We start from the raw sequence: 54,078 nt of genomic DNA on the forward strand, positions 1-54,078 counted from the left end.
AGTCTCTAAACCGCGTCTTCCGCTGCAGCTCACAATTACCCTCTCTCTAGGCTTCTAAGAGAGTTAACCATATAGAATGTAAGTAGGACCCACATTACACTCCGATGGACGGTCCGATTTGAAATGGATAGTGGCCGAGACACAGTTAGTAGGGAACCCTCCAAATCTGATCTGACGTAGTTTCTTCTGAAATTTAAATTTCGACCGTAATCCAGTTCGTAATTTCGGATTTTGGTCAATCCAGAAACCGAAATCGCAAATACCCAAAACATTCCACGATTTCGATTGGGATTTCGGTCGAAATTCGGTGAGGACCTAAACGCATTCCGAAACCCAAATTTGAAACCATGGACAGCCCTACTGAAGTTTTTTTTTTTTGTTTTTTTTATTTTTATTTTTATTTTTATGGGTTGAAGTAACAAATTTGGGGTCAATTCAAGAATTTCAAAGAGTAGTTGCAAGAAAAAAAGAAAAGAAAAAAGGATGCTACGGTGACTCTCTTATAATTTAAAAACACCCCGATTCCTACTCTCCAAAATGCTTCCGTGGCCCTTTCCTTTTCATTACCAAACCTCACCCACTCGCTTCCAAGTCAAGGGAGAGAGATATATACGTTACCGCGTTGGAAACCGCACGGTACTCTTCCTTTCTTAAAACTCATATTTCTTTTCCAACGGCAACCTTCTTTCCACAGTTACAGACTTTTTTTATAGAGGTACATAGATTACACCCAGAACAGAACAGAACAGAACAGAGCAGATCAGAGAGAGAGAGAGAGAGAGATGGCTAACCAAGATGTGGAGAGCAGGGCCGGAGTAGGGAAAAACAGGGGGACTAATTCTCCTTCATATTATTATGAGACAAAGGAGAGGCAATGGATTTCTTGGTTAATTCCCACCATCGTAATAGCCAACATCGCTGTATTTCTTGTTGCAATGTTTATCAACAACTGCCCAAATCAAGACACCCGTGATGGAAAATGCGTGGCAAGATTTCTTGGCAGATTCTCTTTTCAGCCCCTCCATGAAAATCCTCTCTTCGGCCCCTCTGCTTCTACGTAAGTTTTTCTTTTTCTTTTGTTTAATTCATCTTATTAATCTTATTGGATTTGGGTTCTTTTTCTTTTTATATTTTCTTTTATGACATTTGGGCTTCTTATGATCTTGGTTAGGATGAGTGTGGTTTGTTTTGTTTTAGTAGACTTTGAGTTTTTTTTTTTTTTTTTTTTTTTTGGGGGATTTTTTTTGTGATTTCAGATGCTCTTCTTTATTTGCTTAGATTTTCTTTCTTGATTTCACTTTTTCTGATACGTACTTGTTATGGTGTATGTGATTTAGTTACAAAGTATTTTTATTTTAGATTTGTGGGTGTTAGTTACTTGTTATGTGTCATGAATTTTCTTTGCGAAATATTGGGGTTTTGTAAATCTTGAATTGCAGGGTTTGTTCACTATAGATGTAAAATTGAAGCACACAAGTTTATCCTTATAGAGATGCTATTACGCTATTACTATTAGTAATTAAATTGTTTGGAACATAATTCCATTGATTTTAATTTTATGGGTTGATTGGATCATTTACGTTTTCTCTTAAATCAGTTCTCTTGCTTATCTCTATTGCTCCTCTTAAGTGCAAAAGAGTAGAACTATGGCTAATGTATTGAGAACATAATTCCATTGATTTTAATTTTACTAGTATCCCGGTTATGGTCAAATATGTATTTTGGTGCAACCGATTTGACCCATTAGGCTTGGATTTGCTCCTGCAAATCCACTCCACTTGGAGCATTTATAACACCCAAATATCGTCCCTATGGGAAGTCATGGAATTTATCAGAAGCCATCAGACTAAAGTCGGCATGGCTTCTGTCCATTTACAAGTAGAATTTGTTCTGATACATGTGTTAAATTCAGACTTCAGAATATGGTTAGATTTAGCAAAGAATATAATGAAACAATTATTAAATGTTACATATTAGATGATTATGGGGCATAGGATGGAAAGATAATCAGCGCTTCATAGGAGGCGCGACCACAATACCATGACTGGATTAGTTAACAAAAGACACGAGTTAGATGATTGAGCTTTCCGCCTATGATAAGAGGGTCTTTGCTAATTGTCATCAAATTTAATAGTCTGGTTCTCCTTCGAAATAGATGGATGCACTGGGATCTGGTGTATCCATTCTATGGCGTATCTCACCACTGTAATATGGATATTTCCCCATCAACAAAGTGATAACATGGTGCGTTCAAGATTTAAATTGAATTGGCTTCATAACTTGTGCAGAGTCGCATTTGAGTACATCTCTATGAAAATTAGCAATAGCGTACTCTGTAGCTCAAAGTGGGAATACAATCACAGCCTTTCATACACAACAACAACACTGTACACTTTCATAAATCATTAGGCAACAGCCATTACAATATCGAATTCTTTATATTCTGAAAAGGTTTATCCTTCAGTGATCTCTGAAACATCTAAATTCTCAACACCTATCACATGTTAGAAGCCAGTCAGTTGCTACACCCCAAGTCTTCAAGGTCTCCTTCATGAAAATAGAGTTAAGACAGTATGGAGGCTACCAAAAAGTCATGGAATAGGCTGCTATTCAGTTAAGGTTGTCCATGCTTTCAATTTGTTGTTATTGAATAAATATTTTTCTCTTTTGAGTTGGTTGTAACTGAATACTACCGTAACATCAAGAGAGCCATGGAGGTTCTGGATTGGGAGGGCAAAATTTTCTTCTTCACGGTTGGTAAGCTGGCTGAATCCACATCTCCGTGGTTGCAATTTTGCAACACAAAGCACCTTCCAACTGAGATATGGGCTCATGCTGAGGAGGTTGACAAATTAGGTTGCTTTTGTTGTTTGATTCTGGGACTTTGATTCCTAAGCACTTGAATGACTATACTTTTGGCCGCTGCTTCTGTTCTTGCCCCCACATTTGGTTACTCTGTGGGATGTGTCTCTGTACCGTGGTGGATGTGGGTGTGAAGAAGATTTATGTTTTTGTAAGAAAATTTTGTATTTCAGAAATTTCACTGATACATAGTTGGCAGACTTAATTTTTCGTTTCATCTAACTCTGATTTAGTGATATGTCATGTGAAAATGGTAGCTCCAAGCAGTTGTTTATTCAAAAATGAAAAGGGGTCCTATAATTAATTCATTAGTTGTTTTTTATTTCACTATTATTCGAAAACAAAAGATGGGCTCAGTATTTTTTTTATCTATGAGGAGGCATGGAACTTGGCAGAAAACGTTTTTGGGTGTGGTGTTGTGAATAGTCTGGAATAGCATCTGTATATGTATATGTGCACACAATATGGCCATATCTGGGGTCAGTTTGTTTTTGTTTCATGGTTTCTCAAATTGAAAATCCATTTCGGACATGGAAAATTATTGTGACTCCAGTGGCTTATAAAAGAAAAAAAAATCCATACATAAATCATTGCTACCTTTCTGTTTTTTTATAATACTGGGAGCTATTGTTTTACACTCATTAGTTTTGATATGAAAATCTTGGCTTTGATAGAAATTAATCTAATAATCTTGCAGAAGCAAAACTAATAAACAAACTGGATAATAACATTGACAATTGCAAGTTAGATGACTCTCTGAAGTCTGGGGCACTCTTGGTGTTAGAGATGCCAAATACCAAAGATTGCTGGTCTCGGTATCATGACTCAATGTCTTAAGAAACAAAAGACTCCTCCATATAGAAAGCTGCTCATATTCAGAAAATTTGTCTTAACCGATTGGTAATTACTTATGTTAGTAATAAGTTATTTGTGAGACCATTTTGTTCTGCTTATTATGCTATGACATTTGAGCAACTTTTTAGGATGGGATCAGCCTCAATGACTTTATATATCGAGATGCATTGAGTGATTGCAAAAAGAAAAAACTTCGCAACTTTAGATGCTTTGTAATTGAAATTGATGTTTTTCTATTGCAGACTGGAGAAGTTAGGTGGTCTCGAATGGACCAAAGTGGTCCATGGACATCAAGGATGGAGGCTTGTCACTTGTATCTGGTTGCATGCTGGTGTCGTTCATCTGCTTGTGAATATGTTGAGCCTGATTTTGATTGGAATTCGCCTCGAACAACAATTTGGGTTTGGTAAGCTCTCTCCTTAATGATTGGGTTTCGTAGAATCCTATATTCCTATTGGTCCCTCTATCATGTGGGGTCACCGATGAATTAAGGAATGGCATATATGTTTAAGATATATGAATAAAAAGTGGGAAATCTGTCCCTCTTTCATGTGGGGTCATAATAATATTTGACACTTTCTTACATGATCTTACAGTGCGGATCGGGTTAATCTACCTTATATCTGGATTTGGTGCCAGTGTCCTTTCTGCCCTTTTTCTGAGGAACAATATTTCTGTTGGAGCATCTGGTGCTCTATTTGGACTTCTAGGAGCGATGCTATCGGAGCTAATCACAAACTGGACTATCTATTCTAACAAGGTGAGCACCATCTAATAATATTGTGTTTTTCATTTTTTACTTCCTCGACTTGGCTCAACCATCCTACGATTGACATTGCTTTATTTTTTGTAGGCTGCGGCACTAATAACACTTGTGATTATCATTGTCATCAACTTGGCTGTTGGAATACTGCCTCATGTTGATAACTTTGCTCATATTGGAGGGTTCTTAACGGGTTTTCTTCTAGGCTTTATTTTGTTGGTTCGGCCCCAGTTTGGTTGGATGGAGCGCCACCTTCTTCCACCTGCAAGTCGGATCAAATCCAAACACAAGGCATACCAGTACACATGCGGGTTGATTGCGCTGGTTTTGCTTGTGGCTGGGTAAGCACTACCGGAGGCAAATCTTCGATATTAAATTTTCACTTCCAGACTTTCTTTCACAGCGTGGCGAAGTCACTTTCTCGAACATGCCAGACATTCCAATAGCCATAGCAACACTTCTAGTTTAAATTAATGGCTAGTGCCTTACATGTGCATGAGGAATGGCATGCATGGTTCTAGGGACCTTTGAGTTTTAAAGTAGGCGAGATGTCCTTGGTTCTAACCATCCTTCAGATCCAAAGTGCTGGATCTATGGGTCATTAGGATTTAGAGCCTCTTTGGCTATCTCTAAATGTTATTTGCCTATAATCTTATATTCAAAAGGTTTCGAAGTTGAATATGATTATTTGCAAATAATGAGTATAATGGTTTTGGTAATGGTTAAGGGCATCTCTGTGTAGTTGTTTTTTCTCTTTTGCTTGGCTTTTTTTCATTGATGGCTTCGAAAGAAGCCTTAATACCCCATTTGAAAATAAACTAAAATTAAAGCAATTGTCTTTGCAAATCAGGGCATATTTTGGTGGCATCCAAAGAGACCTTTTTAAGTCTAGTTTCACCATACTGATTTTGAGTCATTTTCTTCCTCAAAGCAGAGGCAAATGTCTTCAGAGTTTCCTCCTAATAAAGCTTCCATTATATGAAAGGGTCTATTTTGGATCTATGTTGCATCAATATCATTGTTGGTGGGTAATTTGGGTGTGAACCCATGATCCCAATAATTGCTGAACTTGGGTATGTTGGATACCAACCGCCTGGACTTCTACCCTGTTTGTTTTGGATTATGAGTCCAAAACTGTTTATTGGCCCCAAAATTGCCTTCCTATAATTTTAAGCTGTGTTTGACTGAGTTCTATACAAGTAGTAGCTATGTTCGTTTGACAAAACAAATTAGTAGTTAACCTCTGTGTTGTTTCTTGTTTTGCAGATTTGTAGGAGGCCTAGTGTTGCTGTTTCGTGGAGAGAATGGGAACGATAAATGCCACTGGTGTCACTATCTGAGCTGTGTTCCGACATCAAGATGGAAATGTGGGAATTGAATAGAAAAGGCGACGTTCTTGTTCTATTCAAGGAATAAAATAGATCGACCATGTCTGATTTTCTTCCAGCCTTCGCTGCACATTGTTAGAGTTCTCATGGGTTGTTTCTATTTTCGGGATTCAGAGGATTTTAGAGTGATGTATTTATCTTACCTCCCTTCCCGTGCTACAGTTATAAAGATTTGTATTTTATTTTAATGGCCATTCTTTATTTTTTTTTGTGTGTTCTTCCGTTACAAATGTGGTGTTTCTATTTTCGGGTTTCAGCTGATTTCAGAGTAATGTATTGATATTACCTCCCTTCCCTTGATACAGTTATAAAGATTAGTATTTTATTTTAATGGCCATTCTTTTGTGTGTGTGTTCTTTCATTACAAAGGTGTAAGATTGAACTTATAGTCATGGTTGCAATATTGTTAGAAGGGATTTGCTAGGATCCAACGCAAAAGGCATTTCGCAGCTGGTCCGTCGCACGTCAGACCAGTCACCTCATGAATAGAGACAACAGCTGGTCCATTGTCAGACCAGCCACTTCGTGAATGGAGACAAAAGACAGCCACCTCGTGAATGGAGACAACAGCTGGTCCATTGTCAGACCAGCCACTTCGTGAATGGGGACAAAAGACATCGCAAAAGGCATGGTTGCAATATTGTTAGAAGGGAATTGCTAGCGTCCATAGCAAAAGGCATTCCGTCCATAGAAAAAGGCATTCCGCGGCGGCTAGTCTGTCGCACGTCAGACCAGCCACCTCGTGAATGAAGACAAAATGGCAATTCCCTTGTTAGAATTATGATACAGTGTTTAGCATATGAAAAATGCTCAAAAGACTGACTGTTTGGCTCTTTCCTAAGGCCCCACAACGCCGATGTGGGCGGAATTGTGTCTGTTGATCCGACTGGCGAACTCAAGTGAAGCTGTTGATGTTGGTCTCAACTTGATCTGATGATCTTAGCCCTTGATATAACATGCCTCTCTTTTTGTGGTCCACCCGAGAGAACTAAATCATCGATTGTTGCAGGCCTTGATCTGACGGTTAGGATATCAATCTTGGCATGGGACCCAAACAATGTACAGTTCAATTTTCTGCAAGAGGGTTAACAAAACCAGACCACAAATTGAACGCATATATCATATATTAAAAAAAAGGGGAAAATTTAAAGGATTTGGCTTCGCCCGGGCTCGAACCGGAGACCTTCAGTGTGTTAGACTGACGTGATAACCAACTACACCACGAAACCTTTTGTGAAACAGATGGAAGTATAATATATTTATTAAAAACCCAATACTGCAATTTAATTTTTTTTGATAGTGACTATTTCACCTCTATTGTTAAGGGCACTGCAAAATCGTTTTTTAATCTCAACCACAGGGAAAAGTGATTGGGCTGATTTTGGGTGACACAGTTACTGCTATGGTATAATCGACTCTATTTAGGCCATGTTTTGTTTTAGATTTTGACAACCAATTGTGAATCCAAAACCGATTATTAGACTAAAAATTAAGACCCTTTTTGTTTTAGATTTTGAAAAAAAAAAAAAAACAGATTATTACTCCCAAACCATCTAAAACAAACATGCCTTAACTGTGATTTTAACTCCAATAATCAGTTTTGGACTAACAATCGGCTGTCAAAATCGCCCTAAAAATATAAGATTATTAGATGACTTTATCCAAATTAATCAATATCATGCTCATCTTATTAAAAATTTCAGATTTTGGACTAACTATCTCTATCCTGCTATTTCAAAACGTAGACTACCATAATATATAAAAATTATTAAATAACAGGGATAAGAGAATAATACTTCCCTTCTCTCTCTCTTTCTTCTATTAGGAGATTTTAATAAGAGGAACCCTAATTGTGTAGAAATCCTAACTTCCATCATGCAGAATAGAAAAGGAAAACATTGTAAAACAGATCTAAAGTGGGTCAAATGGATTAGACAAACAGTAAATAACGTTAGAATGGTAATTTTATATTGAAACAGATTGGTAAATAAATAAAGAAAAAGAAAAGAAGAATGAACCTTTTTTTATGTGTTGGAGGAAGGAGAAATGTGTTTTGAAGGGCAGATTTTAATAAAGTTTTCTATGGGGAAAAAAATCCAGGGTCCGGCAGGATTGAAGATTTCTTAAAAAAAAATAAAAAAAATCCATGGAAAATGAGTTATCCAAATGCTGGAAAAAATTTGCTTGATAATCCTCTGCAAGGAGATTCAGCTACAACCAATGGAAAAGATTTGAGTAGAGCTAAGAGCAGGAAGAGCTGTGACCTTTTGAGTTTCTTTTCTAATATCCTTACCCTGTTTTTTTTTGCCCTTTTGAATGATAATATATCCTTACCCTGTTGGACAAAGGCTTTCTTTGCAAAATTAGGTGAAAGGAGGGAGTAGAGAAGGTTTGTACACAACACCCATTTTATAAACAATTTCAGAAACCTATTGAATAGCATTCAATGATTTATATGACATCTAAAGACAAAATGAATAATATTCAATAATTTATATGACATTTAAGACAAAATTTCAAGATTTTTCTCTACTTACATAAGAAAAAAGGGGGAAAATGCATATCTTGATGCGTGACTTCTTGGCTTCAGGCTCAGAAAAGAAAAAAAAAAAAAACTGAGCATAAATAACTACAGAGGAGTGTCAATGAGAGGCAGAAGGTAACTTTCAAAGTTTCTTGGTAGCCACAAGAATCTTCTCCCTTCCATTTGATTCCGGCTCAGGCGAATGCATTCTCACCGTCCACCGTACGCTGCGTGCAACTTGGCCGACCTTGTCGATGACTTCCGGCAGATCCCGAATGATAACTGTTCCTTCTGGACGCAATATCCGATCAATCTCCACCATCAAATCGACAAGATGACATCTGCAAATCAGATAGAAGATGATATCTAAGTTACAAGTTCCCAAAGTCCAAACAGCATAGAAAGAAAAAGGTAAAGAGAAAAGCACAGACCCAATGTACGTACTAGAAACTGATCTATGATTTGAAAACTGAACCTTAAGGAGCGGTTTGGATCTAGAGGAAGAAGCCATATTGAATTTTTTTTCATTGAAAAAAGTATTCAATGTAAAAGATATTCTAGGCTCTACTAGGGTTGAAATTTTCCTAAAATACAGGGAAATTTTTTTATTTTGGAAAACATTTAAGCACTTAATAATGGGAGAGGAGTGCTGTTATAAAAAAATGATTGCGGATATCATTTATCATTTCCTGTAAGAGAAAAAAATTGAAAGAAATATTTACAATTCCTTGCCAAGGAATTTATCCTCATTTCCTGAATGCTCATCATCTTTCCCCTATTTGCCAAACGCCAACTAGTTTGGGACAAAGGCTTAGTTGAGTTGAGTTGAGTTATCTTTCCCCTATTCAAAGAAGCTCTATAAAAGGAGTATTCTCATCATTTTACACCATTTCATCCATATATTTATATAAATTGATCTAAAGGATTCATTTAGCCGACCCCAACTAGTTTGGGACAAAGGCTTTGTTGAGTTGAGTTGAGTTGAGTCATTTTGCTTACTAACAAGGAGATACGCATGCTAAAAATAAATTGTTTCCTTTAGGGTTGGAAGGCTAAACTAATTAAATAGTGCTGAAATGAAAAGATATACCTATACTCTATAGATACTTGGCAAAGACAAAAATAAAATAACAGACCCTTTGTGCTGAAGAAATAAAAGTTTCTACCTAGAGAGGTTTTTCAATATCTTACAGCAGAGCTATGGATCTCACCCCTCTCACAAATTGAGAAAAACTATCCTATAATAAAATATCTCTAATTACATCGTGCAACTATCATAAGGATATATCAATAATTAAAACACCATAAAGACTAAACTTTGATCTGAGCAATTAATAAACCAAGTAACTGAAATTCATAAATTAGAATACCTGCTCTCTCCCTTACTAGAACCTCTTATCAATGATTCAATGCTGGCTACATGGATAAGATCATAAGTTCGAGGATATGTTGAAAATGGTTCACACCTGTCAGAAGCAATTAACCCATCAGCAATGCAATTAAGCATCAATTCCCAATTGGCTCCAGGATTCCATATAAAACAGGCAATATTATTTTATTCTTTGCTGAAAATATAAGAATGGAAACTCAGATCAAGAATAACAGTGGTAATAAGGGAGGAGGCCTTCAGCACATCAACTATTCATGAACTAAAATTTTGTGGTGAACAATTCCATCCAGTTTCTCTGGCCTCTAGAAGGAACATTGGTACAGAAGATCTTGATCAAAGTTCAGACATTAGAGGCAAGAGCACGCTTGGAGAAAAGAGATCATATAAATCTGGTTATAACAGTTCTCGAGGTTGAAGATCAGAGTCTTAACCAATTGAGCTAGAGGCTCAACCCCGGGTAAGTACAGTTAGCAAGTAGAGTTTACAAAAAAGCAGAGAAAAGAAAGGCATGCCCGTAATGATTTGCAGGCAAAGCCAGGTAATCTGCTTATAGGCAGCATTTGCACTATACATTTTTATTTTATTTTATTTTTTGAACGATAGAAGATAACGGTTTACTAATATTGATGATCTTTTATAGCATTCAGTGAACTGGGTGAAATTTCCCCCCTTTATTTCCCAAGTGTTTCTCTATATGCTCACTATAAATTCAAGGCTACTGATGTTGGTGCTCCCACGTTTTGATAATTGCACTAACTCATCTTGTCTTTTATTATTTAAACAGCTGTCGAAGGTTATTACAGTTCCCAAATAGATCTTGGAAGCCTTTTTTTTTTTTTAGTGTTTTCAATTTTGTAAGAAATATCACTACTTCAAATCACTTATTTTATAAATCATATATGTGGCAGGAAGAGGCAGCAGAATATCACCCCGGGTTCCTAGAGAAATTCTGTTTTTTTTTTTAAAAAAAAGAAGAGGCAGTAGAATATATGGTATAAAACTTACCAATCATGATAGACTCCAATGAGACCTCTATCATAAATAACGCCAAGTGTTGAAGGCTTGCGAGCTGGAACAACATTCATGACCCAGACAGGATAAGACAATAGAGATGCCGCAAAGCCGCCAAAAAATGCATTCATGTCCATAACATTGCGTATGGCTGAAGTCCCCAACTTTATGCCAAGGGATTTCTTGTAATAAGCAACCCGTCTGGCCCAGCGCCGTGTATCAGCTTCAAACACATCAATCCCATTTTTCAAGAGTGTGACCCTGATAGGGGGTTTGGTTAGCCTCTCTGGCCAATTTGGATTGGACTCAACAGCATTTCCTCCCTTGACAGACAACTTACTGACACAATTCTTCAATTTGTAGTACCTACAAATGATCAAGAAAATGCATGCATTTTTCAATATGAGAAAAAAAAAATCTCAATTCTATTAGTTGAATTTAAAAAGGTTGAGAATTATACAGTTCTATAAAGACAAAAAGGATTACAAGAAGCTCACCATCCATCACTTGGGTCCTCAGATTCACTGCAGAGATCAAGCCCAAATTCATTTTGATTAGGGAGACATGAATCCGTTGGGGGCTTTTTCCAGATGGCAGTGTTTCCTTCCATCGCAATCAGCTCATAACATAACGCTCGTGCCACAGCCTGAAGGTCAGCCCATTCTTTATCTTGTTTGGGCCACTGTACAGGTGGGCCAGAGATAACTAGGTATCCTCCTGGTCGAAGTAACCTATCCACTTCAACAAAATATGTTCCATCTGCAACGCCGAGTATCACTCTTGATCAGAAAAAATAAAAAATAACTGAAACGGAAAAGGAAATAATAGGGTATACATAGTTGTCAACCAGTGACTCGACTCGTGACTCGATTTCTTAATTTTATGACTTGTGACTCGTCTCGACTTGTGACCATGGTTTTAAATTTCGACCCAAATCCGAAATTTCGGATTTCGGTGTGGACCGAAATGAAATGGCACCGAAACCGAAATTCCCAAAATTTACCAAAATTCGTTCAAAATTTCAGAAATTTCGTCGAAATCTATAATAAAATAATAATTTTAAATTCCGTTAAAGAATTTCGATAGAAATTTCGTCCTAAAAATCCGGCTTTTCATTAGCGAATACTAAATTTCGCCAAAAATTTCGGGATTTCGGCTAAAATTTTGGTTTCGGATAAGTCCGAAATTTTAGCTAAAACCGAAATTTAAAACCATGCTTGTGACTTGTAAAAGTTGACAAGAACATAAATTTAGTTGAAAAAAAATATAATCATATATCAAAAGATGAAGCATGTAAAAAATATAACCAATAGCACGTAGACAGAGCACTAAGCCAAAAAGATAAATAACTATATGCTTGTAACATGCATGCAGAAAAATAATTACGTTCTAAGTTCCAACTTCCAAGTTTTCAACCATCAAAACAAGAAAGCCCAAGCCCAGGGACTCGACTCGTAAGAGTTATTTTCTCGAGTTGACTCTAAGCGACTCGTAAGAGTCTTCAACAGAGACGAGTCACCAGCCCCAGCGACTCGACTCGACTCGGGAGTTGACTCGTACGACCTGTAAGAGTTTGATAACTATGAGGTTGTGTGTGTGTGTGTGTGTGTGTGTGTGTGTGTGTATATATATATATATATATATATATATATATATATAGAGAGAGAGAGAGAGAGAGAGAGAGAGAGAGCTCACTGTAGGCAGTAAATGGGATCAAACATCGAGAGCAGTGTACCAGGTCGAATGAGAATGCTGGAAATGGAAGCCGGCGGGTGCCAAGCATGGCAACAAATGCCGGAATTCCCCTTTCCAATGCAAATTGTATCTGTGCCTTGTGCGAATCTCTCGGAGCAAAAGACAGGGTTAAAATGTCTTCCTTAAGCATGTATCCCCCGAAGCTAGCAACCTGCATGAGGATGAGCAATGCCATCTTTAAAACTTTATCCTATACAGAAAAAAAGATTAGCATGCGCCAACATGAGCTGAAAGTGACAATGGTATATATCCTACCCCACATCCCATATCCAGAGCTGTCCTCAAACTGCCTCCACTAATAGGAATATACTGTTTGAGTTTCTCGATATATTGTACAGCTCCATCAGGGAACATAGTGCCTCCACCTGGGAAAATAAAGTATGGCCCTTCTTCTTTCATCCAACCTTGATGACCTTTCCTCTCTGCAATTTTATTATGTGGCATGTTGCTGTGCCATATCTGTAAAAGGACAACATTTAAGTACATACGGATTCTTGTAAGGGTGGAAAGATCTAACATGCATGACTACTGAATATTTGATCCGGGGTTTCACATTATGGGGCATCAAATCTTTCCATTCATTGATTAGCAACTAGAATATAATGTGGAGATGGTGACGTGAAATGCAGACGGGCAGTATGTTAAGCATCAGAAAGTCACAACCAACATGGAAATTTTCGTCTAAATCGTATGCACTAAGGATCTGTACGCACTTAATACCCATATTACCTGATTTTGCCTTTGCAAGGTCTCAATGCAGTATAACTCAACAAATAAACAATTCAAAGCCAGATGTCCACTTCAAGGAGCATTATAGTACAAAAAGTTTAAGTCTGAAAACTTTCTGTCTGGCAGAGGAGGGAGAAAATAAGTTCGTACAAATCCTAGAGCACTGGGCATAAGACATATATGTATGTTGATCTGTACACTACTACTTACGTGAAGTAGGACTGAAGAAATCAGGCAAAATCCGATTGGGGATAAGAATTAAGTCAACATTCTGAGGAGAAGACAGCACTCACTGTGGAAAGAACCAGTAACCATGGACAAAACTCAAGAGTAGGAAGCTGCGGAGAATGTCACTGACAAAAACTCAAATATATTAATGGTGGCAACTTGTTTTCTTTTCTGCTATTAAAAAAAAGTGATGAATGAGAGCAGATAATTATCCATGAAGCAGCCTGTGTGAGACTTAAGAACAGTCGCCGAGATATAAAGCATAGAATAAAGTTCTATCAGTACGTGCCAATGGTATTACAAGTGGAGCACACTCTTAGGAGCACAATTTTCCTGAATAGTGGCATAGATAGTGGATTTGACTCCCCAATCATATTAGAAGAAAGAACAGTCCAGGTTTAGAGCGCAAAGAATACCGACTTGAGGCCCTGGTTTTGAAGCATAAAATCTGAGAAGTTTTTTGAGGATAAGAACACTGCGGATATTGGCATGAGATTCAAAAATAGATTCTCAGGTTTTGTTAAAGCATAGCAAGAGCATTCCGAAGGCTTTTATATGGAGTTTGTCGACTGCTATTGGAACTACACTTCACTGGTTTTGGCTTAAAAAACTCCAAAGAGGACTGATGGCTGGTTAATTGATCGAGAATCACATGCAGGCACATGGTTGCACGTCTGCAAAAAGAAGTCCTCTTGATTTTATTTTTTTTGATATCAGAGTTCTACAGGTATTACTGGGAGAAGGAAAATCCTACAATTATGAAAGAGGACTTACTTCTATTAAACATTCAATTAGATCATGTAGTGGATACAAAAATGACAAAGATATTTCATTCTTGATTAAAACAAGCATTACAAATTAGGTAGTGAATACAGGTTCTCAACTATGTAGCAGAGATGGAATATTCACAATCCTCTAGGGACAATTGAACATGACTTTCATCAAACCAACAAGCTCAACAGACATTTAGATTTGATCAATATCAGTTGTCTGAGCAGGCCTTATATGGTATATGGTTAAAAGGCTCTTGAATTCTAGGTGGGTTTCTTGAATTCTTGATGGATTCTAGGATTCCTGATGGGTTTCTTGAAAATGTTTAAAGAAAGGTTCTAAAAGGATATAGATTTGGTAAAGAAAAGGTAAAGATCGATATTTTGGGGGGAAAGATTGATAAAGACTGATTCTTGAGCATAAAAGGTGGGAAATAGATAAATTTGGTGCACGACGGCCACAGTTACTTGGAAAGAACCAGAAACTTCTTATAATGCAAGCCATAGAGATCATTTCAAGAACTTCACCTACATAGAATACCCCTCGGTTCAATTTACATAGTTAAGTTCAGAGGTTGATGTTTATAACTCTTCTGTTCTATAGACAAAGTCTTAACCACCACTTTCCCATTAATATTAAGATAAGCCCTCTAAGAAATAAATGCATGGTCTTTTCCTATTTAGCTTTGCAAAGCACTGTCCAAGAAGGAGACCAAAACCATAGTTATAATATTCGTTCTTTTCTGGGAAGAATTTTCGGAGAATTCTGTTTTGGTAAGGAAACTGGAATAGAAAATATACTGGAGTGTATTGACCTGCGCCCTTATCAATTTCAGATATTCCGGACTTCTCTAGTTTGTCTTGCTCAATTATGCTTCATAAATCTTTTTCAAATTTGTTTACCACTTCCTAGAAAAGTTAAATGTGCTTAAATGCGTATTTGGTTGAAAACAATTGTCTCGCTCAATCCTGTTTTTATAAATCTTTTCATATATGTTTACTGTCTTTCCTAGAAAAGTTAAATGTGCTTAAAGCTTAAACATGTATTTGACTGAAAAAAAATCCGCAGCCAAGAGGAGGGGATTAACAACAACAAAACCCTCTGTTTATGTGGATTGCATAGGCCAACTGAGTACTCGCCAGCATCGTGCTGAGTTGACTAGGATTTTCTTCTGCCGCAAACCAAATAACTGACAGTACTCAAACAAGTGAAAATGACAAAGATCAGATACAACCACCCATTTGAACTGATGAGGACAGTGACACTGACTCTGACCTTAAGAGACAATGAACTAACTTTAATCTTATGCCAAGATTCCTTCTCCTCCAAGGAGTCCATTCCAAATTATAATCTTATAAATGCCTGTAATCCGTCATGGAGTGCAAAATCGGAAACTCATCTGAGGATCTCACACTATCTATCATAAACACCAATTAAACAAATGCAACGGAACTTACACCAACTAGTTTGGGACAAAGGCTTTGTTGAGTTGAGTTGAGTAGAACGGAACTTACACCAAGCTTCCTAATTAGGGTGCAACTCAGGTCAATTCTCGGGAATTCCGGTTTGAGCTGTTTCCAAAAAATCGGGCTGGGCTTGGGTTGATTCCAATTCATTTTTTAGCAAAAGCTCAACACAACCTGACCCAAATTGCACCGTTATTCCTAATTGTAACAGGTGAGGCTAGACCTGCTCCAAGAAATCATAATGGAAATAATGTACAGCTGGATACTTAGAGCATTGCACACTCTAGTTTGTTAGGTTTATTCAGCATCTGAATGGTTAAGATTTAGACTTTCCACATTTCTCCCCCCAACCCTAACAATATTCTTTACCAGACCATTTACCAAAGAACAACAAGATCCCTTTTCCCAGCCCTAATTTCAAATCTCTAGGAAAAAAAAAAACCGAAACCCCACAATTCTGTTAACACAAAAGCAATAAAAGACCCTAATAGGTACATGTTATGGTGTACATGATGTAGTTACAAGGAGTTATTGTAGGATCATGCATTTTAAATTTGTGGGTGTTAGTTACTTATTACCTGGCACACCTTTGCGTTTATATTTTAAGTGGTTTATCTTAATGAAAACGTCGAGAATTTGCAACCAAAACAGAAACTTATGATGGTTCCTCTCGAATTGAACCGTTGGGAGATCAGGCTGCACTTTTTTCCATCTTTTTTTCTTTGTTTACCTGTACTGCAACCAATTAGGCATGCAATGAAACCCTAACCCTAACCCTAGAATGTAACAAATGCAGAACCACCAAAATCTGATAAAAACCAAAAACTCAGAAAGAATCAGATCCTTAACCAAACACACCTTATGCAAGCTCTCCGGCCACGGAACAGAGATCCGATATCCATCCGGGGGAGGGATCAAACAAAGAGGAGTCACTTCCAGCACCGGACAGTGACGCTCCCGGTAAAAATTCATGTCCCTGCTGAGCTGGCTGTTCCGCCTGGGATCCTCACAGGGCATATGATCAACGGCATCCGACGGACAGGATTCAATCGTGGGATGCTTTCCCGAGTCGATGAGGGAGAGGAGACGCTGACGCTGACGTGGATCGCCGGAGGAGAGGACGAGCGTTTGTCTGCCGGAGGCGGCGAGAGAGTCGCCGAGAGGCGTGAAGAGGAGGACGAAGAAGAAAAGGACGGCGATAAATAAGGCGGCTATTACTAGATCTAGAAGCTTCCATTGGCGGGAACGGAGCTTTGAGGAAGGGAGATTTAGGTGTCCCATGTTTGGATCCGAATCAGATCCGCATTGAAGCAAAATAAGAATTCTAGGGTTTCAGATTCAAAATCCTCTGTTTTTTTTTTTTTTTTCCTTCCCTTTTTTCTAATCTTTCTCTTGTAGGAGGAGGAGGTGGAGATTGGAGGAAGTAAAGAATCAGAGTTCAATGACGGATGGAGCGTGGTTTTTGAACAGTTTGAGTTTTCTTTCTATGGGGATTTTGCAAAAGAACTCCTTTACTTTGGCCCTATTTGCAAAAAACAGTTTTTTAGTTTGACAATGCGCGATAATATTTTCACCCCTCCTATTTGACGTCAAATCATGTTATAAATGGGGCGCATGCGTATTGCAGGGGGTAAAAATATCATCTCCCTTTGCAAAAGACGATGATAATTCGCACCCTCTATCGGATAATTGGCACCCCTGACGTGAATTATCCGGGAGGCTCTTACGTTTTTCAAAAGGGACGGATATATCCTTTCGAGAAAAAAAAGGAGTTTTGCAAAATACGTCTTCTACTTTGCTTTATTTGCAAAAAGATTTGTCTAGTTTGACAATTTGCAAATAGAGCCTATCAGAGCAAATTTTGCATATAAGATCATGCCATCAGTTTGTGACCAAAATAACCCTGGTTAATTTTTTTACTTATAAAAAGACAAAAATGTCCTTATATGTAAAAAGACAAAAAAATTACCTTCTAAAAAGACCAAAATACCCATGACAGTCAATGATAAGCTTTGAATAAGGGTGTGGGAATATCATTTCCATATATATATATATATACTATCTTACTTACGCATGGGTGTAAAAAAGTGGGCCCACGCCATCAAACACATGACGTGTAAAATTATGGGCCCCACCATACACATGGACTCAGTGGAGATTGTGGGATGTACCCCATCAAAACATGAGGCAATATTATGGGCCCCACCCAATGCATGTGTTTGAATTAAGGGTGTCAATTTTGGCTCGGGCTCGGAAGCTCGCTCGAGCTCGGCTCGAAAAAAGCTTGGCTCAAGCTCGGCTCGAATCCTTAACGAGCCGAGCCCGAGTTAGGCCAGGCTCGGCTCGTTAAGGCTCGTTAAGAATTTAATATATTTAAATATATATATATATATATATATATTATATATTAATATATATATTAAAAGGGTTGTCCATGGAGTGAAAACGGGGGGCAAAATATGTCACTTCATTTTTGGAACCCCATTTGTTACTAGGACCACCCCCCATAGTGTAAAAAAAGTAGTCAAATTACACTAGTAGGGCTGTCCAGGGAAGATGAGGAGTGTGAACATAATATAACCCGAGCTCGGTAAGGCTCGCGAGCCTGACCGAACCGAGCCCGAGCCGAGCCTCACTTGTGAGCTTAACGAGCCGAGCCGAGCCTGGCCAAGCTCGGCTCGGCTCGGCTCGTTTACACCCCTAGTTTGAATTGAGTTGGTTGACCCAACCCACGCTATCAAAACATGTCGCTGAGCATATGGATATTTTGGTCTTTTACAAGGTAATTTTCATCTTTTCACTTAAAAGGGCATTTTGGTCTTTTAAGGCTCCGTTCACTTCTTTTCCCTAGTGCTGTTTTCCTTGGAAAATAATCCTTTTTTTTCCTGACAAGACAGAATTTCTGTGTTCACTTCTTTTCCAGGGAAAAATATTATCAGATGTGGAATTTCTTATTTAAAAGATGAAAATGACGTGGAAATTGACTTTTTCCCTGTTACTCGATATTTGGTTTCCGATTAAATATATCGGAAAGAGGCTTTGCAAGGAAAACGAAACTTTTTCCTTGACAGTTTTCCTGGATTCCTTTTCCTTCTGCCATGTCACTTGGAAAGGAAAGGAAAATGAAATCCCTTCGGCTCTGTTCACTTCTTTTCCCTGGAAAACAGCCTTTTTTTTTCCTGACAAGACAGAATTTCTGTGTTCACTTCTTTTCCTGGGAAAACTATTATCAGATGTGGAATTTCTTATTTAAAGGCTAAAAATGACATGGAAATTGACTTTTTCCCTGATACTTGAGATTTGCTTTCCGATTAAATATATCGGAAAGAGGCTTTCCAGGGAAAACAAAGCCTTTTCCTCTTCATTCCTTTCCCTTCTGCCATGTCACCTGGAAAGGAAAGGAAAATGAAATCCTTTCCTTTCCTTTTCGGGGAAAAGAAGTGAACAGAGCCTTCCTTTTCTTTCTGGGTAAAAGAAGTGAATAGAGCCTTAGGAGTCAAAAAAAACTACCATGGTTATTTACTTATTTTGGTCACAAAATGATGGCACGGTGTGACTTGTAAATTTCTTTCAAACCTAAAGACTCTATTTGCAAATTGACAAACTACAGGACTGTTTTGCAAATAGGGCAAAGTAGGACCTGTTTTGCAAAACAAAAAAGCGTTCCTGCGTTGTAGGGCACGGAGCTTAACTGCGCTTTAGTGGGTTATAAAGCCTCCCATTGGTTCGGTTCGTACAGCGAGTCCCCCTTTGAAACTATAGCAGGTCCACAAGAAAAGAACCAATGGGAGGCTTTATAAACCACTTAAGCGCAGATAAGCTCCCTGCGCTGCAGCGCATGAACGCTTTTCTCTTTGCAAAAAACCCATAGAAAATCAAAGACATCGCTCCTCCTCAAACTGTTCAAAAGCATGACCCGGCATCTGCCACTGCACTAATAGGGGTGCAACTCGGGTCGGGTCGAGGCCAACTGTGACCCAGCCCAGGAGCATTCCCTCAACCCTCCTCTAAATTTCTCAACCCTAAGTCCCTAACCCAACCCATTTAATGTAGGAATGTTGTAGACTGCCAAGATATGCTTGTCTAGCAACTTGATTGTGAAGACCTAGGAGATGCATCTTTGCTCTTGATCTTAGGCTACATAGACCGGAAGAAATAAGATGTTAGGACTCTCAGGCGTGAATTATGTGAATAAGACATTGGCTATTGAAAACAATAATAAAGTAAAGAATGTGTTTTCTAGGTATAGGTGTGAATGCGATGATAAAATGATATTTTGTACAGGGTTTGTTTAGCTTTAATCTTCCTAGCTGGCATTAACTACTATTAATTAGGGTATTCAATCTTTATCAATCTTTACACCCTTGCAAATAGGCACCCAATTTATTACGGTGGTGGAAAATAAAGGGGTTTGGTGGTGCTAGTTTATTATAAAAAGACAAAAATACCCTTTATTTTATTAATAGACAAGAATACCTTATGGTGTAAAATTGTGGGCATGTAAAGGGGTGTGCCCATAGTAAAATGTAGTTTAATGCTAAACATTATAAAAATGGACATGAGTGTTTAATATGGAAGGTTGATCTAGTGGCCCATTACAAATCGCCTCACATGGTCGTGTTCACATGCCAATTAGACAAAGCATCACGCTCTACTAAACCCAATAGTATAAGATCGTCCAATCAACCTTGGATGATTTTAAATTTCGACCGAAATCCGAAATTAATTCCTGACAAGACCGAAATCGAAATGGCCTAAATGTACCAAATTTGGCTGAAATTTATGAAATTTTTGGCAATTTCGGGCAAAATTTTAGAAACTTCGGACAAAACTTTGATAATTTCGGCCAAAACTTTTTCCCTGTTATTTAGAATCAAGGAGTACAATTAATTAATAAAAAATGATATAAGGTAGTGATCCAAGAAGAAATAGATAGTTAAATGAATGGGTTAATAAATGACTGATTTAATTATATGCTCAAGATTAAACTCTATGGCTGTTTTAAATGAAGGATGAAAGAACAGGTATAATTAAATAATAAAAAATAGTATAAAGCAGTGATCCAGGAAACATAGATATTTAAATGAATGAGTTTAATAAATGATTGATGTAATTATCTACTCAAGATTAAACTATTGATGTTACAAATGAAGGGTGAACGGAAAATAAATGTTAGATCTTCCCTGGACTGGACTATTGTTGTTTCGATCGATCGCAAAATCGTCGTGGAAGATGGAGAAGAGATGAGGGTGGGCCACATAGGCCCTGTGTGACGATCGTACGGATGCCGGCGTTCCGATGCGTGTGTTGCCTTGTGGGATTGTAAAAAATGATTAAAATAGAGAATTTTAGCTCCTTTTTCTGTCCTTTTAGGCATGGAATCACCTTCTCAAAGATGATGTGTCCATGACACTGGATGAAAAAGAAGCAGCATTCCCCTATGCTTTGATTGAGGGGTGTTTGATGTATAACATGTCGTGCATTGTACATGATATTAGTTATGTTGTGAGCATAGTGGGTGGACATCAAACTAATCATAATCCTAATTATAATCATTGGACTACCATCAAACATATATTCAAATATTTGATGAAGACTAGGTATTGCTCTCTTATACATGGAGATGATGATTTCACTGTGTATGGTTATACTGACTCAAGACCTTCAGTCGAATATTAGGGCACGTTTGGCTACCATGTTTTTTTTTTCATGATCAGTCGGGGTCGCCAAGTGGAGATGAGGGTGAAGTGGCTAAAAATCAGGGAAAAAAAACACAGGAAACGACTCAACGAGCCTCTCCAAGTGATGAGAAGGGGCAAAAAATCGGCAAACAGTCATTAAATTGAGTATAGTTTTTTGTTTCCTGATTTTTAGCTCCTTCTCACCACTTCAAAACGCTAGTTTCCTGTATTTTTTTTTCCTGATTTTTAGCACCCGACCAACCCCTTTCTCACCACATGTAGGTGCTATTATTTATCAGGAAAAAAAAAATTCATTGTAGTCAAACGTCCCCTAAAAGAGATTTATGTTTCCTAATTTTTAGCCACTTCTCACTTGGAGACACTAATTTCCTACTTTTAGCAACTTCACGCACACACGCCTCTCTCACCTGCTCTAGTTTATCATGAAAAAAAGAATTCATGGTAGCCAAACGTGCCCTTAATGATAGGTTAGTTCTTTACCTTTGGAAAATGAGTGATGCTAAAGAAGCAAAATAAAATATACATTCCACCACTAAAGGAAGAACATATTGTCAAGCTACCAAGAGGCAATGTGAAACTTTGTTCAACGCTTTAACTTTTCTTGGTGTAACCCTAAAGGCTTAATAGAGATCATACAATCAACTCATCGGCCAAATGCCATTGGTTCTTGAAGTAAGGTATTAACCTAAGCTTCCTTACATTTAACAAAAACAAGAAAACCTTTTCTTTCCAAGATAGATAAAATGTTAGTCTTGCAAAACAGAGAAAAGAAACAGAAAATATACCACAGGACCCATGAATGTAGTTCTAGTATCTGGTGCTGGTTCGGCTTATACCATTATACCCAATCGGCATTCCTAGTCTATCCAACCGGCCAGAGCCAGGATAAGCCTTGTTCGTGAACTTCACATCCAAAGATGAAGATTTCTGTGACAGCTGTCCACTGCGAGCACTTGCCATTGTATCACCAAACCCATGAACTGAAAGCCTTTTCAAGGAACTGGATTTGTCGAACTCATGCCTCTGCTTGGGTGCGCTCTGAGACCGGACCTTAGCCCTCGAAGATTCGGTATTCGCCATGTACTTTGGATAATCTGAATACCCACTAAAGATGCTTCGCGAGCAATCACTCTTTGAAGGTGTAAAGAGACTTTTCTTTGCACTCCCGGGCCTCGAAGAAGCAGAGAAGAATTGAGGACTGTTGTCTACCGTGCAGAAGGATGAGTCTTCCACCCCGAAGGGGGATTTTAAATTACTGAGAGACTCTATTGTGGAATCTTTTGAAGGAGTGTAAGGTAATGTTGTGAAGGTGTGACTATTCAAGGTGGAGTGTGAGTGAGAGGACTGAAGGCTATTGTTCCTCCATTTGGAATTGAAGTGTGGTCTCCCTGGGTCTATTTCAAGGATCTTTGCATTTTCTTCATCTATGGATTTAGGTTTTGTAGGGGTTTCATGAGAATCCCAGGATCGTTCGTCGATCCAACGATCTAACCAGTTCAAACCGAAATGCATTTTATCGAGGTTGACAACATTCCTAGTATATGATTTGGAGGCATTCCTCTGCATGTACAAAATCCAATGTAAATCTTGTTAATTCTAATCTGTAAGTTCACAATACAAAAATGGCTTTAGTTACACCACAAAACTGAAAATGTACCTTGAGCAGTGCAGAATTATCGTGTTTGGTACTGGTCGCACGAATTGCAGGTTCATATTTCTCTGGAGTTGCAGGGCCCTGCAAGAAATAAAACAAGAAAACTCATCTTTAACTACACAAATTTGTGAAACAATACAAGAAATACCCATGTATTATAAAACTGAACAGGATCTATTAACAATTCATAATAGTATAAACAATAAAGTGTCAATCCATTTTTAGAAGAGGGATGATTGACCAAAAATTGCAACAATTGGACAATTCTCAAGCATTTTCTATGCTTGTAAATGGATGTTGAAATTAAAAAAAAATGGCAATTGTCCACATTCAACAGGTTGAAATCCATTCATGGAGTTTAATTTCAGGGCTAGAACTGAATTGCCTGTATTCCCACACATTCAAATAAACGTTACTCTGTTTAGATCAAATAAAATCTTGTAATGAAACCAAGCTTGTAGATCATGTCTACCATCCAATTGATGGCCGAATTTCTGGATTGACAATCTCTACTAAGCTGCGTAAATCAATTGTTTTTTTAATAATAAAAGTTGCGTAAAATCAATTGTGAAATGCTTATGTATGCTGAGTTCAGAAAGGATGAATCTTTCATGAGAAAATATTTATTGATTCTGTTCGGTAGCACAGCAGAGATTGTGTGTATAAACCACGGAATAAGTAGGCTAGTTTTGTGGATCACTGCCATGACTTTTTTAAAAACCAGACTATTGCAAGTAACAACAAGCAGAGCGGCTTTTAGGCTAAAGCAAATACAGACTGTTGGTATGGGGTGTGAAATTTTGAAAATAGCCAAAATGTTCAAACTTTTGAAAAATATTTCCTAGTCCCTAAATGCTACACCAAACACTTTATGACTAAGAACACATTTTGAACAGGGTGGTTTTTAGGCTAAAGCCAATAGAGATTGTTGGTAATTAATTAAAGGGATTAGAAAACTATGAACTAGACATAATGTTTAAATTTCTGGAAAAAAGAAAGAATTCTAAGAAGTCCCTAACTACTACACCAGACACTTTTTGACCAAAAATACTTTGAAATCACTTCTAAAATCATGTTTTTTTTTTTGTTTAAAAAATAGGCCCAGCGTCTCACTTCTGATATTAACAGTAATTGCAATTTCACAGACATAGAGAAAAAGGGTAAAATAATTATGCTTTAAAATTACTCGAAAGGGTATTTCAGTAAAAAAAAAGAAGGTTTAGCATCTAATGTATGTTAGGATGAATAGCATTTAGAGACATGTTGGAAATAATTTATAAGGGTAAAGATCCCTTAACTAAATGATACAGATCAATAGGGTGATAGAAACAAACTTCAACAGCAACTTTCAGACATTGTTGGATCATTGCAATTTCATCAAACATCACATGCACACAACTGAAAATTCCAACCAAAGTACATTGCAAAAAATAGGTGGATATGAATTGAACTTACAGGATGAGCTTGGAAGCCTTTGGCAAAGGACTGTTTCGTAGAAACTGGCGAGCAACCCGCTCGGGTGTGGGCCTGAACTCTCACCAATGCCTGCATACATCGCAACTTTTCCGCCGCTTGCTTTCTTACAATGTTGCCTCTCACCAGAGCTTGAAGCTTAACAAGCCCTTTCAGAGCCCGCAAAGCCCTCCTCGCCTTCAAAGAAACAACAGCACATCATTAACTCATGCTGTAGCAGGATTTTATGTATCAGTCTCGTCCAAATCGGATCAAAAGCCGCCATGGAAATGGATAATAACACAACCCAGAAAGCAGGACATGTTGCAGGGTAGATCTTTATGGATAAGAGTCTATGACCATATCTTGGGTTGCCATGTATGCCAGGATAGGAGGCTGTTTTGGATAGGTTTTATCCATATAATTCTTTAATCTGAAGAACACTTTGGTTGCACAAAAGCTCAGCAACCGTCGGAAATTGGCTTGGATGCACACAATCCGTTCCACGTTTGGTTGCCAAAATACCATCGGGCTCCCCTTTCACTCCCTTGGATGTCTCCCATGCAATAATTGCATGTCTGCTGGGTGGATTCCTTATCCCCTCCTTATGACTTTTAAACCAAATTCTTTAGAAAACAAGGAATTTTGCTTGAATTTTCTAAGGTCTCTCTCTCTCTCTCTCTCTCTCTCTCTCTCTCTTTTGGTAATGACACTTCTTACTTATTCTCCTACTCTCCGAGTATATGCCGCGCAACCAAACATTACTTACATTATTCTCCGAGGTAATTCCAGACAAATCAAATGCTTGTCTCCTCCCTTTTGACTTCTTATTCCACTACTCTCCAAGCCACCCTCGAGCAACCAAACATAGACGAATCTGTTTGGTTGGGCGCCATAGACTCATAGAGTAGTGGAATAAGTAGCTGTAAGCATGGTTTTAAATTTCGACCGAAATCCGAAATTTCGGAATTCGGTGGGAACCGAAACCGAAATTTACTGAAATTTGGCGAAATTTCGAATTTCGGCCAATGCAATTTAAAAAAAAAAAAAAAAGAAGGACCGAAACCGGTACCGAAACCGAAATTTTAAACCATGGTTGCAAGCATGTTTTTTTATTTATTATAGTTTTGTCTTCTTTTCACTCCTTTGAAAAGTCAAACAAGAAAACCCTTGTTTTCCTTCGTTTTTACTATTCTTGCCACTCTCTTTTAAGTAATGAAATAACTAAGAAACCATTTGAATTTACAAAATTTGCCATTCAACCCTAAAAAAGGGATTTTTCCCTTTTCAAACGCATTTACATCACCCAAAAGAAATTTTCCAAAACCCCCTTTGATCTCGCCCAAAATCCGTTCAAGCTTGCCTAAAATATATTCCTTCCTTGCCCATGATTGCCTCTCTCAACGGTCATTTTTGAGCTCGATTTCTTCCCCAAAAAAATCCCTAATCTTCACCCATGGCAATACGCACGGCTAAGGAAGGGAACAACGGTCATTTTCGCCCATTTTTTCTCTTTAAAAACCCTTCAAGGATCCTCTCTAAAGAACAACAATATTCTCACAAGAAAACACACAAGCGACAAGTTTTCTTCTATCTTCAAGCAACTTCTTCACTTTTTCTTCATTTTTTCTACTATTTTAACCCCGGGGCAGCAGCCGGACACCATCTCGAAGGTCATCAAACAGGGTCACACGACTCACCCCAATCTCCTCTCTTACTCGCCTCCACGACGCGCATGGTTCAGCTATCGTCTCTAAACAGGGAAGGCCTGAACCCTCTGATTTTATTTAGAGATTTGCTTATGCTAATTTTTTTTTATCCTCTCATCTATGGTTTGTGTGCACTGATTTGCTATCTTATTCATGATTTACTTGTCCTGATTTTATTCACTATTGCTGTCGTGATCACATCCTATCTCGTGGATCTGCTTGCACTAATCCATCACTTTACACAGGATTTATTCGTGCTGATTTTATCATATTATTCATAGCTACCTGTATTGATTCTCACCTTATTTATAACATATATGTGCTGATTTGCTGATTTTAACATCTCATTCAAGGTCTGTCACCACTAATTTATTATCAGAATTAATCAGTGCTTAGTCTGTCTCCTCATTCATCTCTGCAGATTTTTCATTCATATCAGCTTCATTCAAATTAAATCATGTTGATATTATAATCTTGTTTACAATTTGTCTGTGCTTACATTCCATGCTTTAGTGCTATCATCACAATGGTCAGACAATTTTCCTGAAAGAAAATTACTTGATTCATTTTCCAATATATCTACACTCTTGAAATTTGAATTTCATATCAAATTCTCCATTCATACTGTTGTACCGGTTTGATCTTAAGAGTCTAAGCTTCGGCTTCTTACAATATCAGCCCTATACTATTACTTTCAAACTAAAAATTTTAAACTCTTAAACTCTCACTCACCCGTCACTAAGTTTAAATTCAAAATTACATTTCAAAATTTGTGGTTTTCAGTAGTCAACAGGTAGGAGACAACTATAGGAGATAAGTATTGGATTTGCCTGGAACTTATGTCGGATAATAGTGGTAAGTAGTGTTTAGTTGTCAACCTCATAGAGTAGTAGGGGTGTCATTACTGAGAGTGTGAGAGAGAGAGAGAGAGAGAGAGAGAGAGAGAGAGAGAGAGAGAGAGAGAGAGAATCATTCCCAAGAAATTCAAGCAATTTTTTTTTTTTTTTTTTTTTTATGAATTTTGGCTTGGTCAAGCAAAATTTCTTTTTTTTTAATGAATTTTGGCTTGGATATCACAGGGAGGGGCCGAGGGTGACTTATCACCCAGACATGTCATTATTAAGCTAGGAGACATGGGAGTCTTTGGGATGTCAATGCTATATTTGCAACCAAACAAAGTGAAACTTTACTGATGTGGCACCCAAATGCCAAACAATGGATAGCAATTATCCTGGAATATATCTAATCCAGAACAACCTATATTAAGATTAAACATCGCCATTTAAAGATGACAGGCACGTTACTGAATCATTCGCGCAAGCTGGTTTAAAACATTCAGGGAAAGTCTGACATTAAGGAAGACAACGACAACCCACCATTTTTGTACAGAAAAGTAACGCACCAACCTTCTGCTTCTGAGTCCTACCTATTAAAATTTATTTATTCTAAAATCCCCACCCCAATCTCTCCAAAATTTACAGATATGTCCCTCAAAAGACAACTATTCCGACACCGTTGAAAAACATGTAGATATTAACATCATTTTTTCAGAAAAAGTGAGCGAAAAGATGGTCTTAGAAAAAGACGAAGATAACACTAAAAGTCCCCACAGGCATACTTTTGTCATTTTGTGAGAAGCCAAGAAGAAAATTCAAAGAAGCTACGGACTTTATGAGAACATTAAATCCACTTGAGTACTTATTAAGTACTATCAGGTCAGTGAATTTTCTTACTGGTGAAGGAGAAGGGTAGAACTGTCATTTTAGGACTGGTGGAGACGCATTTTGAGGGATTAACGCTTGGATTTAATGAGGACAAAGGGATAGAATTACCCAAATGCCCCTTGTGACTAAAAGTACTTACATGGCTTCTTCTAAAGGAAGGCTACTGATCTTTGCACTGAAGGGTCTCAATTTGACAATGAAAAAGACAAGACAAGCTGAGTTTGTGCACTTATCGAAATATGGTAGTGTCAATATCAGTAGCCTTTCAGGAATGGCGAATCAAAACCCCATCTGATAAAGAGCATTTCCTCGGACCCAAAAAGAGCCCGTTTGGATACAAGGATTTATAATCTCAGCTTGTAAAATCTTAGGTTTTTTTTTTGAATGGTAAAAAATCTTGGATTTTACAAGCTAAAACCTGGATTTTATATGCCAAAACTTGGATGTTATTGCCCGATTAAACAAAAACCCAACCTCCTAGTGTTTAAATAAACAAAAAATAGCCATCAAAAGAAAGAAAAAAAGAAAAAAAAAGGAAAAGAGGAGATAAAAGAAGCTCACCAGATAACCACGAAATGCGGCCTGTATCTTAACAGCGGCGCACGCTTCCCTCTTCCCGCTAAAGTACGCCCCTGTAGCACAACGCCCGCTGATCGTCAGCCTCACCACGGCGGCGGCTGCTTGAGCTGCCGCCACCGCGGCTTCAGCCGCAGCCGCGGTGGCTGCGGCTACGGCTATCGCGTGTTTGTTGGGGTCCACTCCGTAAGATGAAGAGCTTGATCCCTCTCTGTAAGACCCTCTTCTCTCATCTGCTCTAATAGCCGTTGGATTAGCCGGCTCGGATGTACGGTCCCTGAAAGATCTAACAAAACACCACTTCTTGAACTTGGATGGCTTAACATCTGACGCGACGGACGTTGCCCTGTCCTTCTTCCCACCTAACAAGCTCCGAAACCACTTCGCGGTTTTCCCCATCCTGTTACCGGGAAACCGCTAGCGGTTTTGGAAACAGAATGCACATTGACTAAGGAACACCATTTGGTCAGAGAGAGAGGAAGAGACTGTACTTGATCTGCTTGTGGGGGATTCGCGTAGCCCAAATGTATGTATATATAATAGTTAGTTGGGATTTGATAGGGACCATCGCGGATGGAATTTCGCGCTTGGGCTATTGCAAGTGGCTCGGATTTTGTCTTATTTATTTAATTCATCTGGGTGGCTGGTCTCACATGCAACAGCCCAGGCGTGAAATGGCTTTCTGGATGGTAACTAGCAAGTTAATTACTGAGAAATTGGTATGTTTAATCCTTTTAGGCTGCCATGTATTGATAATTGCACTAATGCATCTTGTCTTTTCTTTTTTTAATTAGTATGTAAGAGCTTTTTGGGAACTGGAATAATACTTGACAGCTGTTTAAAAAAGAAAAGACAAGATGCGTTAGTACAATTATCAAAACATGGCAGTGCCAATATCAGTAGCCTCATATTAATATATTTTAGTAGGAATGATAAATCGACCCCATGTGTCTTGAAATAATAAGGGAAATGATAAATGCACCAGCCACCACCACAAATGAATTAAATGAATAAGACAAAATCTGCTGAAAAATGGAGCTAGGGCTGTTCTCTCGTGCAAAAGTCAGCCACGAAATGCCTTTGGGCCGAATGCCTTACCAAATCTCTTAAAATAATGATATTTAAGTGAAAGCTTATTTGCATTTGTGTCACCAGGTGGAATGAAGCCAAGCTTAAGCTCTTTATTACTCTTTGAGGAGGAAACTCGTGAAGTTGACCATGTCACCTTTTTTCCATAAACAAATTTTAATTTTATTAGGCTTCTTAATTTTACTAAATAGGACCCACTAATTGCATCAAATTTCTGAAAATTTTTCCCAGATGGTGGTTGAATTTCTATTCCCAAGATATTTTTGCCATTCAAAAAATAAAATAATACAGTCTAAAAGTCACTTTTGTCATTCAAAAAAATAATAGCCCAAAACATATTTTTGCCCTCAAGTGCAGATAAAGAACAGAAAAAAGTCATCTTCTATTTTTTTTTTTTTTTTTTACTTTTTCCAATTTTTTCATCTCAGCTAAAAGAGGAAGAATAAGAAAAACGAAGAGGAGAAAGAAGACGAATAACAAGGCGAAGAAGATGATGAAAAAGAAGAATCACAGTCGGAAACAATGGAAGGCGTCGGAAACAATGGAAATTATAAGAAGAGGAAGGATCCAGAAAAAATGAAATAGAAGAGAAAGAAGGAAAAAAAAAAAGGGAAAAAAAAACTCTTAGACCCCTGTGGTTTCTGCCACATTCAACTTAACCCCTAATGTTTAAAAAGTTACAAGTAGACCCTTGTGGTTTCAATTTGTATAAGGTAGGTCCCCTCTTTTGAAACATTATCAATGCTAATGAAGACCCTAGGCACCCCTCGAAACCCCATACCCAAATCCAAACACTACCAAAAACACAGTGGGCCCACATTGTTTGGATGATCCAAAGCGTTCATTTGATGGGCCCTGACATAGATGGGGTGTGCCCAAAAAATTAGCTCCATAGGATCATCCTAACCCTTCAATCTGTGGATGAACCGTCAACTGAGGGGGTCTACCTTACACAAATTGAAACCACAGGGGGTCTACTTGTAACTTTTTAAACATTAGGGGTTAAGTTGAATGTGTCAGAAACCACAGGGGGTCTAAGTGTATTTTTCCCAAAAGAGAAAAATCAACTCAGGATCTCTCAGTTTGACTCGGGAACATCTCAATCTGACTCGAGGTCACCACAGTTTGAATCAAGGTCATCGCTCATCTCGGTCTAATTCGTAGTCATCTCGGTTCAGAGTCGTCTTGATCTGGCTCAAGATCACCTTGGTGTTGACTCGGGATCATCTCAATTTAACTTGAGGTCATTGCTCCTCTCGGTCGAACATGTGGCCATTCCCAGAACGACCCCAAGTCAGACCGAGAAGGCCTTGAGTCAGATTGAGATGACCTTAGTTCAAACCGAGATGATCCCAAGCTCAACCAATTCTAGGCGTCTTCCATTTTTTCCAGCGTCGATTCTGTGCCTATTGTTTCTTCCACTTTGCTTATAATATGTGAGCTATTGTATTTATGGGTTTCTCCATTTTCTTGTTTCTATTAAATTATGTACCTTGGAAAAACATGAAACAAATGGTACCACCTTTTCTAGCAGACTGTTTCACTTGTTGCAAAAAATGTGCCTTTATGTGTAGGTTTCTTAGAGAGCGAGGTGTCAAAACTTGCCAATGCGTTGGGTTATCAAAAGAATAGAGAAACGGTAAAGAGATGATTATCTATGAGGAAAAAAAAACAAACATTTACGCCATGTTTGGCCAAGTTTTTTCCATGGAATATTGGTTTATTTTTGTTTTTCGGGAAAAAGTAGTCATTAAAAAAAAAAGGACAAACAAAATGAGCTGAAAACTCTAGAAAAATCTGGTGGAAATATCATTGCCTCTTTGAGATACTGTAGATATCTTCAAGAGACATCATTAGCTTAAAAGCTCCCAAACCTTGACAGGCTGTTTGGATACAAGGATTTTATGATCCAGGATTGTAGAATCCTAGATTTTACAAGCTAAAACCTGGAATTAATAAACTAAAACCTGGCTTTTAATCTTTACATTCCAGGTTTAGCTTATAAAATCCAGGTTTTAGCTTGTAAGATCTAGGACTTTACAATCCATGAATTCAAACAGCCTGTTAGAATGAAGGAAACATGGACTTTAGAGACATCCCATTGAAATATTTCTCATATTAAAGCTTAGCCTCATACACATGCCCACATCAATAATGAGTTCTATATAGGCTGAAAGTGATTAGCCCATTCTAAAGATGACTTAATGGGCTTGCTGCCTAAGGTCCACAATGTATCTCTGTCTACTTTTCAAAGAGCTGAATGTGAAACCCATTTGGAAATCCTAATCCAGGACGCCGAAGTATCTCTCCTCCTTTGATTGCTGTCCACCTGAAAAACCCATCACTAAAAATGTCAGTTCAAATCTCTCTCTCTCTCTCTCTCTCTCTCTCTCTCACACACACACACACACACGCACACACCTGTATTTGGTGACTAAGTGATGAACAAAAACAGTCATCTGTAGCTTGCTGAAATCTGCTCCAACACAGTATCTCATACCCCCACCAAAAGCAAGGAAATCGTTAGACCCACCTCGTGTATCAGTGCCCTGTTAAGTATTTGTTCATGTTTGTCAATTTTTTTTGTTTTTTTGTTTTTCATTTTTGAACAGCAAGAAAGAACATGAAAGAAAATCCAAGACCCATTTTTAAAACACTACATTCTGTTAGCAAGAAAGCAAGTTTGGCATTTTTGTTGCCATGATTGATAGAAAACTGATAATGGCACACCTCCCATCTCCATGGATTAAAGGCAAGTGGATCTTCATAAGTTGCAGGATTCAAGTGGACGGCTGGAGGACACACCATAATCGCCCATCCTGCTGGAATTGTATATCCATCTGCAAGCATTACTCACGTAGGTAAAACAGTTCATTATAGTTACAAAAATATTCATGTGTTGTGCATGATTTAGACTTTTGAGAATCTAGATTATAGTTACAAACATAGTCATAACGGATTTGTTAGGCGATTTCACAAAAAGCCATTTTCGTTTCTCACTTTTTCGGGAGAGAACTTTTTGGGGGTTCCATACAAAAGAAAAGATCCCACATCGGAAAAGTGAAATGGATGTGGATGGGTTATAAGAGAATGGGCACGCTCCCCTTAACACGCTCCCCTTAACGACTAGCTTTTGAGGGTAAGTTCTACCCGGATCCCAAGAGAACTGTTGACCCATATTGAATGGATCAATTATGTAATGCTGTAATGCATAAGAGAAGATAAGGGGAGCTAAGAAGATACGCAACCAAAGGACCTGTGTAGAGCTCCACTAAAAACACAAACAAAACATAAAAAAGACTTTCATATATCTCAAAACACTTACAAGAGACTTCTTCTTCTTTTCTCGTTTTCCTTAGAATCCCTACACTTCTTTTCTCTTGTTTTTCTCCCTTTTTCAAAATTTCTCTTACTATGAAGCTTTTCCCTTAAAGCTTACAATCTCTGCACAAGTGACTCCTTATTTATAGGCACAAAACACTCCTAAAATAGCCGTGAAACAACCAGTTACTCCAAAAGCTTAAGCTAATGAAGATGGTGTTATTTAATCTTGGGTTTTGTTAATGAGTGTGCACTTGTTAAGGTGCATTGGAAAAGGAATTTTCCAATCATTTTTCACATCGTTTGAGAATTTTACAAATGTTTTGAGTCATTTTTATCAAAACATGTGTAAAATTCCTTTCCCAATGCACCTTAACGAGTGCCCTAACATGTGTTAGGAGCACTCGTTAACAAAACCCTTTACTCTTTTATACTTTAACACTCCCCCTCACGTGTGGCCCCTCTTTTTTAGGGTTGGACTACACGTGGCACATGTGGCCCCTCTTTTTTTGGGTTTGGCCACTGCATGTAGATTTTTGCTATCAAGGAGGTTTGAACTCAGGACCTTTGGCTCTGATACCATGTCAAACAACCAGTAACGCCAAAAGCTTAAGCTGATGGAGATGGTGTTATTTAATCTTTTATACTTTAACAATAGCAAATCATAATAAATGCTTTGTTGTATACTAAGCAACATCATAGGAATTCCCAATGGACTCTTTGATTTTCTAGCCAAAACATAAGGATCCTAGAAAACACAACAGGACTCTTGCATTTTCAACACTTGAAAACCATCCTAGAATACCACAATGACATTTCAAAACAATAAACATTGATTTTGATGTACAATTCTCAACAAGAACAGCCACATATCAGCAGATTTTGTCTTAATCATTTAATTCATAATAAGCTGGCTGTTTTCCTGAAAAAGAGGGTCACAAAAAGACTTTTTAGAAAATTGGAAAACCCCTAATTGTAAGTATCTTTGATATTTTCTAAAATATTGTGATAGTTTGATTTTTTTAATAAAATGATATAAAATGATAAATTCCTAAAATTTCCATGAGATTTTGAAAAATCATTGAGATATCTTCATATTTTATTTTTTTCCTCCATGTAAACCTAAAATTAACAAAAAAAAATTAAATATCCCAAAATACAACCCAAGAAATTCTGGAGACAAATATTTGTGACTATGGTTGCAAAGTTTGGGTTCGATCTAGAGAAATTTGATAAATGTGTTGACACCAAAACCAGAGGTAGAAAATATCATCTCCTATAACATTACCTTTTGTTGTGAAATCCTGAAATGCTTTTCTGAAGATCCCTGGTGCAACGTTCGCTAAACGGCTCGTTTCGTTAAGAACCTGCAACCCATATGAACAAGCCCTTATCCTAAAGATAAAAACCCTCTTTAGTGCTCTTAAAAAACAAACACATTCCAAGAATTCCCTTCATAAAGAAGTTAATCTCAAACTTAGGAAATGTAGTGATTTTATATCACCAATCCAACAATTCCTTATGCATATGCATGGAGAAAAGATGTAAAGCTGCCCTTTCTCAGCACACCTGAGCCGTAAATTTCATTGATTTGTACTCTTTCCAGGTAATTCCTGAATCTGGGTCTTCCCTCATCCTCAATATCTCCTCGTGTTCCTCCTAATTTACAAAACCAATATCTCCATTAATAAAGAAAAAGAGATGCCCATGCTGAAAAAGTAGGGGTAAGATACAAGAATACCGTTAATCTCTCTAGCACTTTTGGGTTGTCAGTGAGGAACTTGACAACTAGTGTTAGAGTCAAAGTAGTGGTTTCATAGCTAGCAAACAGCAAAACGAAGATGAGATCAAGAGCAATCTCTTCAGTTAATAGATTTCCTTCTTTTTTCAATTCATCTAACACATAGTCAAAGAAATCCCCGTGGCGTCTAGTAGGTGAAGCTCGCCTTTCTTGTAGCATCTTCTCCAGAGTTTTCATGGCAGCTTTGCGACCCTGAAATGACCAAAAAATATAGTCAAATTTAGCTAAAGAAATATGCACATGAAAATGTTTTGAGTTAATGCTAATTTAGGAGACTAATGTCGTTAATGGGTTATTTATACTACCACGCTATAACCCCTTCAGTTTTGGTATTATGAGAGGAGCTCATGAAACAACCAATTATTCCAAAAGCTTAAGGTGTTGGAGATGGCTTTATTTAATCTTTTAAACTTTAACAGTCCCCCTCACGCGTGGCCCCTCTTGTTAGGGTTGGCCTACACACTGCACATGTTGCCAGTTTGCCACTCTACCCAGGCAATTGCTCTGATACCATATGAAACAACCAATTATTCCAAAAGCCTAAGCTGTTGGAGATGGTGTTATTTAATCTTGGGAAATGACATTCCTCCTCTACCCCCCAACGGTGAGAATGGTTCACTGCTTGAGGATGGTTCACTGATACCATGTGAGAACGGTTCACTGCTTGAGGATAAATTCATCCCCCTGTAACATTTTTCTTGGGGGCTGGGGGGATTTTATCTGTCAGAGATGGGGAAAATATTATTTCCATTAGTCTTTTATACTTTATTAACTGAGCTTACTGTGAGAAATGCACGACGTATTATCAGGGACAAACCCATTACATAGAATGATCAGGTCCCTTTATGCCGGTATAAGGGCAACCACCCTTGATATTTGATCAAGGATCAAGAGGATTCTTGATCCTTAATCAAATATAAGGGTGGCTGCCCATGTTACTGGCATGTACCCTAGGACATCTTATAATTCTTCTTTCTACTATAGAAATATATTGGCAAACATTATTTTCGCCCAGCCCTGTTTTGCATTGTAGGAAAAACATTGCCGGCAGAAATTTTTTCTTAGGATTTTTTTTGCGTTTCCACAATTTAATTGGAGTGAAATGATATTATTATAGCTTTTTAAAAGGATCTTATTATAAGAGGTATGCTAAACTCAAGGATGCCCTTGCAAAAAAGGGTTTGAAAGGGAACCCCCATTGGGTGCACGTCACCATTATGCATTTATAATGGTTCCAAGTAAATGCACGATGGCGACATGCAGCCAGTGGGGGCACCCTTTCAGCCCATTTTTTCAAGGGCGCCCCTGAGTTTAGCATTCCTCTTATTATAAAGGATACAAAAATTCGCACTACTATGTTTTAATAATTGCACAAAGTCTGCCTTTTTTTTCCTTATTACTTGGCTTCTTAGAGCTTTTTGGGAACTGTAATAGCAATTAGACAACTGTTTAATTAATAAAAGAAAAGATGAATTGGTGCAATTATCAAAACAAGATAGTGCCAATATGTAGCCTATTATAAATTGAAGGTCTAATTGTTGTGGTTTAATTTGGCTTTTTCATGTGTAATAAAACAACGATAAACAAGAAATTTTGGAAAGTTTTTCGTTTCCAAAGGTTTTTTAGAAAATTCTTGCAATCCAAACAGAGCCTAAGGTGAAAATGATCATGTAGGGCATGAATTATTCGTGGAGTTCTCATTTAATCAGAAAAATTCTAATAAGAATCGCACTTATTTAAAAAGAGAAAGACTTTTTGATAGGGTAGGGTTAGTCAGAGATAGATTATAGATCTTTGATTTTCTTCCCCCACTGAGGGGCTCATTTTTGTATTTCTTTCTTTGGGTGTTTCTTTCCTTCTTATGACCACCTCACTTTGTAACTATTGTTGTGAGTGATGACCAGAGAGTTCTTCTGGTGTTTTAAACCAAAGTTAAATTTCCAACCTACCTTCAAGCATGTATGGTAAGTGGTGCCAGGAATGTCGACCGGAAATGAGACGAGACCGGCCGTGAAAGCATCAAAGTTCTTCCTCAAATTGTCTGTCGACTTGGTTGGATCATAGCTAATTAACTTCTTAGCCGTCAGATCAAATATCATCTGTGGAAGAACAGTGCACAAATGCAGTATAGATCAACAATATGAATATCTTCCCTATAGAAATCCAACAATAATTCGATAATTCGAGTTCCAAAGCTTTGGTCACATACACTTGCAATGGCTTCTTTCAGTTCTATAGAAGGTTTTTTTGACCACGAACAAAGATATCGGTAGGCCAAGTTATCAACTTGAGGAAGGAGCTTCTCTTTCATGCTTTCCATGCCAAAGATATTCATGACCAAACTCTTCGCGTACTTGTACGTTGGAGCCGGAAGTAAACCCAAGTTCTGTCGGCCGAAGATCTTTGCGATTGTCTCTGGGTACCAGCTTTGAAACAACCTTTCTTGTTGTAAGATGAAATGGCAGAGTTCTGGGTCTGTTGAGACTATCACAGGTTGCCCTAGTAAGTTGGTTCGAAAAAGACCTCCATACCTAGAGAAACAAAACAAGAAATCTACGTGAGGACGCAGTGTTATGTACCTCACCAATACGCCAAAAGCTCTAGAGCTGATGAAACACGTTAACTAGGCCCTTTAAACCTGTCACATACCAGGTTGGGTCCTGCATAGTTCCATATCTAGAAGGCCCCCACCTAGGACTTTGACACTCAAGAGAGATGGGTTCAAATTTTCTTGTTATTTCATTTGAATTATGAGAAAGGAGGGTAGTTTGGAAGTAGAAAGTGATACCTCTATTACTATTTTATGGGCCAAAGGGATTTGCGACTCTAGAGACTAGCCAATCACATGGATGAGATTAAAGATCAGTTGTATGGTATTTTCTCTTTTTATCTCCTAGAAGCGCCAATGATTTGGCTGATTGTTTGGCCTAATCAGGAGCACGTAGCACCTCACTTCGGGCCAATCTTTATGGCTCGAAGTGGTGCTACTTCATATGGGGCAATCTTTAGGTCTCGAAGTGTGTACTTGTAATCCTTTCTTTTTAATGAAATATGTATCCTTACCACAAAAAAATGATTAGAAAGAAGGGTATTCAACCTTTTCATTCTATCATTGATGAAGGGAGGGAGGTCGAAAGATGAGTTGGGGGAGATGAATTGAAGGGTCTCTCCGAGCAGTGGTATGCCCATGGAACCAGGAGGGAGTTTTCCATTACATCTAGGGTTTCTCCATCTATGGATCCAGTGTGTAAGGCAGATGATAAACAAGGCTCCAATGTATAAAGCAGGAGACCACATTTCCATTTGGGGTTGTAAAGGATGTGTGTGTGTGTGTGAGAGAGAGAGAGAGAGAGGCGCAGGGGGGGGGGGGGGGGGGGGATTCAGTTGGATGAAAATGGAGAAGAAGAGAACTCTGGATGAAAATGGAGAAGAAGAGTATAAAAAGGCTCAAATGTCTTTGTTTGTTTGTTTTTTTTTTTTTTTGTTTTTTTTTTGCAGTTGCTTGTCAAGGAGCCTGTACAGATGCTTTAGGAATGAAATCAATAAGAAAAGTTATAGGTAATAGTGCCCGCCGGTTTAAAGGGTGGATCTGTGAATGTTGTTAGAAGAATACTTCCATATTCCTATTTTGTGTAATTGAATGGTCAATGGTGGCATCTCCCTCATTAACGGAATAGACATTTTTCCTTTGTCGTTTACTAATGTTTTTTTATGGGTTGCTACTGTTTAATATTAACATGGGTTAGAAATAGTAACTCAATTGGAAGCTGCTCGGTGTCCCAACCTTGATGTCTTCTAGGTTATATGTATGAGATTCTTATATTGCAAAATCTGTTGCTAGTTAATGTATTCTATCTCACAGCCTGCTGATATTCCCAGGGATTCAAAGTTCAAAGATGACCCATTCAACCTCTCAAGATACTCTGCTCATTTCTTGAAACAAAGATTTCAAACTCTACGCATACCTTGAATCTGAGAACAATAAAATTCTAAGGAAGGATCCCAGAATTATTCCTGTTTTGTGGAGTAGTCCTCCATTAAGCTGGGTCTTATAATTTTTGACCAAAATTTTATATTAAGTTAAGGTTATTGAAGATGAGCCATACATCTATAAAAGCTATATAGTCATCCAACACCTGTAAGTCCTCAAATCATCCAGCCTAAACATATTACTATTATTCGATTAAATAAATTAGATCCAACAGTTGGAGTGGGATAAATTTTACATCAATTCGGGGCTTCTCGAGGCGAGGTGTTCATCTATGATAGATCTATAGTCATCCAATATTACTCTGTGGTTTTAGAAATTTTACGTTTCAACCATCTGAGAAGGTGATGACAATGGATGACTACAAAGTTATAATAGATTGATGTAATCTCTCTAGTAGCCCCAAATTGAAAACTAGATGTTTGTGTTGGGTTTATATCGGAAATAATTTTTATACTTTCTAGCAGATTGTTCCATGGAGTCCAAAGGAATAAGTGTTTCCATGACTCTATCATCCGCTCAGTTCAATTCCACTTAATCCCTATTTCACGGCCACGTATCTTTTCGGCCGAATGGGAAATTCTTCTCCTGCTACATGAATCAAATGTTTCATTTCATTCGATTCCAGCCAATCTTCTTTGTAATTTGATCCAATAGCGTTCCGTCAGGAACAGATGATAAGTACTGATAAAATCCTATTCTGAGTATTAGAACAGAAAGATCCATTACATAATGAACTATTGGTTCCGAGCCATCTCTAGAGATGAATCAATAATTCAAGGTGCTTTTCTTGCATATTCTTGATGAACCAACGTTTATACATAGAAAAAAGAAAAAAAAGTACTATATTTGAGGTTATGGCAGGTTCTTTTGGGAATTTTCTTTTGTACTGATACTTGGAAGGAAATAAAAATGAGATAATTGTGCATAGTTACAAAATTCTCCCAACAATTGAATTTTTTTTTGAAAGATCTCAAAATTTTGAGGCACCATTTGACACTTCTACAAAATCCTGAAGAATTAAAAAATTCTCACATTTTCAAATTCTATAAGAAATTTTCTAATCAAACCATTTTTTAAATAAACACAAATTTGACCAATGATTCATCAATTTCTTATATATTATTTGTATATCTAGTAAGAGGTTCAAAATTAATGAAAAAGACATTGTGCTTAAAAATTAACTCACATCTCAATCTAGCACACATTTTAACAGTCTTCCATGCACTGTATTGTTTAGAAAAATAAGTATAGTCCATGACTCCTAAATATTTCAGAATCCAAACTTTGCAACTATGGTGTTAAATAACCCATGAGACTGTGCAAACTACCTATTCAGGCAGAAGCAGACACAACTGAAGTAGTCGGACATTCCTGAAAATAAATTCCGGTGCCACATAATTCACCAAGGAAAACTGCCACAAACATCAGTTGAGAATTGAATACGAAAATAAGCCAAAAATGGCCTGGAAAATGAAATATTTGAGAGATTACATTAGAAGCATTTTTCAGTTAAAGAGTGTTGAGAAAATTAGAGCAACATGATAGAAATTGGAGATTGATCAACTAAGCTTCACATAATTTTTCATCAAAAGCCTACTTTTAACCCCAAATCTAGGCTGTCCTTAGTGGCGGAGAAACCAAAATTACGCCATCACCTCGAACAAAAAGAAATGGAACAGTGCGCCTCGTAGTCTGTGAAAATGAAACAGAATAAAAAGGAAAGTCGCAAATGAAAGGAGCCATAGTCTCAAGAGAATAGTAACTAGTAATTTCTAAATCTAATGTCAGATCTCACTCAGTTCAGTTATTATTTTATTTTTATTTTTCCTCTTTCTAGTCAAGAGGACACGTATATGTAAGAGAATTAAGATCTAGTTTTTAAGCATCTATAATTTCACATTTGGTTGTTCAGATTATAGGATAATTTGATAGACAAATCGTTTTTTTTTTATAAATAAAGAGTCTAGTTTATCCTATCTTAACAGTTAACTAGTCCATGTGCTGCTTAGATCCTAAGAAGAGAAAATTTTAGGTTCAATTCTTTCTCAGAAGTGAGAAATATTTGTCTAGAAAACCCAACTCTTTAAAATATCCACATCATAAGCATGGCCTCTTTCAATGGTAATGAATTTAATTCAACTGTAGGAATTTTACACTGGCTATTCAGTGATGTATGAATATTGCTCTTCTTCTGTTAGTTTAGAAAGCTTGACCTTATTTTAGTTAATCTAACTATATATACCCCACAGCAACCATTGAAAAAAAAAAAAAACAGAGCTAAGGTTGTTATCGGATCTGTGTCATTAAATGTATGGAAGTGTATCTCCATGGTTTCCCCTAGTTCTTGCACTCTTTTAAACATGCATCATTACATCAAACAATTTTTTTAAGAATATTTCCTACATTAGAATCCAGAAGATTCAAGATGGCTACAAGAAAATACAGAAATATTGCAAGAATCAAACAGAAACAGCAGGATGGAAGCAAATGATCTTATTATAGCAGTCTAGTAAATCGAAAAACTAAGTGGAGCATTTAGAATTTAGATAAGTGGATATTTGTAAAGTAAAAAAAGTAACTTAGTTACCCACAGGTCATAAGAAACTGCATTCATCATCCCTATTACTATTTAATACTTCTATATTGAGAAAGTTTCTTTTGGGATGAGCGTCATTTTCGTAAAGGAAAACAACCACATATGGCATGGGCCCACTGCCACATGGATGGTGATCACCCTCATCGGATGATTCTAGACCTTTTATCAAGCATGATGAAAAAGATGTACTAAAGATGTCTTTAGACTGTTGATTTTTTGCATGCCTCAATCTTGCGACTGAGATATCCCTTTGGCATAAGACCTGGACCCACTGGGTTGGCCTGTGATGGCCCTTCAGATCAACGGTCCTAATCACTAAGTACAAATGGCACAAGCACCGGATCATGATCGTTTTCATTCATCAATACAAGATAATTTTGGTAGTCGATCTCTTTGAGAAATGTCTGGTTTCTGACATGAAAAGGGAACCACTTCTAAGGAAGAAAGCTTTTCACTCTAAAAATCTATTGAAATAGAAATAATGCAAATGAGGCATACCCGAACAATCTCTTCATATGTTTCATCATCAATTTCTACAGTGGTTATGATTTCTTCAACATCCCCAAGTATCATGTTTAAATGCTGGTCATAAGCCTGCAGAGCAAGAAAACAAGAAACAAAAATGATTAGACTAGTTAATACTACCTTATTAGAGTGCAACAAGATGTTTTGCATGGGCAAAGGCAAGTACTCTTTATTTTATTGAATGATAACACATATCTAAATACAGTGAGTGCTCGAAAAAGTAACTAGAAGGGCAAGAAAAAAAATTCATTTGGACTTTTATGCCACGGTGTAACAAATATGTAAATATGTCTAGAAACCAAAATCAAAATAGCATAGAAACCGTCTTTGATCTGATATTGATGCTTTCCATCCAAGACCTAACTTGCTAGCTTTTTGAAGCAGACCCCATTTTGCATATTGATATACTGTTTTTTTTTTTTTCAATAGAAGAGAAGCCAAAAACAATCACCCATAATGGTTTAACAATATCAAACACCTAGTGACATGTGCTGTTGTCTAATAATTCAGTACATACCACATTTCCGCATGTAATTCATATAAATATTTATACATACTACATGCATACATTACACATGCAATATATATAAATATAATTATGTCATAAATATTGGTTTTGTATAACACTAATACACTATGTTTTAGTTTAGCTATGTGTTTTAATGGGGATGGAACCAGAAACATTTTGGTCGTTTCGTGCTGGTTTATTGGAAATTTAAAACCATGTTTCTATCTCATTTGAGTCCGTAGAGCCAATGGGGTCAGATAAAGATTTGATTACGTCATCTTTGTCATCATGCACCACCCCACCAATCCCATCCAGCCTAGATTAGCTCTAGAACCTTGGATTTGTGGGCTTAGTATGGTTGGCCCAAAAAAATCAAGATCAATCCACCAAAGCAAAACTTCCAAAGCTGTTGAAGTTATGGATCAGCAAGAGTATGTGCAAAGGGGAAGAATCCCTACAAATTTTAACAACATTTCCATATCCCATTCCTTGAAGACCTCGAAACCTAGCTCCAGATCATTATTCTACAGAAGGGGACTTCCGTATGAAGGCAGCTTTTGCCCCCCTTTAAGCTAAATGAAACCTCCCAATGATTTAATGGTTTTCAGATGGTTAAAAGTGACAAGTGATTATGATGTCACAGGATGTCATATGCGCCCTCTTTCGATTATTTAATGAAATAACTACAAGGACTTGACTGCCAAGAGAAAGTAAAGACAATTCCCCTGTTGGCTAGGGAATCTCCCACGTGGACCGTCCTCCTTCAACTTCATGCCATATCAACATTGGAGCTTTGGAAGTGGATCCTCTGTGCTCTCTCTGGTAAGCCTTCGGGGGTCGCATTTTGATTCTCATCAGTAACACCAAATATTCATCACATTTTCCTTTTGTATATTTTTCCTTCAAATACAATAATTGCAATAGCAGAAACCCCTCCAATGTTCATGCATGCCTGCACCCACACCTAGACAATCACTTCTACATGAGCATAGTAACAAATATCTTCCTCAAGAATTTCTCGCGAAGTGTATATCTAGAACTTTAGGTGATGGATCTTCCAAATCAATACTCTCTTTTCTATAAGAGAAAGAGTGTGGGGGAGAGAAACGAGTTATTTCCCCCTATTATCATTATAACTCAAATGTATCAGATCCAAAATGTCGAGTGTTTTCAACACATGAACAGTACAAAACGAGTCCAATCTCGCATATCTCCTAAAAAAATAGTGGAGAAGACTTTAGAGTCAGTTGTCCCTCCTAACTTGGAACAAGCTAGAATTAATCTCTTCAACCTGGTTCATCAGTATAATCTTCGGTTGCCTTCTAGCGCATTCCAACCACCATAAATGATTAGAAGACATAATACATGAGGTCGTTTCATATATGTCTCAATAAACCCGTTTAAGTTCATTGCATATCACCACCATGTAAATGGTCGTACGGTCAGATGTTCTAGACGGTCCAATGCCCTCCACCCACCCACCCTAACACACACCCATGGGGACCATCCTAAAGTCCAAATTTTAATTTGTATGTACCTTTTAAAAAAAAAAAAAATTTGTATCTGCCTTTTAAGTCCCTTCAGTTATAGTAAGGGTACCATAGTTTTTTCCCATTAAAAACATTTATTCCCTGTTTGGTTGCTCAAAGCAAGGAGATCATCGGCGTTTGAAACGCCGACGATCTTCCACTAATCTGCCCAACAAATGTTTGGTTGCCATTTTGCATTGAAACTCCCTTTGACTCACAGACATCATAATTGCCTTTTTTCCTACGTGGTGCCCATGTGGCGGACATGTTCCCTCATCTAATCTTCTCCCCATCTTTCACCATTTTAGTGGAAGAAGAGGAGAAAATATCTTGTCTTATTCTCTTTCTCTCTCTTCCACTCTCTATTTTGATAATGACACCCTTACATCTTCCACTAATCTTCTCGAGGATTGCTGCGCAGCCAAACACTACTCACCGCTCTTCCACAAATCTTCTCCCCATCTTCCATGCTTGTCTACTCCCTTTGACTTCTTCCACTATTCTCCCAGCCAACTTTGACTAACAAAACAAAGCATTAAGTTTTTTGAGTTATGAGTGTTTTAAATAAGCCCCACACATGTATTACATGTATTTTAAGTGAGGAAAAGTTGTAAAGCCTTTGGAGGGTATTTTAGACCAAAAGTGTTAGGTATTTGTTCATGTTTTAAAATTTTCTAGTTCTCTTTCTTTTCAAATATATTTGTAGCCTCGTGACACTTTCTTATAGTCATGATGATGGAATGATGAATGGAAAAATATTTGAAGGTTTTGTCTCTTGCGTGGATGTGATGTCTACTCCTTGCCAAGGTGTGATGCCTTGATCTTCCCTATGGTGTGATGCCTAGGAACCCTTGAAGTGATTCCCTAGTTGTCGTTGGTGAGATTCCGACCTAGCTATCAATTCTTTAATGTTTCTTTTCTTTTTGGTTTTTTCCCATAAGCCACCTTCCCGGGAACCCCAAACCTCCTCCATTAATCACACCCAAAAGCTCTCTCACATAATTTTTCACATATTCTTACCAAAACCCCTAAAATATCCATTAAAAATGATTACCAGCCTTAGAAACATTATTCAAATCCATCCATATCCTGCGGCCCTTTCATTTTTGTTCCAAAACTAATTTTACACTCTCCCGGCATCCTTTGACAGCTTCCCAAAATAAATCTGCACCACTCCAAACCTATCCTAAACCTCATAGAAATATTTTCCAAACCTAATCACCTATTTTAGGACTCAAACTCTTAATTTTCACCCATTTGCTTCACTCATATTCCCTACCACAATAGTTTACACTATCCCAGCATAAATCAGCAACTTCCCAGCTTGTGTATGTATACCTCTAAACCTACCCCAAAGCCCTCTTTCAGGTCCGGAATCTTCAACATGTGCATATTGCTATTGTTTTGAGGCCTTGGGAGATTCTGTACGTTTTTGGTATCAGAGAGCTAGATTATCCTGCATCACACACTCACTAATTGGGGTGATTGTAGTAAAAATTACCACATAGATTGGATGAACATATCAGAGCTAGATCATCCTTCAATCAATGGACCATTGCCCGTAGGACTGTGGATGACTGACTGTTTCAGTTTGTAAAGAGTGTTGAAGAAAACCAACTGAATGCCTAGCACCGGCCAGTGAGATTGATCTTTCCTACCACGACCCATCCATGGTAGAGTCCAGTAGAAGGATTTTCAAGATCACTCCAAATGCCCATGTTTATGGTTGTAGCGTAAAGCAAAAGAAGAAGAATCTCGTATGGAATTCTAAAAGGAAAAAAATAACAAAAAACGAAGATAACAAGGTTGCCTATGAGTAGGCCGGACTCTCTCCAAGTCTTTATTCATCACAATCGCATGCTTTACAACTCAAATGCCTGCCTTTATTTAACATCAATAGGAGCTTAAATCTAGGCTAAGGAAATGGAGCGGGCAGGATGCTTGATCAGAAATTCAGAATCATAGTTGGCGTCCAAATTAAAAAAAAAAATCAAGATTCCTAAAGAGATAAGACAGCGGACTGACGGAGAGTTCGACAGGGAACCTCACAATTCCTCCCTCATAAAGACCACCTTGGCCGCAAGGTGCGAAGTCAGGAAAACATTGATGGAATTGTGACAAGTTCTCCCACTTGGAGTCTTCAGGTGTTGTGTTGCACCATTGGATCAAAACTTTAGAGCATGCCTTGTTATGTTGCTTTACTGATCGACGGTCCAAAATTTTGTATGGTTTATTTAAAAACTACCCTGATCTGAAATTGGTGTTAGGGCGGTTGATCTGGAAACCTTGTCACCGATTTTCTTTTTGAGACATGAAACGTTGAAGACTGAGTGTAATTTGCTACCATGTGGTAGGTCCAACTAGTATGCTACTTGACCAATGCATTCTATCTCTTGATATGGACCAAAAAACTTTGGTACTAGTTTCATTAACTCTAGAAGGCAAATGATGGATTGCCGATACGGTTGTAAACGTAGGAACACATAATCCCCGACGTAGAATTCCTGTTCAATAAGCTTTTATCGGCATAACTCTTCATACGAGCATGTGCTGAAGCTAAATTCTTCTTTAATAGGTGCAAAAATGTTTTTCCGATCCCGAAGCTCCACATCGACTTTGCTCAACTGGTGAGCCTTCTTCATAAGTGATCAAGGTCGGGGGGTTTCTTTCCATCTATGTTGCATGGATTCTTTGCCACCCTATGCCGAATCCGTGTCGACACGTCTCCGCACCCGAATCCGACTTGGATTCGCGTGGGACACACCCGGATTCTTGTCGTAGGCGTGTCCCGAACGAATCCTCTTTTTTCAGGAGAATCTGACTCATTTTTATCTCTTTTAAAATGAGAATCCTATATATTTTCCCTTTAAGTGCGTTTTCGTCTTAACTTTTTTTATTCTAAAGCACAAGCCATACTCTTTTAATAAATACCCTAGCGCCTCGACCCCCTTCCTCCTTCGACTCTCATAATAAAAACTCTAACGCCTCGACCTTCCACCCTGAAAATATTCATGAATATATATAAATACATATATCTATATAGATGTAAATTTATTATTTTTAATTTTTAAAATTTTATTTTATTTAGAAATTACCGAAACTGAATCCTAATTTTTGGGGTTTGCCGAATCGGACACCTCGAATCCGTGTCGGATCTCGACACTAGAATCCGAATCCATGCAACATAGCTTTCCATACACCAATTCATAAGAGGTGAATTTGCTAGATTCACGATAGATGGTGTTGTACTAATATTCGGCCCACAAAAGCAAGTGAGTCCATATTTTGGGTTGGATATAGAAAAAATTGTAAACAATTTTCAAGACAACGATTCAACCTCTGATTGGCCATCAGTTTTGTGGAAGGAGGTACTCATGTGTAGTGTTGTGTCCCGTAATTTCCAAAGTTCTTACCAAAATGTACTAAAACCTAAATCTAAGTTAAGGAAATGGCAAGGACTACACACTTGATAAGAATCATAACTGCAATCCAATCTTTAGAAAAAAAATAAATAAATTAAGATTCCTTAAGAGATAAAATAGCTGAGATTTGGGTGGGGAACCTCACAGAATCATATATAACCTCATAATTTATAACCCCCTATCTTTGAAATTCCAATAAGTAAACAACTTCATTTGCTTTATGAGAGGCAAATTGCACAAACCCTACTCTCAAAAACAAAACTCAGACAATCATATCAAGTCAAAGAAAGAATGGTATATAGAAATATGCATTCCCTCTTGAGGAAAACAAGAAAAAACAACAGAAAGTCATTCGATTGAAACAAGCATAAGACAACAAAAACAATATGTAAGAAGGGCAAAAACCCCGTTTAGAAAAAAACACAAGATGGGTGTCTAGAAACAACTGAACCCATTAAAGAAAACCCAAGGGAGTTGAAAAACCATGTAAGAAAAACAAGCACATGCATGATGCATAGATAAAAAACAAAAAGTGAGGGTACAGAGAAAAGAAACATGTGATTTTTCCATGATAAGGAAGAAAAAAGGAAAGGGGTTTCCTAAAAACATACATGTAATTTTCCCCGGAGTTCTCTGTCAGAGCGGAGCTTGACATAGATACGCTCGTCAAGACTGAGTCGAATCAGATCGAGAGGCTCTTTCACTGTGCTCTCCTCTTCACTCGCCATTCCCTCCAACACTATTGCCTTTTTGCGTTTTGCCTTTGTCACATTCGTTGCTTTAAAAAGGGCATTCTAGCGAAGTTACCAAAATATCCTTTATAAGAGCATAATAACCTTTTCTAAGCAAAGGGGTTTCCGTTTTTTTTCAGATGATCGAAGGTCATCTAACAAGGGGACCCAGATTGTGCCATGTTTATTGGATCTGATCTGTTCATTCAACAAAATCTACAGCATTGAAGTTTAGGGAATCTTGCGGGTCTCCTCTACTCTTGATGTTCTACAAGACCAATGGTCTTGATTGAATATATGTACAGAGGATAGAGTTGCTGTGCTCGAGCACATCTAAGCTTAGCTGCGCTTGAGCACAGAAAGAGGGTGGGGCCACATTTTGGGTGGGATCCAAAGCATTTATTTGATGGGCCCTTTCATGGGTAGGGTGTCCACCAAAAATCAGCTCCATTGGATCACCTTAGGGTGTCCATTTGTGGGGCAAAAAATGGACATATTTGTGGACAAATAGTATATGTCTATTTTTGGCCCTACAAATGGACACCCATTGGTGATCTAATGGAGCTGATTTTTGGTAGCCCCCCCCACCCATGATGAGGCCTTCCAAATGAATGGTTAGGATCACCCCCCCTGTTTCTGTGCTCGAGCGTAGCAACCCTTTTCTCATATATATATATTTTAAAGACATCCATTTTACCTCCACAAATCGTAGGGTTGGGATGATCCTATGGATCTGATTTTTTGTAGACACCCTATCTATGTGAGGGCCTTTAAAATGGATGGCTTGGATCACCCAAACAATGTGGGCCCCCACTGTATTTTAAGCTAGTGTGTAGAGAACTCTTTACACATATGTGTAGGAACCGTTTTCTCATATATATATATATATATATACACACACACCAGTGGTATGCACAGGGCGAGCAAGGAAAACCAAATGATATAAATGGTGAGATTAGAAAGCAATTGATAAAAAATGTGAGATTGCAAATCTTTTTGCTAATGTTTTGTTAAGGTGGTAGAGTAAATTGAATAACCAAAGTCAAATTTGTTGTTCAAAGGAGATAAGAGGTTGAGCATTTTATTTTCCCAAAAAAACTTAAGATATATCTGTGCAATCCTTACCAAACTGTTTGAACTGATCACTTACAACAAAAGTTATGTGCAAAGGATTACATAAGAGCATTCCTTTTACACGAATTTTTGTTCATTTATGTAGCCGTAGATTTGGCTGATTCCTCTCATGGATATAAGCATGGGACACGGCTCACAAGGTCCAAGCTTCATTACCTTCTGAGACCATGTTTAAGGGAATTGGGTTTGCACCAAGACTCACCTTTCCCATGTCCAATACCTGCTACCTGGACTCACCTTTCACATGTCCAATTTCTAAATATATTTGGAAACTAACAAACAATTCATAAACTGAATTCACTAGGGAAAATAAAGGACAACTAATTGTAAAATTAAAAGATTGCAGCCTATATCTTTAGATAGGGAATACATGTTTAAGATCTACACAAATTTGTTCCAACTAAGCCATCCAAATCTAAATCAAAAGAAGGCTGTAAGGGCCCGTTTGGATACCCCTTGGATTTGAATTTGGAGGTGAATTTGGATTTTAAATCCAAATTCGGCGTTTGGCAAGCTTTTATGATATCTGGATTTGGATTTGAGTGAAATCCATAAGATTTACAAACTCCTCATATTAGTGTAATTTTTTGGATTTATAAATCCTTTCTGCGAGAGGTTATTTATAAATCTAAATCTCACCCGTAAGGGGTTAAAATGACAAAAATATACCAAAAAAGTGTTAAATGACTGAAGTACCTACATGATATTAAAAACTGATCAAAATATATCGTATTAGGTAAAATGACTAGAAAATCCCGAGTCAGGCAAAATGACCGAAATACCCCTATACCAGGTAAAAATGACAAAATACCCCTGAGTCGTGCAAAATGAGTAAAATACCCTTATGACATAAAAATGATCAAACTATCCTCATACTGGGTAAAATTACTAGAATACCCAATATCATGGAAAATTACTAAAATCCCCCTAGATCAAGTAAAAATGACCCATGGAATGACTAAAATGACTAAAAATACCATTATAAGATAAAAATGATAAAAATACGCCATATTAGGTAAAATACCTAGAAATACCCCTATACCAAGTAAAAATGACAAAATACTCCCGAGTCATGCAAAATGACTAAAATACCCTTATGACATAAAAATGATCAAAATAACCTCATATAGGGTAAAATGACTAAAATACCCCAAGATCATGGAAAATTATCAAAATACCCCTATATCAAGTAAAAATGACCTATGGCACATGAAAAATGACTAAAAATACCCCCATGAGATAAAAATGATAAAAATACGCCATATTAGGTAAAATGAGTAGAATACCCCCGGGTCATGCAAAATGACCGGAGTACACCTATACCAGGTGAAAATGACCAAATACCCTGAGTCATGGAAAATGGCTAAAACACTCTTATGACATAAAAATGATCAAAACACCCCCATATAGGGTAAAATGACTAGAATACCCCTGGATCATGGAAAATGGTTGAAATGCCCCTATATCAAGTATTTTAGGAATTTTTGGTTTTGTTAGATTTCAAATTCAAATCCAAAGAGCATCCAAACAAAAAAAATTAATTTAGATTTGAAATCCAAATCTTTACATGGTCATCCAAACGGCATTATTTATAAATTTGTGAATTTTAAAATTCTTAATTTCAAATCCATGGATTTTTGAAATCCAAATTCACCTCCAAATCCAGATCCAAATCCAAGGGGTATCCAAACGGGCCCTAATTGAAAACATTGACAACTGCATCTCAAAAAAAAAAAAAATGGAGTAAAAAATCAAGAGAAGGCATTTGTAATAAATGGAGTAACAAAAAAAGAGTAATGCCCAACCATGGAGTGCAATGGGGAAACTATAAAGAGTAAGCTACGCAAATGGAGCAAAGGAGGTTTAGAGAAGAAAGAATACATAAATCAACATCTCTGTTACCTCATCTAATGCGAGGGGTTAATCAGCCATCAACACATCATAGTTGTACATGAGACAAACCATAAAAGATCCAAGTGTAGTGGCAGACAGTGGGGTAGAAACCAATGATACAGTGGGACTAAGTCAATCGACGATTCTCTCGGACTGGCCTTGCATGCCACCCGAAAAGCCTACAAAAACACACTATATACCTTAATCAAAAGGTTAATGAAACAAAATTATGGAAAGTCATCTATATAAACACACACAGAGAGAGAGAGAGAGAGAGAGAGAGAGAGTAGTGGAATGAACTGAAAGATAAAGAGGAAGGCACCCATATTTTGGGAAATAGTATGTATGCGTTTTGGAAGAAAAAGCATTTAAAGGAAGAAGATTAGAAAGGGATTTGACGGTTAGAAGAATGCAAAGGAAGAAGAATGGGAAGAGCTGTATGCGTTTTGGAAGGCTAGATTTTAATTTGCTGGTGAATAATGCCATACGTAACGATATTTTAGAGAATGACATTAATTTTTGAAAAGTCATAACTTAATGGGAATTATTATGGCAACCAATAATAGAAGGTGGAAGCCGATTTCAGATATATCGGGATTTTTGGGAGTAAAATTTGGGCCGTTAGCTTCCAATGCCACTAACAATTCTCATCATATTAGAAACGAATGATTAGTTGTATGCGTGCTGATTAGATACGATAGAGGCAAATCATCAAATAAGGAAATGCTATAAAATAGCAAGTATCTTTCCTATTCCCATCAAATGCTATAATTTAGGAGATTTCGTGGAGAAATTTAAAAAGTTTAAGAAAATGATTTACCGATAGGAAGTGCCACGTAGCAAATTCACGTTACACGTAGATTCGAGGGAGGAAAGGGAGGGCTGTCACATCAGCGGTGAACAGTAAACCCCCCTTCCTCTTTATTATATATAGATTGGGTTGTATGCGACATTAGAATTGATTGGCACCATTTATCCTAGAGATACTACTTGCTTAGTCGTTCTCCATTGTAGAGCTTTTCCTATTAAGCATGAAATGGAAAACAATATAAAAGATGAAGTACTGCCGTAGTCTAGGGGTGCAACTTCAGTTGGGCTCAACCCGAACCCGACAGGTTCAACCCGATTTTGGCTTGGGTTGGTGTTTCCTTGTGTTGGGTTGGGAAAATCCAAGCCTATTTAATTTCGGGTTGGGTTAGGGTTGAGGCCTTGGAAGCCCGACCAGACCCGAACCCGACCTCTGTCCTCTAATTTATCTTGTTTTTCTTTGGGTTATTTTATTTTTCCGTTTGGCGCAAGGTGAACACGACTAAACCCAACCCGGTTTCGGGTTAGATGTGTTGGGTTAGGGTTGACCATCCTCAACCCGAGGTTTGGGTTGGGTTGGGTTGGGTTAGGGTTGAGGGAATGCTATTTCGGGTTGGGTTAGGAGGGTTGGCCTCAACCTGTTCCAACCTGACCCGAGTTGCACCCCTATAGCAGAACCACCATGTCCTTTTCTATTACCATTGGAGAGACTATAGATAGCCTATAGTCAATGAAAGGGAGAAATATAATAAGGAAAGTGAGCTTAATCATTTTGATGATAGTTTGACTATGTTGCTTTACCTTAATGGAGGCTCCTACAAGCCTTGGTTGTTAATTCATTTTGATGATTGTTTGACTATGTTGCTTTACCTCAATGGAGGCTCCTACAAGCCTTGGTTGGTATTATGGTTGCAACTTGACCTAACCTGAAAATAACATGGGTTGGGCTTAGAAATAATGGGTCTTGGGTTGGGTCGGGTTTCATGTTGAAAAATCAACCAAATCTTGAGTCGGATCAGGTTTTGAAAAACCTAAAACCCAATCCACTCTTATAGGTGTACTTTGACTTTTTAAATATATTTTGAATAATATGAAAAATTAGTTTCCATTATATTGAAATAATTATTTTCATTGAGATGGTCAAATTTGTGATGATGTGATGTGAAAAAAACAGTTTATATCTTAAATTTAATCACTTGATGACTTAAATTTAGAAATTTTGGTGTGAAGATCTATTTGATATTATCTACAAACTTTGAAATTAGCCACTATCCTAAGTGAAACATTCAAAACCCTACCAGACTCAACCCGAGAAAATATCTTGATTTGGGTCAGGTTTATGAAACTTGGGTTTTCCTATAAGAAAAAACTCGACATGACCCCGACCGAAGTTGCAATCCTACTAGGAATATTTAAGAGTAGAGCTAAGGCTAATATGCCTGGGTGTTATTTACTGAACCTTCTTTTAGAGAGCTAAGGCTATTAGTGAGATTCAACTCTATGTAGCTGAAAACATTTTGTTCCGTGCTATGGTGGAAGATTTTATGCCAAAGTTTTGAAAAAAGTTGGCGAAGCTATTGAGAAAATCCACTGTGAAAATCTAATCCAAATGTGCACAAATTAACAGAAAAGTAAAAATAATAAATCAAGCCACAAGATGAACACCCAGATTTTACGTGGTGGGGCCAAGTCTACATCCATGGGTGAGAAACATGATCTTCCACTATGAGAAAAACAATATACAAATATTACAATGAATTAACTCAAAACCCACAACCTGCATCCCTTTCCTTAGGGTGTTCATTATTCAGTTTTAACCAAATAACCGAACCGAATCGAATTGATTCAGTCGGTTCGGTTCGGTTTCATTTTTTATTTTTTGTTAATTCGGTTATTCTGTTTCGGTTATCTCGGGAAACAATTTCGGGTAACCGAATAACTGAAATTAACCAAAAATAAACATTATTTTTTCAAAAAAATGGTGTATGGGCACTCTGTAGGATGATCTAAACCGTCCATTTGATTGATCACAACTTCAATAGGTTGTGCGGAAAAACCCGTTTCGATAGATTGATCATAGCCCTCCGATCAAACCGTCCAAATAGATTTTTTTGTCATTTTCTATCGCTATTCGGTTATTCTGTTATAACCGAATAACCGAATTTTTAATAG

The 54,078-nt window shown here is 37.6% G+C and overlaps 5 protein-coding genes and 1 non-coding gene across 6 annotated transcripts; 1 reads left to right on the plus strand and 5 right to left on the minus strand.

Moving 5' to 3' along the window:
* Positions 1 to 625: 625 nt before the first annotated feature.
* Positions 626 to 6,199, plus strand: LOC143876797 (RHOMBOID-like protein 2). The gene is made up of 5 exons (XM_077378495.1): positions 626 to 1,057; positions 3,960 to 4,123; positions 4,314 to 4,477; positions 4,571 to 4,821; positions 5,747 to 6,199. Exons 1-5 carry the CDS (start codon positions 783 to 785, stop codon positions 5,856 to 5,858), a joined length of 966 nt encoding a protein of 321 aa, XP_077234610.1. The 5' UTR covers positions 626 to 782; the 3' UTR covers positions 5,859 to 6,199.
* Positions 6,200 to 7,023: 824 nt separating this feature from the next.
* TRNAV-AAC (transfer RNA valine (anticodon AAC)) lies at positions 7,024 to 7,097 on the minus strand. Its single transcript has one exon. It is a non-coding gene; the product is annotated as a tRNA-Val (tRNA).
* Positions 7,098 to 8,333: 1,236 nt separating this feature from the next.
* LOC143876806 (putative pectin methyltransferase QUA3) lies at positions 8,334 to 17,264 on the minus strand. Its single transcript, XM_077378505.1, has 7 exons — positions 16,601 to 17,264; positions 12,804 to 13,007; positions 12,489 to 12,699; positions 11,291 to 11,552; positions 10,788 to 11,159; positions 9,763 to 9,858; positions 8,334 to 8,733 (listed from the first exon to the last, which is right to left on the minus strand). Exons 1-7 carry the CDS (start codon positions 17,021 to 17,023, stop codon positions 8,535 to 8,537), a joined length of 1,767 nt encoding a protein of 588 aa, XP_077234620.1. The 5' UTR covers positions 17,024 to 17,264; the 3' UTR covers positions 8,334 to 8,534.
* Positions 17,265 to 21,944: 4,680 nt separating this feature from the next.
* Positions 21,945 to 29,078, minus strand: LOC143876817 (protein IQ-DOMAIN 22-like). Its single transcript, XM_077378514.1, has 4 exons — positions 28,545 to 29,078; positions 24,554 to 24,748; positions 23,102 to 23,179; positions 21,945 to 23,004 (listed from the first exon to the last, which is right to left on the minus strand). Exons 1-4 carry the CDS (start codon positions 28,956 to 28,958, stop codon positions 22,252 to 22,254), a joined length of 1,440 nt encoding a protein of 479 aa, XP_077234629.1. The 5' UTR covers positions 28,959 to 29,078; the 3' UTR covers positions 21,945 to 22,251.
* Positions 29,079 to 31,795: 2,717 nt separating this feature from the next.
* LOC143886393 (cytochrome P450 87A3-like) lies at positions 31,796 to 40,173 on the minus strand. Its single transcript, XM_077390351.1, has 9 exons — positions 40,090 to 40,173; positions 36,980 to 37,301; positions 36,720 to 36,869; positions 34,711 to 34,962; positions 34,539 to 34,628; positions 34,258 to 34,336; positions 32,379 to 32,488; positions 32,070 to 32,197; positions 31,796 to 31,977 (listed from the first exon to the last, which is right to left on the minus strand). The coding sequence occupies exons 1-9, from the start codon at positions 40,155 to 40,157 to the stop codon at positions 31,890 to 31,892; spliced, it is 1,287 nt and encodes a 428-aa protein (XP_077246466.1). The 5' UTR covers positions 40,158 to 40,173; the 3' UTR covers positions 31,796 to 31,889.
* A 1-nt stretch (position 40,174) lies between these two features.
* Positions 40,175 to 48,108, minus strand: LOC143886401 (sm-like protein LSM3B). The gene is made up of 3 exons (XM_077390362.1): positions 47,953 to 48,108; positions 41,856 to 41,951; positions 40,175 to 40,453 (listed from the first exon to the last, which is right to left on the minus strand). The coding sequence occupies exons 1-3, from the start codon at positions 48,067 to 48,069 to the stop codon at positions 40,373 to 40,375; spliced, it is 294 nt and encodes a 97-aa protein (XP_077246477.1). The 5' UTR covers positions 48,070 to 48,108; the 3' UTR covers positions 40,175 to 40,372.
* Between the last annotated feature and the right edge of the window lie 5,970 nt (positions 48,109 to 54,078).

The sequence above is a fragment of the Tasmannia lanceolata genome, unplaced genomic scaffold, assembly GCF_043159265.1.
Source record: "Tasmannia lanceolata isolate RefF3 unplaced genomic scaffold, GAP_Taslan_0.1 ptg000002l, whole genome shotgun sequence".
Lineage (NCBI taxonomy): Eukaryota > Viridiplantae > Streptophyta > Magnoliopsida > Canellales > Winteraceae > Tasmannia > Tasmannia lanceolata.

Excerpts from the sequence above, each read along its gene's own strand:
- LOC143886393 (XM_077390351.1), bottom strand. The coding sequence starts at position 40,157 with ATGTGGCACCGGAATTTATTTTCAGGAATGTCCGACTACTTCAGTTGT. Across the intron at positions 34,629-34,710 it reads AAGTGCTAGAGAGATTAACG|GAGGAACACGAGGAGATATT; the intron begins GTATTCTTGTAT and ends TTTGTAAATTAG. Across the intron at positions 32,489-34,257 it reads TCAGGATTTCACAACAAAAG|ATGGATATACAATTCCAGCA; the intron begins GTAATGTTATAG and ends TAATGCTTGCAG.
- LOC143886401 (XM_077390362.1), bottom strand. The coding sequence starts at position 48,069 with ATGGCGAGTGAAGAGGAGAGCACAGTGAAAGAGCCTCTCGATCTGATT. Across the intron at positions 41,952-47,952 it reads AACTCCGGGGAAAATTACAT|GCTTATGACCAGCATTTAAA; the intron begins GTATGTTTTTAG and ends CTTGCTCTGCAG. Across the intron at positions 40,454-41,855 it reads CATATGAAGAGATTGTTCGG|ACTACGAGGCGCACTGTTCC; the intron begins GTATGCCTCATT and ends TCATTTTCACAG.
- LOC143876806 (XM_077378505.1), bottom strand. The coding sequence starts at position 17,023 with ATGGGACACCTAAATCTCCCTTCCTCAAAGCTCCGTTCCCGCCAATGG. Across the intron at positions 9,859-10,787 it reads ATTGGAGTCTATCATGATTG|GTGTGAACCATTTTCAACAT; the intron begins GTAAGTTTTATA and ends TGCTTCTGACAG. Across the intron at positions 8,734-9,762 it reads TCTAGTAAGGGAGAGAGCAG|ATGTCATCTTGTCGATTTGA; the intron begins GTATTCTAATTT and ends TCTGATTTGCAG.
- LOC143876817 (XM_077378514.1), bottom strand. The coding sequence starts at position 28,958 with ATGGGGAAAACCGCGAAGTGGTTTCGGAGCTTGTTAGGTGGGAAGAAG. Across the intron at positions 24,749-28,544 it reads CCGCATTTCGTGGTTATCTG|GCGAGGAGGGCTTTGCGGGC; the intron begins GTGAGCTTCTTT and ends GTTTCTTTGAAG. Across the intron at positions 23,005-23,101 it reads ATAATTCTGCACTGCTCAAG|AGGAATGCCTCCAAATCATA; the intron begins GTACATTTTCAG and ends TTGTACATGCAG.
- LOC143876797 (XM_077378495.1), top strand. The coding sequence starts at position 783 with ATGGCTAACCAAGATGTGGAGAGCAGGGCCGGAGTAGGGAAAAACAGG. Across the intron at positions 1,058-3,959 it reads TTCGGCCCCTCTGCTTCTAC|ACTGGAGAAGTTAGGTGGTC; the intron begins GTAAGTTTTTCT and ends TTTCTATTGCAG. Across the intron at positions 4,124-4,313 it reads CGAACAACAATTTGGGTTTG|TGCGGATCGGGTTAATCTAC; the intron begins GTAAGCTCTCTC and ends ATGATCTTACAG.